Raw genomic sequence first — 72,089 nt, 5'->3', positions numbered from 1 at the left:
CAACGTGGGGCCGTGTGATTAAAAAATTCTAAAGCAAAGCTTTTAAATAAACCCCAAAAAAGTTTAAAAGTGAAAAAGGAATTTTGCGCGGCCAACAACCCGATACAACCGACGAATATATAAAGCCTGTGTTGATAAAAATAAGGTGGAAATTAATAAATGCAATAATCCCCTTAAACTGTATACAACCGGCAAAAAAATAAAAAGTTTGTGTTGATCAAAAAATAATAAGGTGGAAAATAATTAATGGAATAATCCCCTTAAAATCTCACATTACAAAATAGTGTTCGTAACATAAATTCACTGCTCGGACAAAATAAAAAATTTAAAAAGAGACAACAAAATTCATCAAAACAAATAACCATTGTGAAAAACAATTTAACTAAAAAAATATTGCAAACAAATCTTCGAAATCATCAACAAAAAGACATTTAAAGAATAAAGGCTGAAGGGCAATCCCTCGCCAAGAAATAAACACTGAAGAAAGAAGGAAGACACCAATTTAAAAACCCGAAGAAAGAAGGAAGACCCCAAGATACAAAAATCATCCAAGAAAAACGACAACCCCAAAAACAACGACAAGAAAAATAAGGAGGACGATTCGTGAGCGAAATAATCTTCTTTTTATTATTATTAATATTTAATAAGAAATTTGTAAAAAGAAATATAATTATACAAAGTGGAAGAATTAATTTCTGATTTCGAAAATATTCTCAAAATGTCAGAACCTTCTACAAGCCAGAACGGAGCAAATAAAAGACTCCACATAAGTTCGCCTCAAGAACATCATCAGGCGATTACAAACAATACCATGTTAAATGTAGGAGATTTAATTAAACAAATTGTAAATTTTGAATTGAATCCATTAAAGGAAGAGATCGTTAACTTAAGATCGCAGCTTTCTCATAAAATTAAAACGGTTGAAGATTATCAGATAGAGATTATAGATCCAAATATAAAGTGCGACACATCTTATGAGATCATCAAATCTGTTAGGGAATATAAAGGAGAAGAAGATAAATATGTAAGCTGGAGAGAATCGGCTGAAATAGCCATGGGGCAATATGCCAGAGGGAGTGAAAGATTTTATTCCGCTTTATCAATATTAAGAAACAAAATAACGGGAATGGCAAACGATGCCTTAACCCATAACGGTACGGTATTAAATTTCGATGCCATAATGGCCAGACTCGACTTTGTCTTTAGCGACAAACGTCCTATTCATATTATTGAACAGGAACTAAGTGTTTTGAGTCAGGGTAAATTATCAATTATGGATTATTATGGTACAGTTAATAGAAAGTTAACTCTACTTATTAATAAAACAATTATGACCTACGGGAGAAACAACCCGATAACAGCGGAAATGAATGAAAAACATAGGAAGACTGCTCTTAGAGTTTTCATTACCGGCCTAAACGGCCAAATTTCAGACACAATTTTCTCAATGAATCCACCTGACCTACCGAATGCAATGGTCATAGTTCAGGAATTGGAAAGCAACAACATGAGGGCGCATTTCGCAATAGTTTCTCAACCACTCAGAGAAAAAATAGTGAGCCAAACTCTGGTGGAAATGGTCAAACACATTTCAACCAAAAGCAAAGACAACAAAACAACAATTACAATAACCATCGAAATAGTAATAATTTAAGGTTTAATCATGACAACAACCAGAACAAAAATAATTATGGTTATTATAATCAGAACAAAAATAATTCCTGGAACCAGGGTAGATTTAATAATAACCAACAAAATCAGTGGAACACCTATAGGCAGCCACAAAATAAGCCAGAACCAATGGAGGTAGACGAGTCTATCCAGGTTCAGAATAGGGCTAACAACGGCTATAATCAAAACTATAATAAATATCAAAATAATAATTATAGCCAGAACAAGTGGGATCAAACAAAAAAATTTGAGACCCAGAACACTCAGCAAGGACAAGCCCAAAATAAAAGGGTACCAACTGGAACTGTTAACCAACCGGCTAACAAGACAATGAGACTAAACAACATTGAGGAGAACCATTTTTTAAACAAAAGTCAGGAGTAGGCTTACCCTACTTATTTAGAAATGACCCGAAAATAAATAAAAAATTAAAAATATTAATTGACACTGGCAACCTCGTGTTATATTAGAACTGGAGTTTACAAAAATAAGAATGAGCTTCCAATATACAAAAGAGTATCCACAGTGAATGGATATTCAATAATTAAATATTATCATATGATAACTATTTTTGATACACGATATACTTTTTATGAAATAGAAGGGCTAGACTCAGATCTACTGATCGGCTATAACCTATTGAAAAAAATAGGAGCTGTGATTGATACAGCTAAGGGAGTTATTAAATATAACGGAATAGAAGAGAAATTAAATTATGACAACGGAAAAAATTTAAACCAACATTCTTTAACAGAAGAAAACACCATTCTTCCATTAAAAGAATTTATATTAAAAAAATACTTTGATGAAAAGGCTCAAATCAGATCCGAATCTGAAATGGGTAATCAAAGCGAATTTAGTTTGGGATATACAAATCCTGAACACGCCGTCGTTGAAATATCCGACAAAAATAAAAGTTTGGAATTTAAAAATTCCGAACACGCCGTCGTTGAAATATCCGACAAAAATAAAAGTTTGGAATTTAAAAATTCTGAACACGCCGTCGTTGAACTATCCGACAATCAAAAAATAAACAACATAAAAATATCATCTGCAGATCAAAGAAAAGATCTGGAGAATGAAATATTAAATATTATAAATAAAGAGCATTCAAAAATAAATATGCAGATTCCTTTTAATACAGATATACGCGGTGAAATAAACACCGTAAATGATAGGGCCATTTACAGCAAACAATACCCTTATGCTTTATCAGCTTCAGATTTTGTAAATTCTGAAATAAGTCGAATGCTAAAAGAAGAAATTATAAGGCCAAGTAGAAGTCCTTATAATTCCCCTGTACTAGTGGTACCAAAAAAGGGTTTCAATGAAGATGGAACTCCAAAACTAAGAGTCGTAATTGACTATAAAAAACTAAATGAAAATACTATACCTGATAGGTATCCAATGCAGGACCCTTCAGTGATTTTATCAAATCTCGGAATAGCCAAATACTTTTCAACAATTGACTTGGAATCTGGATTCCATCAGATTCTCATGAACGAACCTGACATACAAAAAACCTCATTTTCAATAAATAATGGGAAATACGAATTCCTAAGAATGCCTTTCGGTTTAACAAACGCTCCTAGAATATTCCAACGAGCGATGGACGATATTTTGAGAGAACAAGTGGGTAAAACATGTCATGTTTATATGGATGACATAATCATATTTTCAAAAACAATTGAGCAACATTACAAAGACCTAATTGTCATTATTAAAATTTTGCTGAACGCAAACATGAAAATTTCGATTGAAAAATCAAAGTTCTTTAAATTAGAAACAAACTTTCTCGGTTACGTTGTTTCTCACAATGTGATCAAAACCGATCCCGAAAAAATTTCAACAATTGTAAAATATCCGATCCCTAAAAGTATTCGAGAGCTTAGAAGCTTCCTAGGCCTTACAGGATATTACAGAAAATTTGTGCAAAATTACGCAAAGATAGCTAAACCTTTAACAAAATATTTAGAAGACCAAAACGGCAAAGTATCTAAAAAAGCATCACGTAGAACTTTAATACAGTTTGATGATTCAGCTGTAAGAGCTTTTAACGAGCTCAAAGAAAATTTAATTGCACAAGTAGAAATAGTACAACCGGACTATAATAAAAAATTTACCCTAACAACTGACGCGTCTGACTTAGCAATTGGTGCGGTTCTTTCTCAGGAAGGAAAACCAATCACATTTATTTCAAAAACTCTAACCAAAACTGAACAATTATACGCGACAAATAAAAAGGAACTTTTAGCCATAGTATGGGCTTTTAAAAACCTTCGTAATTACTTATATGGGGTTAACAACATCGAGATCTATACCGATCACCAACCTCTTTCATTTTCCATTTCTCAAAAAAATCCAAATATCGAAATGAAAAGATGGTATTCTTTTATTGAAAGCTATTCACCCAAAATAATTTATAAGCCAGGAGCAACAAATGTTGTTGCGGACGCTTTATCAAGGATACAAATTAATAACTTAACGGAAAGTAATGAATCGGTCTCAGATCAAAATACTCAGCATTCAGCAGAGAGTAGTTTTGAGAATGTTATACAAGAAACCCGAAAACCCTTAAACCAGTTTAAGCAACAATTGCTAATAGCAACGGGGAGGTATACAATACATGAGTCGATTAATGTATTCGGAAATAATAGACATATAATAGAGTATGATACTCCAGAAAATTTAATATCAATATTAAGAGAATATATTCCACCCAATATAACAATAGGAGTTCACTGTACTCTAGAAGATTTTTATAGAATTCAAAAACCACTTAAAGACAATTTTATAAATACATTTTTATACACTAAGACATTTGTCCAGGATGTCGAAGACGCTGAAGACAGGTCCGTGATTATCACAGAAACTCATTGTAGAGCTCATAGAGGGCTTGATGATAATTATAAGCAAATAACTAGACTCTATTATTGGCCTAATTTATACAAAAAGCTTAAGGAATTTATAAAGAATTGCACAATCTGCAATCAAAACAAATACAACAGACACCCAGTACAGATTCCTATCGGTCAAGCGCCTATTCCAGAAAGAGAAGGTGAAAATTTGCATCTTGACATATATTACGCCCAAAATCTTATATTCATTACTTGTATAGATTCCTATTCGAAATATTTGGTCGTAAAAGAAATCCCTAACAAACTTAATATAGAAAATAAAGTTTCAGAAATTTTACAACAATTTCCATTAGCCAAATCTTTGATGATAGATAACGAACCAAGTTTCTCTTCATCCCAATTCAAATCCTTTGCTCAAAGAAATGGGATATCTCTATTCTTTGCAGATCCTCGACATAGTACGTCCAACGGACAAATAGAAAAGGCACACTCTACTTTAACAGAAATTGCTCGCTGCATTAAAGACGAGCTTAATTTAGTTGATTATTCCGAAATTATTATTAAAGCAGCACAAAAATATAATTTAACAATTCACTCAATAACCAACCAACGACCTTTTGACATATTATTTAATAAAATCAAACACGAAGATATGCCTAAATTATTGCAACAAGCTCAAGAGAAAATGTTGCATTTCCACAATAAAGATAGACAAAATAAGAATTATCACGTAGGAGAGGTAATTTACGGAAAGAAACATGGGGAAAGAAACAAGCTAAATTCTAGATACAAAAAACAAGTAGTTAAGGAAAATCTCCCTAATAAAGTTATTATAAATAACAGAAACCGTACGATTCATAAAGATAATATTAAATAATTTGTTTCAAATTACAGATAATGATTTCAATAATGTACTTATTATTGCTGGTAGCTACAACCAAATCCGAAATTATGGATTACTCGAACCATGATTTCCTTCTTTACAAGGATACCAAAGATGTTCTTATTTATGAATCATACGCAGATTTATTTCATATAACTAATATAAGTCTTTATAGAGATATAATTAATCTTGAAACAGAATTTCTGAAGAGTCACGACAGCAACAATTTTCTTTGGGAAATATCCCACGATTTAAAAATTATCCAAATACTTATCTCCCAAATTATACCCAGTAGATCGAAAAGAGGCATTAATGAAATAGGCACTATTTGGAAATGGATAGCGGGAACACCAGATCATGATGATTTCATAACTGTTCAAAATAAGATCGATGATTTAATACAAAATAATAACGATCAATACGTTATTAATTCTAAAATATTTAAAGAGATAAAATCTTTATCTGAAGAATTCAAAACAGCCTTTAAAGATCAAGAAATTCCGCTTAGAAAATATCGTCTGCGTTTGCTTACTTACGATCTTATGAATTTAATGGACACAATTACACTCGCCAAAATCGATGTATTTAATACTAAAATTCTAAACAACGACGATATACAAGAAATTTATAAACACGAAAATAGACCTGTAGTTATAACAGACCTTTTAGATATATCTGAATTTAAAATCGCTTTGCATCAAGATCTTATTATAATTTACATAAAATACCCTATTATTACCGACCGCTGTGACGTTTACAATTCAAGATCCATTTCACATGATGATGGAAAATTATTAATTGATAATCACGTCGCAAAATGTAGAAATAAGTACTATGTAATGTCTAATTTTAAGACAGAAATATTTAACAATTATTGCACACTTAACCCAGAAGGTTCTTGTTTCACCAGATTACTAAATGGAGAAAAATCTTTTTGCAACAAAATCAGAGAAAAAAATAAAAAAGTAGATGTAATCCAAGATGGAGCCATTTTTGTAAATGGAGAAAATACAGTTAATGACACTCATTTAAATGGGTCATATTTAATTACTTTTAATGGCACCTCTATAATTAATAATATTTCCTACACCAACGTAGACAATAAGATATTGGAATACATCACAGCTCGAAAATATACAGATTTTTTAATATCCGAATATATTATATCTAATGATTCGGAACTCTCATTTGATAATATTAACATACTAAATCCATTTATTCAAATTAAACAAACTCAAATACCAGTTACGTTAATATTAATCATATTAGCATTAATATATTTAATTATTATGTTTATAATCAAATTCAGAAAATTTTTAATATTCAAACCATGGCAAATTCGTATAGAAATCGAACCAGAAAGCAATATTTCCGATATTGAGATAAATAATACACCCGACAATGAAAATACCCTAGAAGAAAATATCATTGTCGAATTAACCAATCAATTACATTCAATATACCCAACAGTTCCAATGAATCGGGACGATTCAATTTAGAATGGGGGGAGTTATATGACACATTATTTAGGGGCTCTTACCCAATTTATAAACAACTTTGAGCCGAGAGCTAATTTCCAAATAACTCTGACAGACCCGAGATAAATCCGTGGTCAGCTATTTCTGCCAAGCAGGCCTCCAAATCATTCCCACCCAGATCAATTTCACGCAGTCCGAATCAAACGGATGCTGTAAACATCCAAACCGATATTGTAAACAATCGGAGCCCCAAGCGAGCCCTGAGTCCGCTAACGTAAACAAAAGATCCCCAAAGCGAGTCCCGAGTCCGCTAACGTAAACAAAAAGATCCCCAAAGCGGTCCCTAAACTCCGCTAATGTAAACACCAATTTCCGGCCAAGATTGGACTTCGAATTTAATTGGCAAATTGCATCATCCTATTTTCCGACTCTCTTGAGTCATTCTCTTTATCAATTTTTGGGGATAAAATCTCTTAAGCCGAGGTTTGATTATTGATCATTGAACTAGAGAGCAGGCAGTCCGTTTTTGAGATCCGAATCGAGCAGAACAATAATACAAGAATAAATACAAGAGCAGTGAATTAAATAAGTTCGACCTATTGTAAAATTGTAATAGTGAATAAGTGATTGTTAAAAATAAAAATAAATTTTTTTAATCAATTCACTAGTGAGAAACTTAATTTGTATGTATGAGTTGTTGTGTAGTGATGTTTGGTAGTGGCCCTTCGTAGTCGTGAGCCAGATAGAATGATGCTATGGTGTGATAGTATTTTCGTTTAGCTCCAATCTGACCGCGGTGAGGTCGCCTTCGCTAAACTGTGGAACGAGAAATGTGTTAAAGTGTGTCTTTGTAAGAATGAAGGTTCTGGTTTTACCCTTATCCTTGGTGTAAAATAGCTTGTATAGGGGGGATGATAAGCCACAGATATTGTTACCAACAATCCATGGCTCTTGAATGAGGACTTCGTCTATGTTGCCTGTTGCCAGGCAGGTTAATCTGCAGAAACCGCACCATCTTTGGGACCGTGGTCGGGCTGGGTACCCTCCGCTTCCTCTGCTATGTCCTGGAGAACAGTGCGCCCGGTCGGGTCGTGACCTGAGTGCACAGCTGCTTCAGGCTCTCTGTCAGCTCCGAGTCGGTTGACACGTAGCCAGTGAGGGTTGCCTCCTCATTCTGCAATTCGTTGTCGCTCCGGGGTTCGTATGACGCACAGGCGGCCAGGTTGTCTGCCGCTAGCTTATCTGTGTCATAGCTGCGTAGTTGCACCTTATCGAACCCGTAGTTCACCCGGTTTTGTTGGGCTGCGAGGGGTTCCAAGCAGGCCTGGTTCAAGAGGATTACCACGTTCATGGTGACGCGCTCGGATTTCTCCACCTTGACCACCTTCCAACCGTCTGTTGGAAGCTTCGGGTTGAACCTTGGGTTCCGACGGCAGCCACACTCTCGCTCTCGGTCGAGACGGGATGTCTGCGGCCTCGCAAACTGCCAGCTTGGCCCCGGGGTAGACCTCGGCGACCTTGTTAATGGCCGCCTTGTAAAGTGCTGCCGATCTCTCGTCTTCACAGGCGATCAAATTAACGTTGCCCTGGTACCACCCTGCATCTGTGCAATCGGGTGGCGGACCTGGGTTCTCGTCCAGCACTTTTAAGGCCACTGACGCAAGGCCCCGTCTAACCAGACCCCATTGGTTCCTTGGGATCCTTCCGCCTTCATCACTCTGGTCGATGACTCCAATGATCTTCCGATCCTTTTCCACTTCCGCAAAGGATCTCGACCATGTGCCGCGGTTGGTTACTCTGGCCTTCTTGCTCGCTGGTTGAGTTGTCTCCATCGACCTTTTTCGCTTGTTGCTGTTGCTGGTGGTCATAGCGATGTCAAAGTCTGGGATTACCGCCTTTGCCCAGGCTATGTCCTCTTTGATTTTTAGGTAATCCAATTTTGACGTCTGATCCTCACGTATCGGATTGGTGGCCAGCCGTTTGAGGATCCTAAAGGCCTTCTTTCGCTCAAGAGGTCCTGCCTGGTTAGGTGGTATCCTCTTAAACTCCTTTGCCCTGGTACTCATCACGAGACCGGCTTTAGCACTCCCCTCAGGTTGGAGTGGCTGGTTAGCCACACCTACGCTGGTGGGAGGCTTGGGCTTGTCGCTATGGCGAGTTGGGCTTAGCCGGCTGCGTTGTTCGCTGGCCTTGGCAGGGGTAGACGTCACATGGACTGGGGTGGTCGGAGCCGTGATCTTGCTCTTTCTATCGTCGTTGGTTACGACTTCCGACTTTTTAAGAGTGTCGGGCTCTTGTCTGGTGCAGTCTTTTGTTTTTGTATTTGTTGAGTTCTCCATGTTAAATCCCACGAGCTGCGGAGAAAGGACAGGTCCACCCGGGCAGAGATCCTCCGTACCCGGGTAAGGCTGACTTAGAACAGGCGGTCGCCACTTGCCTGAGCTCACCGTTTCAGACTGAGTTATTTGATGACTCGGGCTCCCAGCCAGATTGACTCTCGGCACGGTGCGAATGACACCTTAGTCCAGCCCGGGGTGAGATGAGTTGTGTGGGTAGGGAAGAGGTAGGTTCAAGAGTGTGGGAAGGGGTATGTGTGAGCTATTTGTCGGAGGCGGCAGCACAAGCGCGACGTCGGTACTGCTACGGCGCAGATACCCGCTGACTGTCCGGGGCTACTTATTTGCGCTTCGTGTTGAGGGCTTGGCGGTAGCCGGGCCGTGTCCAACTTCCACGCTTATTCGTAGCTACCCTGGAGAACCAGGGCGCTCGCTATCCGAAACCTGCGACCCGTTCGGTAGCCTTCACCTCGGCGCCCTCAGAGCCATCCCACTAGCTCTTTGGCCGAACTCCCGACCCCATAAAGTTTATATATTCTTGATCAGCATCACTAGACGAGTCGATCTAGCCATGTCCGTCTGTCCGTCTGTCCGTCCGTTTCTACGCAAACTAGTCTCTCAGTTTTAAAGCTGTCGGGCTGAAACTTTCCCAAAAGTCTTATATATCTTTGGTGTTTTCTAGCATATAACCTCCTAAGCTTGGAAATGACATTTTTTAATTAGTTTTGAATTTTGAATTACATTTTATCGGAATCGGACAACAATATCATATAGCTGATATAGGAACGATCGGAAAATTGGTGGAAAAATAGTATGAAACAAATTATAGCTTCGGTGTTTTTCAACATATAACCTCCAACGCTTGGAAATAACATTTTTTAATTAGTTCTGAATTTTGAAATTAATTTTATTAAAATCGGACGACTATATCATATAGCTGCCATAGGAACGATCGGAAAATTGGTGGGAAAATAATATATAACAAATTATAGCTTTTTTGTATTTTTTAGACTTCCGAACTAAGTTTAATAATAATAACTGCAAGGGTATAAAAACTTCGGCTTGCCGAAGTCAACTTCCTTTCTTGTTGATTTTTGTATTGTCAGAGCAGTGAATTTATTGGTACGATCACTATTTCGTATTTTGAGATTTATAAGGATTATTTCATTAATTATTTTCCACCTTATTTTTTTTTTTGATCTACACAAACTTTTTTATTTTTGTCCGGTTGTATCGAGTTAAAGGGGATTATTGCATTTATTATTTTTCACCTTATTTTTTATGAACACAAGCTTTATATTTTCGTCGGGTGTATCGGGTTTTTGGCCACGCTAAATTCCTTTTTCTCTTTTTTCTTTTTTTTTTAGCATTTATTTTAAAGCCTCGCTTTAAAATCTTTTAATCCCACGGTTCCGCGTTGGGCGCCAATTAAGTTTCTCACTAGTGAATTAATTAAAAAAATGTATATTTATACCCGTTACTCGTAGAGTAAGGCATGCAGAATTCTGAGCTTCTTGCGCAGAGCAAGCTTGTTTCAGCAGGGCCCACGCCCACTTTAACGCCCACAAACCGCCCACTCCTACAGTTTTGATGATAGAATACACATTTAGTTTAACTGAAATGTATTGCTCTCGCCAATACCAATCGATTGAACCAAAAAAGTTTGCCACGTCCAACCTTTAGTTTTCAGGTAGCTGGCGCATTACAATCTCGCTTTGCTGCTAACATATCTCCATCTCCACTTGGTGCGTTTAGCTAAGTAAGCGGTATCTGATAGTCTTGGCACTCGACTATAGCGTTTTCTCTTATTTTATCTGTGGACCACTAAGTATACAAAAAATATACATATTATTACATATACACACATATGATTTTAGACTGACTGTATAGAAAAACAAGAAAGGAAGTTAACTTCGGCAATCGGAAGTTTGTATACCCTTGCAGTTATAAGACGGACAGACGGACATGGCTAGATCGACTTGTCTAGTGATGCTGATCAAGAACATATATACTTTATGGGATCGGAAACGTCTCCTTCTCTGCGTCGCAAACTTCTGACTGATGTCATAATACCCTCTGCAAGGGTATGAAGATGATTTAAATACTTCGGAAATGCAGATGCTGGCGGAATGTAAGAGCAACTGATATGTAGAAGGATACCAGGAAACTAGCCTTACTCATATGAATTTTATACTGTGCAATTCCTCAATAACTATCTGTCCTGGCTTGAGGGTAGAGTCCACGGCAATTAAGACTCGCCTGGATGGTCAATCATGTCTTTAAATGGTGTACTTACCAGGAACAATTTCGGAGTTTAAGATCTGCGGTTTTAACTAGGTCTCAGTCAACACAATAATATGAGATGCAGAAGAAAGACTGTCCGAATAAAATTAAGTTAGCTTGCTACACTTGAGGCTTAAGGTATTTAGCGCTGAGAGTAACTAGTCTGCTGGGCGAAAACTATTTCTAGCTATGTCGAAGCTATTAATTACACCCTTTAAGCCACCTTTAGTTTGGCGCATAAACGATCTCATCTCGTGCGCAACCTCAATACAACGGTCACAACAATAGTTTTTAAAACCTAGCAAAGTCATCACTAGTTCGACCGGTATACCCAGCACACTTGGTATGAGCCATTTTTTCACTAAGCCAACACGTCAGTATTGACTGGTCAGCTCTGATTAATTGGTGGCATTTTTTAATGGAGCAGACAAAAGTATCCATAAATTGTTTAATTCTGAACCAAAGGGAATGTAAAGCTTGAAAATTTGCAATCGAGCAATTAAAAGAAGAAGAAGAGCTCAAACTCTGCACGCTTAAGTTTTCGATTAAGGGAGAAAAAAAAGGACGATTAAGGGAGAGAATGCGTGAGTGCTGGCCAGCAGGAGCGTAATGCAGTTAATGCGCAAATAAAGTTTCTCACTAGTGGATTAATTAAGAAATTTTTTTTTATTTTGTATAATCACTTATTCGCTATTACAATTTTTTAATAGGTCTAACTTATTTTATTCAGTGCTCTTTTACTTTCACTCGATTTATTCAACTGCTCCATTCGGATCTCAAAAACGGATTGCCCTGCCTCGAGTTCAATGGACGATGCAATTTCCCAATTAAATTTGAAACCTAACTTCGGCCGGAAATTGGTGTTTACATTAGCGGACTTTAGGGCTCGGCTTGGGCATCTTTTTGCTTACGTTAGCGGACTCAGGGATCGCTTTGGGGCTCCGATGCTTACAATATCGGCTTGGATGTTTACAGCATCCGTTTGATGCGGACTGCGTGAAACTGATCTGTGTGGAAATAAGTTGGAGGCGTAGTTGAAAAAAATAGCTGACCACGGATTTATCTCGAGACTGTCAGAGTTATTTGGAAATTAGCTCTCGGCTCAAAGTTGTTTATAAATTGGGTAAGAGCCCCTAAATAATGTGTTATGTAACTAACATACCTTTTGACGAATATAGTATTTCCTTTTACTCTACGAATGTGTCCGCGTCTATAAGATACCCGTTATTGAACTAAAGAGGGTGCGAGAGGGATCTACTATGTTTGCTTGTGGCTAGCGCCACCTAGCCTATAACACCAACTAGCCCATAGCGCCCCTAGCGGCTTGGTGTTGATATTCTGCATGAGGTGTGCAATCTTGATTGAATTGGCCAGATTTTGATTTTTAATTAGTAATAACTGTTAAGAAATGGTCCGATGTTTTAAAAAACGTGGGAAAAACGTACCATGTTGATATATGTTATTTGTTCAAACACAATTGAACACGATTATGCTGATTTAATTAAAATAGTTAATATTTTACAAGGAGCAAATATGAAAGGTTCATTAAAAAAAATAAATTTATTTAATTTAGAAACCATTCATAACATAATTAAAACGAATCCTGTAAAAATTGCCACAATTACAAAAAAATTCGTTTCCACGAAATATTAGAGAACTCCAAAATTTTCTAGGCCTAACGTGGTATTACAAAAATTGCTAATCTATTAATAAACAAGGAAGAACGCTATAGTCGAGTACCTCGACTATCAGATACCCGTTACTCAACTAAAGTGACCAAAGAGAAATGGAGATATGCAAGCAGTAAAGCGAGATTAAAATGCGTCACCTACCGGCGGTAGACAGATTGAATCGTTATGGGCGTTAGAGTAGGCGTGGTAAATTTTTTTTGGATCAATCGATAGGTATTGACGAGACCAATACATTTCAGTTAAAATTTTTTATCTAGCATGAAAATTGTGGGCACAGGTTTGGGCGGTTTGTGGGCGTTAAAGTGGGCGTGGCAAACTTTTTTTTGGGTCAATCGATAGGTATTGATAAGAACAATACATTTCAGTTAAGGAGCCACAGTTTTGGGCGGTTTGTGGGCGTTAGAGTGGGCATAGCACATGGGTTCGGAAACGCTTCCTTCTGCCTGTAACAGGCCGACGAATATAGTATACCCTTTTACTCTACGAGTAACGGGTATAAAAACCAAGTAACTAGGGAGGTAATGCCTAATAAAATAATAATTAATAGTATAAGCAGTGTAGCGAAATGTTTTTTGTGGTCTGCTCGCTACTAGATTCGTGCGGCTAGCTCAGTATATTGTGTGTTCGTCCCACCAAATTTATATTAACGTGACCACCCAGTAGCTCAGTGCGAAAGCACAGAATTCACGGGTTCGTATTGGGTTTATTGCGGGTATATATTACAATTGTCTTGGTAGATTGGTTGGTCCTAACTCGTCGCTCGCGACCTTCGGTATTTCCGACGGTCCTGATTGACTCGACGACCTCTCGCCTTGATGACTCGGTGCTCCAGTCCTGTAGCCCCCTGAAGATCCTCGCAGCTCCCTGAAGACGCTCGCTCGCTGCTCGCTCCTCACGCGTGACTTGGTGACTGCTGGTAACGACTCGGAATCGCGAGGCGGGTCAGCCGTACGGGCCTAGGGAAGCGTCACCGTTCTCAGACTAGGGTGAACAGAAGCTGCGCTCTCCAGGATCGCTTCTTTCGACACACCGTCGCCTGTCCCTTGCTCTGTCCCGGATGGTTCCACTGGGGTTTCCGCTCAGCCCGCGCGTACAGTCAAGGCGGAACGCCAGGAAGCTGCCTCGCGCTTTACTTCGCTTCCACGCCTAGTGTAAACGAACGTTCCACCCTAGCCACACCCTTTGCTTTTGGTCCGGGACGTTTCCGCGTGGCTTTTGGTACTCGGGGTTCGGGCACGCCGCTCCGGGACCTCGCAAGCCGAATCCGTAGGGCTCTCCTGGACAATTCCACTCGAGAACGTACCGATCGACCGCTCTCCCTTCTGGCTTGTTATACTCTCTCCAGGCGTAACGCCAGGACTTTGTGGATAAGGTTAATCGACCGCCTTGACCTAGCCGTGTGATGCCCTCTGGACCTTAGCTACCTGCGTCTCAATTCGAAGATTCCTGGTATCCCAATCCCGACCGTCTCCACTTAGCAATCTTGCTCCTTGTGGGCTCCCATGGCGCTGCTTCTCTGGCGACTCGACTTGCTGTTGCTCCCTTGTAGATTATCTGGTTGTTTGATTGTTCACCTTGGTATCTAAGTGATCTTGACGGTTTGACTCCTTGTGATCGACTGATCCAGCTGCCAGCGCTCTGCGGCCTTATATAGGGCCTCCGGGAACCGTTATTTCCCTATTGCGCATGGCCCGCTGAATCTCTCCACTCCGGGTCCAAAGTCCGTGCCTCCTGGTTGACCCACTTGTCCTCCACGTACCGCATCCAATCGATGCTCCGCCCACTGCTGCCGTCCCGCTGATTCCCGTGATACTTGTGGCACGCCTGTGTGCCGCTCCACTGCCGAGGTGTGGCACTTCTTCTCCCGGTCCAAAGTACCGCGAAGTCTCCATTCTCGCTCGATCTCAATCCTTGGTCTCCAAACTCTCTCGTTCTCCATCCTTGGTCTCCAAACTCTCTCGCTCTCCATCCTTGGTCTCAAAACTCTCTCGTTCTCCATACAAGTCTCCAAACTCTCCTAGCCGCGCCGTTACTACGCGAATTCGCCGCGTATCTGGTAAGCGGCCGGCCATCTGCTGCTGCTTCTATTTGTGGGGAGTTATTCAACTCCTCACAACAGAATTATAAACAAAGATAACATTTTAGGATTAAAAAATTATTTTTTTTATTTACAGAAAATGTATTCCCTAAAACCTTATTTATAATCATTATATTGGCCAATTCAGAAATATTTGATTACTCGAACCAGGAATTGTTTCTGGTAATACTCTAATTTACGGTCCTCACCCCCGAAATTCGCGAAAAAAATATCCTCGACGGATTGCGAATTCCTAGGAATTTACATGAAGAAAAAAAGGCGCATTATGCTATGGTTCTCTTGTAATCGAATTTCAAAGTTACGTGTTTTGCTAGGCGCCACAGCCGCGAATTAAATATACTCGATGAACCGCGATTCCTTAAGAATTCGCGTGACTATCGATGACCAACTTTTCAAAGCGAGTCTGAAGAAATCGCGGTTGTTGACTTACAGGAGGCAACATAGTAGTCCATGAACCGTGAACTATGAAAAAGTCGTGATTGCAGACAAATTTAATCTAAGTCTGTAAAGCATTAATAATACACAATATAATTTGTATGGATTTTTGTTTATTTAATCATTAACATTTTTCCGCACCTCCATATCATATCGGTCTAAATACTTTCAACGTCTGCATCGGCTGGATCCTAAATAAATAAATATTTATAAGAATATATTTGATGTATGTTAAGAAAAAGAAAACTACAAATTCGTGAATGTAAAAAAATTCGACTGCAGCCAAGATAAATTGTGCGGACTCACGGTCGATACCTTCAAACACCAACTCTAGACTCGTCCACTGTTATATTTTCTCCTACCAATCTTAGTTTCATCAACTTCATCGATAGCTCCATTGCCTCCGATAATGCATTTGTTGTTTTTTTAGCCCAATCTATATAAATTCCCCGTAGGAAGCTCGAGTAGTCCGCAATAGTTTAGAATGCCCAATCGAGTTCTTCCTCCAGAAAAGTAAATGTTGACCCGTTAAGCTCCCAGGCAATAAACTTGCATATCTCAACAAAAGATAAGTGCTCCTTTGGAAAAAAATGTGTTGCAGTATGCACTTTCCTAAAAAGCGTAATGTTTGTAAATTTCATAAATAAATGAAAGCAATGCTAAACCTAAAATCGCATTGCCTTCTTATTTTATTCAGTGTGCTACGGGTATCTTCTTGTTACCGACGCCGGCATTCCCACATTGGTCTCTCACCATCCTTAAAGACAAGGCTAGCCAGTTGGAAGCAGTTAGGACAGGTCCTTTCCTTCAAAAAGGCTCCGTGATGTTGTACAAAAAGGAAAATAGCTTCCTTGTCCATACTTAGGACATTTTGTATTTGCGTTACAAAAATATAAATGCCAATAATTTTGTATAGCAAGTCGAGGAAAAGGCTACTTTAATTTTATAGCAAAACACCTAACTTTGAAATTTGAATACAAGAGAACCATGGCAGACCGCTCCTTTATTTCTTTATGTAAATTCTTAAGAATTCGCGGTCCGTCGAGGATAATTTTTTTTGTGAATTTTGGGGGGGAGGACCGTTAACTAGAGTATTACCATTATTTTGTTCCAGGACAACAAGGATTTTCTTACTTATGAATCATACTGTAGTATGTTCACATATCGAATGCACACTGTACTTAGTGTTATTCATTATATTATTACAAACACATTGTAGCACTTGGCCACAATATGTTTACACAAATCCAAGTCCCAAACAGTTCTTCAAGTGCCCGGTAATATGATCGCCGTTGAGTGCACTGGGACTGGGCAGTGCTGAGTCTGCATATTTGACATGCGCGACCGCTCTGTCACCATGTGAACATAAGACCTCTCCTCTGCCGCGGCGACTCTTCACCACCCGCTACTAATACATACGTCTATACATAAGCATGGAACGCTGCTCTGCCGGCGTTTCTAGCGGCGCAGCTACACAGAGAGAATTATTCAAGTAATTTGCACTCAAATTGAGTATTTTTGTACTCAAAAGTTTAGCATGAACAAAAATTCTTACTTTGAGTTCAAAATACTCACTTTCAGTACAATTTTTGAACATTTTTCCTCAATATGAGTTCAAATTGCACTCATTTTAAGAAAAATGTTGGCTTTTAGAAACGAGTATCCCCTTTTCCCAATTCCAAGCGCTCAAATTGAGAAACCAGTTCTTGGTAGTAAACTCTCCAAATTCTCAAATGAAAAACTTTTGTACTTTAACCCATTCCACCCATTCCCAGAAAAAAGGGTAAAATAAATTTTTTATTTTTTGTCATTTTATTTTAAAAAGCGCTTCTTCATAATATTCCTTGAATTATATACCCCATATATATATTCCTTAATTATTAAAGATGTTAATACAAAATTATAAATACATTTCATTCTTATATAAGTATTTCCGTCATTTAATGTGTACGGATGTAAGGGCGGGCTCATAAATTGCGATATATTTTTTACAAACATCTTACTCGTTATTTTGCCTATTTTATATGCCCTTAAATGGCTCACAAATTTCTTAATTTCAATTTCATAGCAAATTTCATGAACCATAACTGCTTAAAAGATCGGCAGTTTTAAGTTGCTGATGAGTAATGGAGAAGAAAATTATGTTTGGATGATGTTCGATGGTGCAAGCAAACAAGCCTTTGCAGCTCCTTTATATTCCCTTCAATAATAACCATCTGTAATAGCAAATCAACAATATCTAGCAATGTTAGTAACAGCTCCCAGCTCCTGTTCCCTTCTGGTATTAAGTCACCAATTTGTAATGTTAGGAAATGCATTAGGGAAAACATTTGAGTTGCATTCTTACCCAAATGAAAATTCTTCAGTTTTCGAGCTAGATGCTTTTTGACTTATTCCCTATCTCAGTCTCTCCATATTAAAAAAGACATTTCCTACAATTTAATTCATCTATAGTTATAAATTTATCTTTTATTAGAGCGCCTAATATGTTGCATATATCGTATATGCACACCCCCTTAAACACATCATGCGTTTTATCAAAACAAATGTTTTCTACAACATGAAATGATGTTAGACCATTAAAAATGCATACGCTCTTTACACCAGTTTCTTGAAAATTATTTAAACTTAGATGTTCAGCATAATTAATTATGTTTCTCAAATGGGACTGATTGTTCAGTATCCAGTTTCATTTCTGCTTTTGGTTTTGTACATGCTCTGCAATACATTTTGGAATTAAATGACTGCACGAAGCCATTAATTCCATTAACTGTCAAATTGTTTCCAACTATCAGTCCCAAAACAAAGTGAACTATTACTTCTCCACTGTCAGTTCTTAGCTGTATACTATTTTCTAAAATTTTAAGTTCTTCTACAAGATGATAAGACGATTTTTTTTATTGGCGGCTGAAGATATAAATGCGATCTGAAAGATAAAACTCACTTTCGATGGGAAATGTGAAGGAAAAGTAGGAAATGAAATGTAACAACCACATTGTGGAAACTTTCGACCGCCAAGGGGATTGTTAATTTCGAAGTTGTTAAAATATAAAATGAATGGTATTACTATAGTATTACTTATTAAAAAAGCGTTTTACTATATTTTTAAAAATGTTCCCATTGATAAAACTTTTCATGGTAAATTCATGCGAAATATTCTCAGCTTTTTGTAAAGAAAATTTCAAAAGTTGGGGAATTTCAAAAATTTTCTGAAATATAAATACCAGTGGCATTATATAAATATGATCTGTCTGAATTCCCAAAGTAGGATTGCCTTGCAAAACTATTCCTGATACTCGTTCACCAATTTTAAATGTTTTTGCATCTTTAAACAAATTAAGTTTTCTTAAAGTTGCAAGCAATTTAAACTCAGATCGAATATCCTGAAAAAGCTGTTTACAAAAACAGATCAAAACTAAAATGGTTGAAATCATATTTTGTAATTTAGAAACTTGTTTTCGGGGCATCGAGTTTAAGTCAGACGTTTCTATTGATAGCAGAAGAGCTTTTGTTTTTAAGTCATCCAAGTTATTAAGGGAAGCAGGAAAACTAATGTTGCTAACAATATCATCATATTCGCTCGATGCCAAGCAAGAAATAATTTCATTGTCGACTTCAACAACATTTTCAATAGAAATGAACTCAGAAGAAATGGAAGCCGGTTCCATCACAGTTGGTTGCTGTTCAATAATGTTCACCTTATGACATCTATCTAAATGCATTCCAAAGGTATAGAGGTTTGTAAAAACTTGATGACAGTTATTCTGTTCACAACGAACTGAATCGGTTTTATTTAAACATTTTGTCTTTATTTTGATAAATCGAAATAGGCTGTAATAATAATACAGATTAAGATGATTTTAAAAAGTTCAGTAGCAAAGCCAGAGATGAGGATTTTGAATCATAGATTGTGTCAAGGATAAAAAAAAAATTGGAAGAGCAATTAAGCTTGCTGTGAAGGGGTATTCAAGACCCAGTACTTGGAAAAGTTTGAAGCACATCTCAAAACTTTCTAAGAATGAAGAAAACTTTACTAATCCGAATCCTCCAATCCTTCCAGCAACTTCATTCCTGCGTTGTAGTATTTGTTTATCATCGTATTGATTTTAGTCTGGTAGTTGTTCAGATTGATCAATTTGAGGACCTTACTCTCCTGACAATCCGTAATGGTTGCCTTCCTGTTTTCTTCTCCATATGATCCGAGAAACGACACGTCGTTGGAAGGACAGCATTGAGAAAAATTGTGTAAAGATAATCCTTCGTATCCGAAAAACGTGATTTACTTTCATATAAACATTTCAAAACCATTTCAAAAATACTTTACCAATCTGGGAAGTCTCGCCAATTTGAGTTAGCAGCTTCTTGCAGTACTCATTTGTTATGTTTTCCATATAATAACCGAAAATCTTTGATTTAAAGTTATCCCATTGAGAAAAAAGCAAGTTTTGCTTGTTTGAAATTTAAAAAAAATTTGTTAAGATATGTAAAATAATAATTTAATTTAAACGTACCAGATCGGTTACTTTAGCGTAGCTAAATTTAGTCCACTCCTGAAAGAATGTTACACTGTCCATTTCCTTAGACTCCCGCTGAAGAAGAGGAAAATTATCCTTCCAGTTGGCACAGACGAAATCCCAATCTGAGCAGTCTCTTTTTAGCAATGCTTTCTTTGCTGCCGCCTCGAATTCGTCGATTTCAAAAACTTGTGAATTAGCTTGAATAGAAGAATTCTCATCCATCGTAGTTAACTTAACCTTTTTATATTGCGAATGTAGTTTTCCGGACGCGTTGTTACGAGGTCCTCGTGCAATAAAGGAAAAGTCCTACACAAAATAATTAAGCAAATCTTTGTATTTTCCAGATTTGAATGTATGTCTTTTTTTCTTATTTTTATATCGTTTTCAAATGGGAATAAGGTACATATTTCCTCTACTAACAATGAAAAATCAGTAGTTTTGATGGCCATACCTCTGGCTTGAACATCGTCCACTATAATGCTTATTAAATTTTTCCGTTCATCGTTGGACAGTACTTTGTGCTCCACGAAATACCTTAGTATGTTTTTCCCCTTAGCGCTCTGCTCTGGTAACGAACAAAGAGGCTGAAATAGAAACAATCGTTGTTATCAATTCATTTCATAGTTATAAGCTCTTACCTGTTTTAGAACAAAGTTTACAGCTTTGGCTTTTTCAGCTACTGCAGCCAACGTTTTTTGACCTGACTTGCGCTAAAAGTTTTTAAAAATATTTGTTATAATACAAGGAGCTACAATATTTTTATTTTTTGGCATGCCTCCATTTTAATTTCACTATAATGAAATAGATCGCTTTGCTAATCTTCCTCCATTAACTTCAACGAGGGGACTGTCACATTGGCTTCTGATATATAATATACATAAAAAAAATGTATAAGAAAACAAACATTCATACAAATAATAGTTAGTTTATAAGAATAATAGGGTGAACTTCCGTTTAGCTCCAACGCCCGATTTCGTTCAAACTTTCAGTATCCGCGTTATTTGGGGTCCTGATTACGGGAAAAATAGTCAAAGTTGGCGCAAATAACGTGATCATGGAAAATAACGGTAAATATCTTCGAATATATTAACCTAATCAAAAAGTATACCAAGGAGAAGTGAAAGCTATTAAAGAAATAAGAAATTAATTTTTTACATTTTTTCTGTAAAACTAATAGTTTTCGTTAAAAACGCTAAATAAGATTACATTTTCACATGGTTTAAAAGAAAAAAACCGTTGTAGCACACTTGCGTCATTTTGACCGATATATCGCACGAAAGCTTGTTGTTATTAATGGAACGACCAAGACACGAGAACGGCATTAAAATTTTTAGGAAAACGAAATTAAAATAATAAAGTCTAAATGAAAAGAAAAAGCAAAATAGATGTGTTGGAAAGAGCATTTCGGTTGTCGTAGTTAAATATAAGATAAGAAAACAAAATCAAATTCAAATTATAAAACGGAAATAAAATGTATTGACCAAAAAAAATATAAAAAGCTTTTCTAATGTCGCAGGCAAACATTTTTTTGACAAAAATCGCAGCGTGTTTTGTTAAAAAAATGTTTGCCTGCGAAGTTTTACTTCCTCGGCTCCTTGCTATTCATTATGTTTGTGTGTACCTGAGTTTTTTTTTTGGCGTTTTTTCATTTTTAAATAGCAACACAATTAAATTAGTTTCCGGGATATACTTTGGAATGGTCCTGCTTTCCCCTTTTAACGCATCTAAATTCCCCGCATATTGATTTATGATCTAACAAAATAATGCTCTGCTTATGTTTATGGCAATAGCGGTCTTTGGGTAATAACCCGACATCCCGCAGCCATTGAAAAGTACTCTCCCGGGTGCTCAGAATGGAGACCAATTTGAACAAATTAAGTTCTTCCATTTTCAGGTCTTCTCAGTTTAAGCTTTGAATGCATAGTGATTGTATATTTCGCTAAATGCATCACCTAAAATGCTGTTATCGATTAATCGAAACTATCTGACACCATTTTTATGGCGGGATAATGCAATATTTTTAAATGTTAACCTCCTATTTAAAATATTTCTTTTCCGTTTTTTCGAAAACTATTAAGTTTTCGGAAAATATGATTATAACAAAAAAAAATTCGTTTTATAAATATCTTTTTTTTTGTCTGAGACATTTTTTGATTTTCCTTATATTTTCGGAAAAAACAGCAAAAAACAAAAATTGTTTCGGTTTTTACCGTTATTTTTCAAGATCCCTTTATTTCCGCCAGCTTTGACTATTTTTCCCGTAATCAGGACCCAAAAACACGTTGATATGGAAAGTTTGAAAAAAATCGGGCGTTGGAGCTAAACGGAAGTTTATCCGATGCACTTTACAAAAACTAATTAGATTAAAAAACGTACCCTCAGGGTACGGAAGGGCCGAATTAAAGTCCGCTCATCTCTCGTTTCGTTCGTAGAACGGAATTCTCAAGAATTCATTATGAGAATATTAATTCTCAAGTTGGAAATTGAAGAACAAAACTCAAACTTAGAATTTTGTGATCAGTTCAAGTTCTTTTTCTTAAAATGAGTGCAACTTTTCTCAACCTGAGTTTTTTCGACAAATTTAGTACTTAAATTGAGTAAATCCTCAAAATGAGAATACAAATACTCAATTTGAGAACGGCATAATTTTCTCTGTATACACTCTCACTAGCTTTACGAAGAATTGTAATAGAGTTAAGAATTATTCAATAAAGAGAACTCAAACATATAGGTTGGCCTAAATGAATTATTTGGAGAAGATTTAAAATACAACTCAACTAATTTAAGTTTTTATAAAGAAATAATGAATATAGAATCAAGCAAGGAAGAACGCTATAGTCGAGTACCTCGACTATCAGATACCCGTTACTCAGCTAATGGGACCAAAGGGAAATGAAGATATGCAAGCAGCAAGGCGATATTGAAGTGCGCCACCTACCGGCGGTAGACAAATTTAAGCGTTATGGGAGTTAGAGTGGGCGTGGCAGTTAAAATTTTTTATCTAGCATTAAAATTGTGGGCGCCTCAGGTTTGGGCGGCTTGTGGGCGTTAGAGTGGCCGTGCCAAACTTTTTTTTTCGTCAATCGATAGGTTTTGATGAGAAAAATACATGTCAGTTAAAATTTTTATTCTAGCATCAAAACTGTATGAGCCACAGTTTTGGGCGGTTTGTGCGCGTTAGAGTGTGCGTGGCACTCTGCTGAAACAAGGTTGCGCTGCGAAGGAATCTCAGGAATCTGCATGCCTAATCCCAGTATTGTAACTCTTATAGTTTCCGAGATCTCACCGTTCATACGGACAGACGGACAACCGGACAGACGGACATGGCTAGATCGACTCGCCTAGTGATCCTGATCAAGAAGATATATACTTTATGGTCGGAAACGCTTCCTTTTGCCTGTTACATACTTTCCGACCAATTTAGTATACCCTTTTACTCTACGATTAACGGGTATAATAATATAAAAAGGGAAATTCAATACGACATCGAAGTAAATGTATTTTTGTTTTTTCACCGTTAATATCATCTAGTTCAAAATGGGGAATAAATTAGTTAAGCACCGTGTGGGAATGATTAGCTGGAACTTCGGATCATGATGATTTCATAAAAGTACAAAATAAAATCAAGGACTTAATTTAAACAACAATAACGAACAATTTAATATCAATTCCAAATTGTTCAAAAAAATAGAATATCTTTCTGAAGATTTTAAAAAGCTTTTATTGATCATGATTTACCATTAAGAAACATCGCTTGCCATGAAAATATTCTAAACAATGAATATATCAAAGAAATATTAAAACACGAAGAAAAGCCAGTAACTATCGCTGACCCAATGGATATCTCTGTATTCAAATTCGCACTGCATAAAAAACTTTCAATAATTTATAAAAAATACCCATTAATAAAAAACAAATGCGAAACATATTTCGCTAGAGCCATTTCTCAAGCCGAAGGAAAATTATTATTAAGTAATGAAGTCGCAAAATGCGCAAATACATATTATGAAATGTCTACATTTCAGAAAAAACTCTACTAATTATTGTATTTTAGGTATGGAAAAAACTTGATTTACCTGATAATTAAACGGTAGGAAGTCAATTTGAAAAAATATAAGAGAGAAACATAAAAGCATAGACATTATCCAAGATGGTGCCATTTTAATAAGTGGTAACAATTTTGTTGACAACTCCGATTTAAACGGGTCATTCCTAATTACATTTAATGGTACAATAACAATTAATAACGTTTCATATACCAATTTAGAGAACAAATTTCTCAACTATGTTACTACGAACCACTTCAAAAACTATGAAATATCCGATTATATTTTAAGAAATAACTCGGAACTATCTTTGGATAATTTAAGCATTTTAATTTCAGTCAATAAAATTAATATACAAAATATCTGTATCCCTTATTTTATTAATTTTGATTGATATATGTTTGAATTCTTTATCTATTTTTATACCCGTTACTCGTAGAGTAAAAGGGTATACTACTCGTAGATTCGTCGGAAGGTAACAGGCAGAAGGAAGCGTTTCCGACCCCATAAAGAATATATACTCTTGATCAGGATCACTAGCCGAGACGATCTAGCCATGTCCGTCTGTCCATATGAACGCAGAGATCTCGGAAACTATAAGAGTTACAATACTGGGATTAGGCATGCAGATTCCTGAGATTCCTGCGGAGCGCATGTTTGTTTCAGAAATGTGCCACGCCTACTCTAACGCCCACAAACCGCACAAAGCTAACCAGAACCTATTAAATCTATTAACGAAGAAGAATTTTTAACAGAATTAAGAGATCTTTTTCGAGGAGATGCTGTTTTGCATCCCACTTCGGCCATTGTTATCATGATAATTAAAAAAAGAAGGCCTAGCTTTGGTTTTTGTAGTTCGTGTAGTTTCTCGAAGTTTTGGCGTGTGTGAATGGCAAAAAGTGTAGTACAGTATTCATTTTTTGATTTAACATTTTTTTGGCCATTCTTATTATAATTAAAAAAAAAGGCCTAGCTTTGGTTTTTGTAGTTCGCGTAGTTTCTCGAAGTTTTGGCGTGTGTAAATGTCAAAAAGTGTAGTACAGTATTCAATTTTTGATTTAAAATTTTTTTGGCCATTCTTATTATAATTAAAAAAAGAAGGCCTAGCTTTGGTTTTTGTAGTTCGCGTAGTTTCTCGAAATTTTGCCGTGTGTAAATGTCAATGTTTTTAATGTTACGCCTAGCATGGTGCTGTTAGCGCGCCGCAGATGGCACACAGATTTCGTTTCAGATTTGTAATGATACTAAAACAATGAAGCTTGGGCGTTCTGCTGCAAGCATTCTCCCCCGTTGGAAGATTATGGCTTTCAACCTCCTATTGTTCCCGGATGAAGATTTTGTCTGGTCAAATGCCTCTTCCCACGCTCTTGAAGAAGGGAAAAGTAGGATGCACTCCGCTTCCTCCAGAGTGCTTGCTCATTTGGCCCAATTTTTGACAGCGATTGAGGTGACCTGCGTTTAGATGGGTTAAATCAGGTTTGTCGATTGTTGCATTTGCGTTGCCCCAGATAAAACGGCCAGGCATAAGATTTCCAAGTCTTTAGGATCCTCTGAAATAAAGTAAAGAATTGAGCATTGTTGAGATTTGACATATGAGGGTTCGAAGTATGTTAAGTGAGAGAGTGGAGAACTCTACTTGGTATTGACGCGATAGAACTGGTATTTTGCTGACTTCACAGCAGCCCATAATTCACCAAAGTCTCTCGAAAATAACTCGCGATGCTCCCTTAGCTCGTTCCGAGCACCCACGAAGTTAGTTGCGTTGTCAGTCCATATTGAATGTGGTCTCGCTCGAAGGCTTATAAATCGTTTCAGTGCTGCGAGAAATTATTAAATTCCAAATAATCTGCCTTTGTTGCAAAACATATGAAAATGGAAACTTAACACTCTTCTGGCTCGTGGTTCCTTACTTCTGATTTTGTGTAGAATGAACCGCAAAAGTCAATGCCAGTTACATTAAATGTTGGGCTTAGCTGGACGCTGATTATTGCATAGATGATGCTTTGGTAGCATAATCGTATGCCTTGCTTCGTACCCTAGGCTTGAGTTCTGGATACGACCAGAAGTTTTTAGGCGTCTATAAATGAGCATAAAGACCGCAGCTTGCTACTACGAGATAGCGGGTGCCTTAAACTAAGCGCCTTGTACTCCTCAGCTTGGCAAAGGAATTGCTGAACTTGCAGGGCGATGCCATATCCAGCCGATGAGTTGAGATTAGTGTTTTTGAGCGTTTCTCGGGTAGATCAGATGGATGATGCACAGCTTGTGGCCAACCAACGCTGCCGGCGTATGAAAAGGAAGGTCCGTTTTTCCGCAGTGGTGGTTCTAAAAGCTTATGCGGCTTTCATCCTTTTGACAATATATCCGCAGGGCTCAGTTAGGGCTAGGTTAGTTAAGGTTAGGTAGTTAATACCCGCAATGGCCACACTGGGCCCCTTGTGAATACCATATAATCACTGTACAGATCCTTTTCCCTAGCTCATGGGTTACTGGGGTTCTTGAACCAGTTTTTTTTTTAGGAAACGTAGGAGTTTGGGAATGCTTATGCCCTGCATGGCCGCAAGGTTCGGAAATGTGTAGCTTTGTAGGGTTTGAAGACGTTTGAGGTTGTGCATAAGGTGTGTTCAAGGGGGGGGGTTTCAATCTTTGCTTGAGGAGGAGCTTGCAGGTAGCCATGGGCATACCCACCGTGTCCTTATCGCTAAGGATATTGGCGGTTGTCCCTTTTCTAGCTCGTCTGCTCTGCAGTTGCCCTCAATATTACTGTGTCCAGGCACCCAGATGAGGTTGATTCTTAAATGAGTGGCCATCTCGTCCACAGATTTGCGGCATACGGAGATAATTGCTGAGTTAGTTGTATAAGAGTCAAGGGCCCTGACGGCTGCTCGACTGTCCGTGAAGATGTAAATGTCTGTGTCGTGATGTTCTGATGTATCCAGGGTGGATATGGCTTCTTGGATTGCCATGAACACTCCCTCGCCTGTTTGCAAGTTAGGCTTGGAGCCATCTGTGTATATATTGACGGCGTTTTTTGATTTGGTGTGTTCCAGTCTGTATTAAAAACCTTGTACTTTTTTTCGAACTATACAGTGGGCGGGACGAAGTCTGTTGTGTGTGGAATGGATTTCGGATTTGTTAGTATAGTAGAGTGACCAGTTGGGCCTGTCGTCCAGGCCGGTGCTTTTTTCTAGGGAAAGCCACAAGACAATAGACCCTACTATTTGGATAGACAACAGCAAGAGTTCAGAGGTTTCCTGGCCGTTTTTCGACCAGGTGTCAGCATTGGTTTTTAGGATAGTCTGGATGCCTCCGCGATAGATGCTTTGCTACTGCAGTTAGCCCATTCTCTTCGTTTCGATAGTCTAATTTCTTTTTATATAAGCATAGCTTTGTATGGTATATGTTCCAGGAAGCTTAGCTATTGTTGTACTTAGCTCCATTGAAGTAAGTTCTGCACTCGATTTTAAGATTCGCCAAGCTTGTGTTCCACCAAGGCGTTTTGTGCTTCGCTTTGACTGTTCTGCTTGAGCAAGCCATTTTTATGGTTTCACTGCAGATGTCAGTGAAAGTATTGACTAGGTTAGCTAATTCTTGACTGTTGAGTACGTGCATCGGTGGAGTGCGTAAGTTTCTTGTGAGGAGTTTTTTGTAGTAACCCAGATGATTAGTCTTAGATTTGCAATGTTCTCGGTGGGGGGACAGTCTAGAGTTATTGTAAATTCTATGTAAATGAGTGTAGGGGATAAGATATTAGGGTTATGTCTAAGACTTCCCTCCTATTTTTAGTGATGAATGTTGGGTCATTACCTTTGTTGCAGATAAGTAGATTTGGTTAAAGGAGATAGTCATAGAGTAGCTCACCCCTTTCGTTTGTGTTTGTACTTCCTCATTGCCTGTGGTGTGGTGGTGTTATGGTGTTTGATATTGGCCTGTCATGGTCGTCAGCCAGATAATGATAATAATGATATGGTGTGATATGTGTGTGCGTTTAGTTCCAGTCTGACTCTGGTAAGGTCGCTACACTGATTTAGTAAGAATGCAGGTCCTGGTAATACCCTTACCTTTGGTGTATAATAGCTTGTATATGGGGATTGATAAGCCACAGATGTTGTAACCAACAATCCATAGCTCTTGGATGAGGACTACGTCTATTTTGCCTGTTGCCAGGAGGGAGAGGAGGGCAGCAGATGCTGCCTTGCTGCGATGTACGTAGATTAATTTGTAGTAACTGCACCATCTTTAGGGTTGAGATCGGGCTGGGTACCCTCCACTTCCTCCACTAGGTTATGGAGAACAGTGCGCCACGGTCGCCCCTACACACCTGCTTCATGCTTTCGGTGACACGTACCTTGTATGGTTGGAATCCTTGTGTTCCATCTCGTCATCACTCGGGGGTTTGTCCGTATCATAGATGCGGAGCCGATTCTGTTGCGCTGCGAGGGTTCCAAGCTTGCCTGGTTAAGGAAGATCACAACGTTCATTGTGATGTGCTTTAATTGAACCTTGTCAAGAGGCTATGAGAAGCACCTGGCTCAGAGAGTTCAGACGGCAGCCACACCCTTGATCTCGGTCGGGACGGGATGTCCGCAGTTCCGCAAACAGTCAGCTTGGCCGTGGTAGATCTCGCAGCCTTGTAAAGGGCTGCCGATCTTTCGTCCTCACAGGCAATCAGCTCCACGTTTCTTTGGTACCACCCCGCATCTGTCCAGAACTTTCAACGCCACTATCACAAGTGCCCGTCTAACCAGACCGCACTGGTTTCTTGGGATCCTGCCGCCTTCATCATTTTGGTCGATGAAGCCAATAATCTTCCGATCCTTTAGACCATTTGCCGCGTTTGGTTGTCTTGTCCTTCTTGGTCGCTGGTTGCGCTACTTCCATCGACCTCTCTCGCTTGTTGCTTTTGCTTATAGTCAGAGCGATGTCGAAGTCTGGAGTTACCGCCTTTGTCAGGCTATGTCTCCTTGGTAATCCTCCGCAGACGCCTGATCCTCTCGTACGGGGTTGGTTTCCAGACGTTTGAGAATGCAGTACGCCTTATTCCGTTCCAGAGGTCCTGCCTGGTTAGGTGGTCTCCTCTTGAACTCCTTGACCCTGGTGCTTAGCACAAGATCAACCTTGGCACGCCCCTCAGGTTGGATTTGCTGGTTAGCCGCTCCTACGCAGGTGGAAGGATTGGGCTGGTCATTGTGGGGTTTTGTGGCTACTCGGCTGCGCTGTTCGCTGGCCTTGACAGGTGTTGAAGTCGCCTGGAGTAGAAACGGTACTCTTGCTCTTCTGGTCGACGCTGGTTGCGACTTCCGACTTTTTATGAGTGTCTGACTAAAGATTTAATTTGTTGTATGACTTTGAATTCTCCATAGTAATTCCCACGGGCTGCGGAGAAAGGACAGGTCCACCCGGGCAGAAATCCGCTGTACCCGGGTAAGGCTGACTTAAAAAAGGCGGTCGCCACTTGCCTGATCCCACCGTTCGAGACATAGTTATTTGTTGACTCGGGCTCCCAGCCAGATTGACTCTCGGCACCGTACGAGTCACACCTTAGTCCAGCCCGGGGTGAGATTAATGTCGGGAGGATTGGGAAGAGGTAGGTATAGGGTGTGAGGAGGGGGGTGAGCTATTTGTCGGAGGCGGCAGCACAAGCGCGACATCGGTACTGCTACGGCGTAGATACCCGCTTACTGTCCGGCGCTACATCTTACATCTTACATCTTACACCTTACGAATATCGCTGCAAAAGCAACTCTTAGGAGACGAAGTCTAGACTGAAGTCTAGAGTAGCCCCGAAAAAAATGTTGCTCGCTTAATTCGTCATCAGCGGATAAAGTGGGAGATTCGCGCAGGAGTTGTCTATTTCCCACAATCTGTTAACAATTTCTGATAAGGAGTCTTTCTCAAAATTAGGGACTTTACAAAGTGCTAATATAGCTGAATACCCGTTGCGAACGATTGAATCCACCCGAAGCCACCCAACCTATTTTAGTCTTCTGAAGTATTGGTAAATTATCTGCCTCTCGAATTTGGCCTTCACAAATAAGGTCTAAAAATAGACTGGCTCCAAGCAATGAAAAGACAAGGTTCGGTTGGTAGTCAGTTATCGACCGAGTTATAACTGCTGAAAAGGATGTGGTGAATCCGTTGTCGCGGGACTGAACAGCGATGTCAGCTGTCGGCTACACGATGAACCTTGACCTGGAGCTGGTTATCCAGACGGGTGGTGATTAAATTAAGCTGTGATCCAGAATTCAAAAGAGCACGGCATGGTATACATATGCCTGCGTGGCTTCTTTCGTAAGTAATTGCAGTAGGAAGCAAAACGTACTCTAAGGGTTGGTTAACGACGATTCAGAACTGTGCTCAGGCAAGGTGATGACGAGAGAGGACTATAAAGGCATTTATAAAGGCTGGGCCTTGGCTGGCTACTTGGCTGGGGTGCTATTGCAAGCTATAGCCGCTATAGGGGCTAAGTGCAATGGCGAGTTGTTCTTTTTTGACAGTGCCTGCAATGCCCTCAGCGACATTGCTGCAAGCCATGACCTTTCCGGAGACAATTTAGGCACAGCTTTAAGTGCTTGGCTTCCCTGTGACGCAAGCTTGGAAACAGATTTATGAATAATGGGCACTTCACAATATGGTGCTCACTAGAATCTCAAAAAGTTCAAAAATGCTACTTAATGCTAAATGTGACAATGAAAGACCTTCGATTGGACCTATGGGAGCTTCGGGTCGGTGCTGGTACCGTAGCGCTATTGAGATTTTCCAGCATGCGACATATCCTTTTTAGAAAGGCTGACATATCAGCCCAGCTTGTTAGCCTGTCAGATGGCAGGGCTTCCTTCCATCTTTTCTGAGTGTTATGGTCGAGCTTGCGTGAGATAATGTTAATAAGTAATCCATCGGCCAGTTGAGCGATGGCTGACATGGTGCTAAGTGCCCGAAGATGCGAGTTGATTTTGTCACTTAGCCCACGCATAGCTTCTGAAGATCCCCTTACAACATTTTCCAGTCCAAAGATAGATTTGTGGGTAACTCCAATGCTTTGTCGTAGTTGGCATCGGCAGGCTCCAATGATTTGATTGTGTTGAGAGTTGCGCCATCCAAGCATGCATGTAAGTGCTGAAATTTCTCTACCTTGTTCAAGTCCTCAATGTTACCTACGACACTGTTGTACATGGTAAAGAAATCTGGACAATCCTCGTAGTTGCCGTCAAACCTGGACAAGTGAAATTCCAGTAGTCGAGACTTGCGACTGTTTAACTGGGAGAGAAAGCTGGTGCTGTCTTGGTAAGGACGAATTGCTGTTAAGTTAACGTCTGCGATATGTGCCCTTGTAAAGGTATCCATATAGCGAGTTAGCGAAGAATTTGCCTTTCAATAGGAAATGGCAAACTCGGAACGTAATCCGACGAGAGCTCGAGCAGTTCCACTCTTTCGAGCATATGTTGCTACATTTCAAAATCATCCTTCATTTTCTCTACTGTGTCTATTCGAAGTCGTCTTCATCATAGGCTCTCATGTCGTCGGTGCTGAAATGTTCGCCCTTTGCCTTTAGTTGTCGCTGACTAGATGCGCGCTTGACCATGTAGAAGTCAGCATCAACCGTTCCCACCTCTTGCTTGCCTGCCATTTGCAAGTTGTCAGCATCGATGGTCATCTTAACTGTTGTTCACTGTAGCACGATTAGCGGTCCAGTGTTGAAGGCGAGACGCACAAATAATTTACCCTTGACAATGACGAAAATCAAATTTCCGCTCTTTCTTTATTTCTTTAGTTAGTTAGTGTTCGTACCCAAAGGTACTCAACATGACCACACCCAACAAATCAAGAAGTAGCCAAGTTGGGAACAGTACCAGGCGCTCAGTAGCACCCACTGCATATGAGAATGGCTGATCAGCATATTATATGTCTCACTAACTCACCGTCTCACCGACTCAACGGCACACTGACCGGCCAATGAAGTCAGCACATTTTGCAGTGTCAGCCAACTACGCAAAGCCAACTACGCAAACTGCTACCATAATCATTATTCCCTGATCTACTTTAGAATATAGCTTACTTCACTAATCATTACACTAAACTTCCGTGTTCCAAGTAGTATATAAACATGTTCCAAATGAAGAATAAAACAGTTATCAACACACCTCTTAACTCCGCGGTTCTACTTCCTACAACTGGGAATAGGGCTCGTAATACACTATCTCAACTAGCAGCTAACCACGTTAGCTCACCCTCAGCGCAGCTCCAGCATCGCCTGTGGTCCGGCATCCCAGTAACCATCGTTACCATTGCCGCGACGCGATCGTCCTGCCATCAAAGCGTCCCCGTGCCAGCGACAAGTGCTCATTACCCTCTTGTCCCACGGTGTGACCCGGAAGTGTCTACTTCGGTTAGGCACAAACATTGGTGACCCCGACGTGATCCTTTAACAACAAAGGATCACACTCAAGCAACCCCCTTCCCACTAAAGGACTCACAGCTTTATCCAGCTTCATAGGATACGCTTCTTCTTCCAGCGTCACAGGAACTTCAGCTTAATCCAGCTTCACAGGATACGCTTCGTCTTCCAGCGTCACAGGAACTTCAGCTTAATCCAGCTTCACAGGATACGCTTCTTCTTCCAGCGTCACAGGAACTTCAGCTTAATCCAGCTTTACAGGATTCGCTTCTTCTTCCAGCGTCACAGGAACTTCAGCTTAATCCAGCTTCACAGGATACGCTTCTTCTTCCAGCGTCACAGGAACTTCAGCTTCATCCAGCTTCACAGGATACGCTTCGTCTTCCAGCGTCACAGGAACTTCAGCTTAATCCAGCTTCACAGGATACGCTTCTTCTTCCAGCGTCACAGGAACTTCAGCTTAATCCAGCTTCACAGGATACGCTTCTTCTTCCAGCGTCACAGGAACTTCAGCTTAATCCAGCTTCACAGGATACGCTTCGTCTTCCAGCGTCACAGGAACTTCAGCTTCATCCAGCTTCACAGGATACGCTTCTTCTTCCAGCGTCACAGGAACTTCAGCTTCATCCAGCTTCACAGGATACTCAGCTTCATCCAGCTTCACAGGATACTCAGCTTCATCCAGCTTCACAGGATACGCTTCTTCTTCCAGCGTCACAGGAACTTCAGCTTAATCCAGCTTCACAGGATACGCTTCGTCTTCCAGCGTCACAGGAACTTCAGCTTCATCCAGCTTCACAGGATACGCTTCTTCTTCCAGCGTCACAGGAACTTCAGCTTCATCCAGCTTCACAGGACACTCAGCTTCATCCAGCTTCACAAGATTCTTTGTTTCCAAGACACACAATATGTCTACTTCATTCATTGAGGAAACAAGTCACACAAGAATCGATTTACACAATCGATTACTAGACACCCAAAACGAGCTGCAAGGGAAAATCCAACAGCTCATTAAGAATTATGGCAAGGATTCTGCCGACCGACGCCACCGAGACGGCTATTATTCCGGTAAGCTAAATCAGTTAAACGATCTCTGGCAGCAGTTTTGCGACCTAGATGAAGAAGTCCAGCAAGCGGCATTACCCACTGGAAGTGAGTACTCTTCACGATTAGTAGCACTTAAGGAGCTGGTCGAAAAATATCAGAATATCTTTCTGGACAACATGCCGACTGGAAGCGGGCTTCCAAAGGCCCCGAGACGAACGTCGGCCAACATCAAGATCACAACAAGAGATCAAGTCAAAGGAGATTCCGCAATTGACACGGTGATCCGACAGTTGCAGAGAAGATGCAACGAATTGGAGTCATCATTAACATTAGCCTCGAACGCCCCAACCGTTACCCCAGCCCTACAAAGGCACCTGGATCTGCATTGGGCGTTACTGAGGCAGGCCCACGACGAATTGGACAGCACACCTGGGGCCGCAGCCCTGGCAGAAGCAGAGCTAGCTCAATTCCACACATTATACGAGGAATACGAAATGAACCTGCTTCGGGAAAACGACGCGCCAATGAGCCTAAACTTGGCACTTCCGCCAATTAGCATTCCGGAGTTCAACGGCGAGTATCTAGACTGGCCACGGTTCCATGATCTCTTTGTGGAATTGGTACATAATAAACCATATTCGGCCAGTCAAAAACTACATATTCTACAGAGTTCGCTTCGTGGTGAAGCGAGAAACGTCTTGACAGACACAGCCTTCTCACAGGGTGGCTATGACGACACCTGGTTGCGTTTAAAGGCCAGGTACCAGAACGGAAAAATACTAGTATTCGCCGCCATAGCAAAAATGGTTGACTATAAGCCTATAGACGGCTGTTCGCGCCAACTAAGGGCCTTACATGACACTATCAAAAACTCAATGAGTACTCTTAAAAACCTCGATGTGAGCACAAAATCCTGGGATCCACTCCTGTGTTTTATTATCAGAAGGAAACTAGACCAGCAGTCTCTAGCTGCTCTGGAAAATTCAGCGGATGCACCAACGGAAATTCCAACGTTAAAAAGTGTACTAACGTTTATTGAACGGCGCGCTTGCATGCTGGAGACGATAAGCGCTCAACCTACAGCAACACTACGCCATCAGTCAGTTTACAACGAAGAGAGCTGTAAGATTTGTCACCTAGGACCACATAATCTTAGAGCATGTAGCCGTTTCCAGGAAATGGACCCCAAAACACGGCGCCAAGCCATTATTCAAATAGGAGCATGCACAAATTGTTTCTCTACAGCTCATATGGTTGAAAACTGTGGATCACCGACCAATTGTCGAGTCTGCCAGCAACGGCATCATTCACTGTTACACAAAGGACCGACTAGCAATCCAGTGGCCGGCGCAGTAACCATTGCAGGCTACGACCACGTAGGAGGATATACCATGCTCGCGACCGCCAAGGTCTCATTACAAGGGCCAAACGGTCAATTACAAACATGTCGCGCTGTAATAGATGGTGGATCACAGGTGAATCTTATCTCAAGGAGAATGGCAGATCTGCTATCTCTTAAAGAAAGGTCATCGATTGAAATATCTGGAATCGGAGGAAAGATATCAACAGCAATTAGATCAACACTAAAGCTCTCATCATGTACATCAGGGTTTGAAAAACTATTAGAGGTATTTATTATGCCCACAGTCATTACAGACCAACCGTCAGTACCGATTACAACCGATCTTAATATTCCCGAGGGACTGCCATTAGCAGATCCTGACTTTCGGCAACCTGGACCCATTGACCTAACCTTAGGGTCTGAGGTGTATTCTCGTGTAATAACCGGTGAACTTCTTGAACTAGGACCTAATAAACCTTTGGCACAAGGCACTAGGCTTGGTTATGTAATCATAGGTTATCTCAATAAAGAAACCTCATCTGATACGGAAATCAACCCTATTCTGGTAGAAGGCAGAGGTGATTTTGCAGGACCGAACGCTGCTTATGAGCCAACAAAAGATAAAAATCCGATGAATATAGAACCGACTTCTCATCAATCTAAAACCTACAAGAAGGCTGACTTTGGTTCAACATGTCCAAACCTAACCAAGAAATATCTTAGTTTTATTGCAGAATGTCCACATACCATAGACGTGCCAAATGATCAAGTTCTACGAGAGCACAATTTCAGTCCCCACGGTAATGTCAATTTTATCGCAAAGGGGAGTGTTAAGCAGCATCAAGAAGATGTGAAGGACCTGAATCACAAACCGCAGTTGAAGGAAAGATCCACCTTGGTCAATGATTTGTTAGGTTCTTCCGATACAATTCGGTCAAGGGCTGACCGACATCACGACCTAATTGAGGGTACCCCTCAATGGGGGGGAGAATGTTCGTACCCAAAGGTACTCAACATGACCACACCCAACAAATCAAGAAGTAGCCAAGTTGGGAACAGTACCAGGCGCTCAGTAGCACCCACTGCATATGAGAATGGCTGATCAGCATATTATATGTCTCACTAACTCACCGTCTCACCGACTCAACGGCACACTGACCGGCCAATGAAGTCAGCACATTTTGCAGTGTCAGCCAACTACGCAAAGCCAACTACGCAAACTGCTACCATAATCATTATTCCCTGATCTACTTTAGAATATAGCTTACTTCACTAATCATTACACTAAACTTCCGTGTTCCAAGTAGTATATAAACATGTTCCAAATGAAGAATAAAACAGTTATCAACACACCTCTTAACTCCGCGGTTCTACTTCCTACAACTGGGAATAGGGCTCGTAATACACTATCTCAACTAGCAGCTAACCACGTTAGCTCACCCTCAGCGCAGCTCCAGCATCGCCTGTGGTCCGGCATCCCAGTAACCATCGTTACCATTGCCGCGACGCGATCGTCCTGCCATCAAAGCGTCCCCGTGCCAGCGACAAGTGCTCATTACCCTCTTGTCCCACGGTGTGACCCGGAAGTGTCTACTTCGGTTAGGCACAAACAGTTAGTTAGTTAGCTTCCTTTTGCTTTCATTTTATCGAAATGAGAACATAGTTTTGAAATTTCCTGGTTTTTCCCGAATATCCGGTTTTGAGCATTAACTGTCTCTTTTATTATACAATTCGAGAATAATTATCATTTTTATAAAAACAAAATGGCGGTTTCAAGATGGTGGCTTTTGTCGGGCTCTGCACGCCCGACATGGTCACTGTATTTCACGACTAACGCCTCTTGTATTGAACTGAAATGAAAATTGTTTTGCTTTCCTAAAAATTTATAAAATTCTCCATGACTTAAACTAAATTATAATAGGTAAGATTAGGTAGGAGCCTGGAAAAGTGGCATGTTGAGATTATGTTCCATCGGTTGTTGGAGAGGGTGTACAATATTTGCTTGAGGCGGAGCTTGCAGGCCATGGGCATAACCAGCGTGTCCTAATCGCGAAGGATATCGGCGGTTGTCCCTTGTTTTGCTGGCTCGTCTGCTGTGGAGTTACCCACAATATAACGGTGTCCAGGCACCCACATGAGGTTGATTCTTAGATGAGTGGCCATCTCGTTCAGAGATTTGCATAGGAGTCTAGGGCCCTGAGGGCTGCTTGACTGTCCGAAAAGATGTAAATGTCTGTGTCGAGATGTTCTCAAGTGTATCCAGGATGGACATGGCTTCCTGGATTGCCATGACATGAAAAACACTACAGTGATCTGGTAGGCGAAATCTCACTTTTATGTTCAGTTTAGGAGAGAATACTTTCCCGCCTTTTTGCAAGTTAAGCTTGAAGCCATCTGTTTATATATTGACGGCGTTTTTTGATTTGGTGTGGGAGGTTGTTCCAGTCTGTGTTCCTTGTTCCTTGTACTTTTTTCGAAGTTGACTATAGGTGGGACGTAGTCTGTTGTGTGTGGAATGCATTTCTGATTTGTTAGTACCATAGAGTGACCAGTTGGGCCTGTCGTCCACGATGTTGCTTCGCGGAGCCTAAGCGCTGTTGCAGATGTCCAGCTTTTAGCAAGCAGGTCCAGTGGCTCAAGGTCGAGGATTGTATTCAATGCTTCAGCGGCGGTGGTGCGAAGAGCCCCACTGATGCAGAGCTCTGCTCTTCTTTGCATCTTGTGCAGAATCTTAAGATTATAATTATTTTCTAGGAAAAGTCACCAGACAATTTTTCCGTAGAGAAGAATGGGCCTGACTATTGCAAAGTACAGGCAGTAAACTAATGCGGGGGAGAGACCCCACTTTCTCCCTATAGCTTTTTTGCATGCGAAGAGTGCTATGGCCGTTTGTGTGCGGTTTGTGATGTTATCTGTCCAGTTGAGTTTTTTTATCAAGGATGACACCTAAGTTCTCTGCCTGGTTGCTAAGGTTTAGGCGCGTTTGGTGTAGTTTTGGGAGAGTTAGACTTGGTATCTTGTACTCTCTTGTTAATAGAACTAGTTGTAAATAGAATAGGATAGGGCTGACTCCATCCTTATAGTAGGATAACCACGTCGTCCGCTTAGGCTACCACTTTAGTGTCCGCTTCCTCTAGAAGTGCTAGTAGGTAGTTGACCACTATAACCCATAGAAGAGGTGAGAGTACACCCAGCCATCGGGGTGATGTGGGAGGGTTTGCCGGCCTTCGGTATAAATATTACTTTAACGTCCAGCCATCTGGGTGGTATGTGGTTTAGTGCTAGGCAGCTGTGGAATATGACTGTCAGCCAAAAGAGGGTTGTGTTGAGTGTCCATTGTGGTTGGGGTGGAAAAAACCCGACAGGCCAAGGGGATTCGAAGGGATTAAGATAGTTGATAGCCCACTTGAGTTTCTATATGTAGAGGCCCACTACTGTTTGGATATTTTTAGGGAAAAGGGTGTATAACAGGAGTTCAAGGGCTTGCTGGCTGTTTTCCGTCCAGGTGTCAGCATTAATTATTAGGTAGCCCACGGGTGCTGGAGATTTCGCTATGATTCTTCTGGATGCCTCCGGAAGTAGTGCAACCAGCGAGCAAGAAGGACAAAAAGAAAACAACCGTGGCACATGGTCTAGATCCTCTGCTGAAGCTGTAAAGGATCGGAAGTTTATTGGCGTCATCGACCAGAACGATGAAGGCGGCAGGATCCCAAGAAACCGGTCTGGTTAGACGGGCACTTGCGACAGTGGCGTTGAAATTGCGAAAACCCAGGTTTGCCACCCGATTGCACAGATGCGGTGTGATCCAGGGTACCCTGAAGCCGATCTCCTGTAAGGCCGAAAGATCGGCAGCGCTTTGCAAGTCTGCCATCACCAAGGTTGGCGAGGTCTACCCCGTGGCCAAGCTGACCGTTTGCGAGGCCATGAACATCCCGACAGCCCTAAAGGTGGTGCAGTTTCTACAGATTAATCTGCATCTGCTTCCCTTCTCACCCGCCTGGCAACAGGCAAAATACAAACAACATCTTTGGCTTATCAACCGCCCAATACAAGCTTTTTTACACCAAGGATAATGGTTAAACCGGGACCTGCATTCTTACTAAAACACACATAAACGCTTATCTAATTCCACAACCTCACCACTGCCAGACTGGAGCTAAAGGCACTCACATAACAAACCATAGCATCATTCTAGCCCAACACCCACTGCGATTGCTGCGTGCGGTTGCATAGTTGAGAGTGCTCGGAAGTTGACTCGATTAAAGTCAGTGTAGCGACGGTCGTTACCTAAATACGTACCAGGGCACTGATCCGGGAGGGTTTCGAACGTATCGCAGTCTTGAACTGGTGAGGCTGCTGTCGGTTCGCCAGCCAGGGGGATCCTCTCCCGCGCCCATCGAGTGAGAGTCTTTCACCACGAAAGCCTCTCTCACGCGCACAGCATCAACAAGTTGCCACCCGCAGATCAGTGGTGGCAAGATCTCCCCGCCATCCGAGGGAAGAGGGGACCGATGGAGTTGCAGCGGCATTTAGGAGGGGCAGCAAGCTCGCCCACTCGCCGGCATCTTCGTCAACCCAAATTGTGGAGCTGATCGCAGACACTGAGGAGGTTAAGGAAACCTCGCGACGCGTGATCCTGCAAGCCCAGTATACTCGCAGAGGACAACGCCTACCAAAGGGAGGCCTCCCATGGGTCAACCTGCCTGGAATATCTCTTGAAGCTGGGGAGAAGTTCGTGCGCATGAAGGCGCTTCACACGAGCATCCTAGAGGTGAAAAGAGAGGGCGGCAAGGACGACAGCATAAGGGAGATTGGCCAAGAAGCTGCAATCGTGTGCTCGAAATGCACTCGAAGCTTGCAGAGCGTCGACAAGGAACAGCAGACAACGCCTGTCTGGAGAAAAGAGACTGCAGTGCAAACGGAGTCACGGCGAAGGATAAGCCAGGTCCCTGTGGCTAAAGGATCCGCAGCTCAACTGGACCCACCATCCACGCGCCCAAATCAGCAGCAGAAAAGCGCCAAAGCTCCCAGCAGCACCCGTAGGAACCCCAAAAAGGGCCACAAGAAAGCGAGGCGACGCACGCTGGAGCCAGTAAGATCGGGAGCCCCATAATTCGGGTCGCCGGGTTGGAGGTGGTCAAGAAAAAACCGAGGGCCACGCGTCGCACTAGACGCGATGCGGTCGTTGTTAAGGCGAGCGGGAAATTATACAGCGAGGTGCTAGCCATGGTGACTCCAATGGGCGACAAACAGTGGTCGGACTTGAGAAGCTGTGGGCTCGATGTGGGCAAAGACAGCGCAGAAAGCGCAGAAGCCATGAAGGAGAGCATCGCAAGGCTGCTAGGCGACGCAGCGTCTGTGCGAGTCATGTCAGATGAGACTAACCTGTTCGTATTGGAAATAAGAAACATCGACTCCATTGCCACGAAGAAAGCCGTCCTTCATCGTGGCGTTGTGCGGATAGGATTGGATCTGCAGAATCCGGAAAAGAGCAGTCCCCCCAAGATGCTTCAAATGGTTGGAACCCGGGCATATTGCAGTGAAATGAAAGAGGCTAGTGGATTGGAGCGTTTTCTGCATAAAATGTGGTGAGCAAGGGCACAAGGCAGCCAAGTGCAGCAAGGAGCCTTCATGCTTCATCTGCTCTACGGCAGGAAAGAAGGAGACCACATACTGCTCAGCCTCAATCAGAGGGACAGGGAAACCTCGATCGACATGCAGTTATCCAGCTGAACCTAAATCACTACCTTCTGAAGCAGGTTCTGTAGTGGCGATACTCAGTGAGCCCTACAGAGTGGAAAGCAGTTACTATTGGGTCACGGATCGCACAGGCAAAGCGGCCCTCATGCGGGATACGATGGCAGCAAAGGGGTACAGCTGCTACCTGGCCCCCAGTCTATCACTGACGAACCTTAGCAGGATCCTGGACGAGCTGAGCAGCGATCTGAGAGGACGAAGCAACGTGGTGATCGGAGGCGACTTTAATACCTGGGCCGAGGACTGGGACTTCTTCTATATCAACGCCAGGGGACGCACCATCCTTGAAGCTATTGCGTCGCTGGACATCGTCCTGTTGAACGTGGGCTCCCAGCACACCTTCAATAGTGCTGGGGCCAGTTCAATCATCGACATATCGTTCGCGAACAGTTCCTTAGCCCGTAGCACTCGCTGGAGGATAGGCGAGGTGTTCACGGCCAGCGACCATGAGACCATTCAGCTGACAGTTGGCGGTCCACCGTGCCAAAGTCAGTCGACGACCGGATCATGAAAAGCCTACCGCAAGGACGCCGTTAGGCCACAGACCTTTGTCAGTGCACTGGAAACTTGGCTGTCTCTGAGTTGGGCTCGGCAGATGAAGCAGCGAACCAGTTGGCAGCTAGTCTGGAGGAAGCCTGTGACCAAAGCATGCAGCAGCGTAAGACCTATCGGAAGCACCAAGCGCCAGTGTACTGGTCTGGGCGAGAGGCACCGCAAACCTCTCAATCTGCAACTCGAGCTTCAGAAGTGCAAAGAAGGCACTCAAACTGGAGATACGGGACAGCAAGAATGAAAGCTACCTCAAGCTCTGCAATGATCTGAAAAACGACCCATGGGGAAGAGCCTATTAGACGTTTGTCAAACGTGTGAATGCCGGCAATAGGTCGCCTTCTGTCCCGGGGTCCTGAAAGGTGTTGTCCAAGTGCTGTTTTCAGAAGGTCGACCCCATTCAATCCCCCGATGGTCGCGACAAGTTGGGAGCCTGATATGTCCGGTCACGGAGACGAAACTATTAGCTGTGGCAAGAGACTTGAAGAACAGGAAGGCACCTGGGTCGGATTTGATCCCGAACAGTGCAGTGAAGACCCTGAAACTCCTCCACCCGGATGCGGGAGCATCGCTCTACAACACGTGCCTGCTGGAAAGGACCTTCCCGACAGGTGGAAACGACAAAAGCTCCTGCTCCTGTCGAAGCCAGGGAAACCAGCGGGAGAAGCATCTTCTTATAGGCCCATCTGCCTGCTGGACACTTTAGGCAAGGTCTTCGAAAGCCTGTAACCAAAGCATGCCAGTGTACTGGTCTGGGCGGGAGGCACCGCAAACCTCTCAATCTGCAACTCGAGCTTTAGAAGTGCAAAGAAAGCACTCAAACTGGAGATACGGGACAGCAAGAATGAAAGCTACCTCAAGCTCTGCAACGATCTGAAAAACGACCCATGGGGAAGAGCCTATTAGACGTTTGTCAAACGTGTGAATGCCGGCAATAGGTCGCCTTCTGTCCCGGGGGTCCTGAAAGGTATTGTCCAAGTGCTGTTCTCAGAAGGTCGACCCCATTCAATCCCCCGATGGTCGCGACAAGTTGGGAGCCTGATATGTCCGGTCACGGAGACGAAACTATTAAATGTGGCAAGAGACTTAAAGAACAGGAAGGCACCTGGGTCGGATTTGATCCCGAACAGTGCAGTGAAGACCCTGAAATTCCTCCACCCGGATGCGGGAGCATCGCTCTACAACACGTGCCTGCTGGAAAGGACCTTCCCGACAGGTGGAAACGACAAAAACTCCTGCTCCTGTCGAAGCCAGGGAAACCAGCGGGAGAAGCATCTTCTTATAGGCCCATCTGCCTGCTGGACACTTTAGGCAAGGTCTTCGAAAGGGTCATAGCAACGAGCTGCAAACTCAGTGGCGGGCCTAGAGCTGGCCTCACACAAATCAGAAGCGGTACTGATATCAAGCAGGAAAGCTGTGGAGTCGGCGCATATCCAGATCGGAGGGACAACGATTTCATCTCAGCGTGCCCGGGAGTCATGCTGGACACCCGCCTCTCCTATCGCGAACACTTGGAGCATGTGAAAAAAAGGAAAGCGAGACCACAGGATCACCCTGCAGGATCCTGCTGTGCACCAGGGGACTGAAGCAGACAGACGTAGGCTCCTCGCAACCGTTGTCAAGTCGCAGTTGTTGTACGCTGCTCCGGTATGGGCCGAGGCCACGGCTGTTAGCAGCTACATGCGAGGGGTTAACTTGACGTACCGCCTGTGTGCCGTAAGAATAGCGAGTGCCTTCAGGACGATCTCGGACGACGCAGCGCTCGTCATTACAGGTGAAGTTCCCCAGTGTGAACTGGTGCGGGAGGACAAGGAGACACGAGCGGCTCTAGCAGGCGAACAGGCGGACCACAGAACCAGGACCGAGGTGAAGAGGAGTACCAGGATGCAGAGCGTCGACAACTGGCAGGCAGCCTGGCACAACTCCAGCAAGCGACGCTGGACGCACCAGCTCATCCCCAGCATATAGCCATGGGGAAACAGACGATCAGAGCATAGCGAATATCTTAAACCCTGATCGCATCAAGTGGGCTATCAACTCTCTTAAGCTTTTCAAATCCCCCGGGCCTGACGGGCTCTTCCCAGACCGAATACAATGGACACTCAACACAACCCTCCCTTGGCTGACAGTCATCTACCACAGCTGTCTAGCACTAAACCACATACCACCCAGATGGCTGGACGTTAAAGTAATACGAGGGCAGTCCGATAAGTACTTAGCCTCACCGCCCGATGGCGTCACTTTTGCAAGAGAAATTTACGATCGTAATCGGAACTCGTAGTTTTGTTTTGACTGCGCGTGGAATCGGACGTGTCCGCGGATTTTAGAAAAATTGAGAAAGAGCAATATCGGTCTGTGATTCGATTCTTGTTTTTGGAACGGAAGTCGCGCAGCGAAATTAAAGAGCGCTTGTATGCTGTGTACGGTGACTCTTCTCCTTCGAAGGCGACCGTCATAAATTGGTTTAACGAGTTTCAACGTGGGCGCACTTCGGTTTTTGATGAGCCACGCCCAGGTGCCCCGAAAACGGCTACCACGGAGGATAACGTGACAAAAATCCACGGTCTCGTATTGACAGACCGCCGATTAAAGATACGCGACATAGCTGAGACAGTAGGCATGTCAAATGACCGCGTGGGTCATATCCTGCATGAAATTTTGGGCATGAGAAAGCTGTCGGCGCGATGGGTGTCGCGTTTGCTCATTCCGGACAACAAACGCAACCGTGACACCACTTCAGAGCAGTGTTTGACGGTGTTTATGCGCAATCCGAAGGAGTTTCTGCGTCGTTTCGTGACCGTCGACGAAACATGGATCCACTGGTACTCACCAGACCCCAATGAACAGTCGAAACAGTGGACTTCACCCGGCGAACCTGCTCCGAAGAAGGCGAAGACTGACCCATCGGCCACAAAGGTGATGGCCACCGTTTTTTGGGATTCACAAGGTGTGATCTACATCGACTACCTGGAGAAGGGCAAAACGGTCACAGGGCTGTACTATGCCGAATTATTGGGCCGATTTGCCGCAGAATTGCAGAAAATACGGCCCCATTTGGCGAAGAAAAAAGTGCCCTTCCATCATGACACCGCACCGGTTCACACTTCCCCCCTAGCGGAGGCCAAATTGGTCGAATTGGGCTACGAACTGCTACCTCATCCACCATATTCTCCAGTCTCTCCCCCGTAATAGTTCACTGGCTATACACTGCAGTAGTCAGGCCCATTCTTCTCTACGGAAAAATTGTCTAAAGGCCCTCCCTAGAAAAAATTGTAACCTTAAGATCCTTTACAAGATCAAAAGAAGCGCAGAGCTCTGCATCGGTGGAGCGCTCCGCACCATCGCCACTGAACCATTGAATGCAACCCTCGGCCTTGAACCACTGGACCAGCTTACTTAAAGCTGGGCATCAACAACAGCGCTGAGGCTCCGCGAAGCAACGGCCTGGACGACAGGCCCAACTGGTCACTGTACTATACTAACAAATCAGAAATCAATTCCACACACAACAGACTTCGTCCCGCCCACTGTATACTTTGAAAAAAAGTACAAGGTTTTTATACCAACACTCACAGACTGGAACAACCTCCCACACCAAATCAAAAAACGCCGTCAATATATACACAGATGGCTCCAAGCCTAACTTGCAAACAGGCGGGGGAGTGTTCTCTCCGAACTGAACATAAAGGTCAGATTTCGCCTACCTGATCACTGTAGTGTTTTCCAGGCGGCAGTCATGGCAATCCAGGAAGCCATGTCCCACCTGGATGCATCAGAACATCACGACATAGACATTTACATCTTTTCGGACAGTCGAGCAGCCCTCAGGGCCCTAGACTCCTACACAACTAACTCAGCAAGTATCTCCGTATGCCGCAAATCTGTGAACGAGATTGCCACTCATCTAAGAATCAACCTCATTTGGGTGCCTGGACACCGTAATATTGAGGGCAACTGCATAGCAGACGAGCTAGACAAGAGACAACCGCCCATGGCTACCTGTAAGCTCCTCCTCAAGCAAAGATTGAAACCAGGAAAACTAGGGAAAAGGATCTGTACAGTGATTATATGGAATTCACAAGGGGCCCAGTGTGGCCTAAGTGCGGGGATTATCTACCTAACCAACCTAGCCTGGGATCCAAGCTCCGACAATCTGCAGGTAAACTTAACACACAATTTACCCGATGGATTTATCACAAATCCGATTATCTTGTCCATGATAACCAGGGTGTACGACACACTCGGATTGATCGCACCCGTCGTTACCAAACTCAAAATATTTCTTAAGGCTCTATGGAAGGAAAAGTTGGATTGGGACGAATCCTTACCGCAAACAGTGCATTACGAATGGAATTTGCTAATCTCTCAGCTCTTAAGTGTTTGTCTCAAATTCCCACTATTCGTTCTAACGCCGCCGGCCACAATTGAATTACATGGGTTCTGCGACGCAAGCATGGCTGCATATGGAGCTTGCGTATACGTCCAATCTGAGTTGCAAATCGAAATTCAGGGTCTCACCTTTGAAAAGTTGACAATCCCATAGCTCGAACTCCCAGCAGCGATTCTACTGTTCGATCTTATGTCAAACATCGCCAAAGGAATAAAGTTTTGCTGTAAATATCACTGCTAGAGCGACTTCACTCTTGCTGGGGTACGATAAGCCTCTTTTAACTTCAACATCTTGGTTTCCAACAGGGCAGCACAAATCAAACAGTCAAAACAGGAAATGATCTGGCATCATGTGCGGTCGCAGCTGAGCCCTGCGGATATATTGTCAAGAGGATGAAAGCCGCATAAGCTTGTAGAACCACCACCTTCCTTTTTACATGCCGGCAGCGCTGGTTGGCCACAAGCTGTGCATCATCCATCTGATTTACCCGAGAAACGCTCAAAAACACTAATCTCAACTCATCGGCTGGATATGGCATCGCCCTGCAAGTACAGCAATTCATTTGCCAAGCTGAGGAGTACAAGGCGCTTAGTTTAAGGCACCCGTATTTATAGACGCCGAAAAACTTCTGGTCGTATCCAGAACTCAAACCTAGGGTACGAAGCAAGACATCCGATTATGCTACCAAAGCCTCATCTATGCAATAATCAGCGTCCAGCTAAGCCCAACTTTTGCGGTTCATTCTACACAAAATCAGAAGTAAGGAACCACGAGCCAGAAGAGAGTTAGGTTTCCATTTTCATATGTTTTGCAACAAAGGCAGTTTATTTGGAATTGGTGGAGGACCTATCAACATAATAATTTCTCGCAGCACTGAAACGATTTATAAGCCTTTGAGCGAGACCACATTCAATATGGACTGACAACGCCACTAACTTCGTGGGTGCTCGGAACGAGCTAAGGGAGCATCGCGAGTTATTTTCGAGAGACTTTATTCCCCCTCATTCTCCACACTTTGGTGGATTATGGGCTGTTGTGAAGTCAGCAAAATACCAGTTTTATCGCGTCAATACCAAGTAGAGTTCCCCACTCTCTCACTTAACATACTTCGAACCCTCATATGTCAAATCTCAACAATGCTCAATTCTTTACTTTATTTCAGAGGATCCTAAAGACTTCGAAATCTTACGCCTGGCCGTTTTGTCTGGGGCAACGCAAATGCAACAATCGACGAACCTGATTTAACCCATCTAAACGCAGGTCACCTCAATCGCTGTCAAAAATTGGGCCAAATGAGCAAGCACTCTGGAGGAAGCGGAGTGCATCCTACTTTTCCCTTCTTCAAGAGCGTGGGAAGTGGCATTTGACCAAAATCTTCATCCGGGAACAATAGGAGGTTGAAAGCCATAATCTTCCAACGGGGGAGAATGTTTGCAGCAGAACGCCCAAGCTTCATTGTTTTAGTATCATTACAAATCTGTAACGAAATCTGTGTGCCATCTGCGGCGCGCTAACAGCACCATGCTAGGCGTAACATTAAAAAATGTTAAATCAAAAAACGAATACTGTACTACACTTTTTGACATTCACACACGCCAAAACTTCGAGAAACTACACGAACTACAAAAACGAAAGCTAGGCCTTCTTTTTTTAATTATCATGATAACAATGGCCGAAGTGGGATGCAAAACAGCATCTTCTCGAAAAAGATCTCTTAATTCTGTTAAAAATTCTTCTTCGTTAATAGATTTAATAGGTTCTGGCCAGCTTTGTGCGGTTTCTGGGCGTTAGAGTAGGCGTGGCACATTTCTGAAACAAACATGCGCTCCGCAGGAATCTCAGGAATCTGCATGCCTAATCCCAGTATTGTAACTCTTATAGTTTCCGAGATCTCTGCGTTCATATGGACAGACGGACATGGCTAGATCGTCTCGGCTAGTGATCCTGATCAAGAGTATATATACTTTATGGGGTCGGAAACGCTTCCTTCTGCCTGTTAATTTCCGACGAATCTACGAGTTGTATACCCTTTTACTCTACGAGTAACGGGTATAAAAATAGGTAAAGAATTCAAACATATATCAATCAAAATTAATAAATTAAGGGATACAGATATTTTGATAATATTAATTTTAATGACTGAAATTAAAATGCTTATATTATCCAAAGATAGTTCCGAGTTATTTCTTAAAATATAATCGGATATTTCATAGTTTTTGAAGTGGTTCGTAGTAATACAGTTGAGAAATTTGTTATCTAAATTGGTATATGAAACGTTATTAATTGTGGTTGTACCATTAAATGTAATTAGGAATGACCCGTTTAAGTCGGAAGTGTCAACAAAATTGTTACCAATTATTAAAATGGCTCCATCTTGGATAATGTCTATGCTTTTATGTTTCTCTCTTATATTTTTTCAAATTGACTTCCTACCGTTTAGTTATCAGGTAAATCAAGTTTTTTCCATACCTAAAATACAATAATTAGGAAAGAGTTTTTTCTGAAATGTAGACATTTCATAATATGTATTTGCGCAATGGCTCTAGCGTAATATATCCGCATGTGTATTTTTTTCTAGATGATATTAACGGTGAAAAAACAAAAATAGATTTACTTCTATGTCGTACTAAATTTTCCATTGTCCCCTCCTAATAGAATCCCTTTATATAACATATATATATATATTTATAATTTCTTTATAAAAACTTAAATTAGTTGCGTGGAATAAATCGTTGTTTGATTCATAAGTAAGAACATCCTTGTTGTCCTGGATCAGAAGTAATCAAATATTTCTAAGTTGGCCAATAATTGATAAATAAGGTATCAGCGATGCCGGGACGGAAAACTTCATCTTATAGCTCGCATAGGAATAATCGGAAAAAACAATCGGAAAATTGATAGAAAAATATTTTGAAACAAATTATAGCTTCGGAGTTTTTTGACATATTATATTTAACTATTGGAAATATCATTATTTGTATTTTTTAGGAATTTCGAATAAATTTAAAAATTTTAACTGCACGGGTATACAAACTTCGGCTTGCCGAAGCTAACTTCCTTTCTTGTTGTACCGTAGTCTAAGTTTTTTTCCCCCATATTTCCTTTCATATACTACTTGTCCTTCATAAAATTCTTTTTCATTTCTGTTTTTCTGTTTAATATTTGAAGATTTTTAATAAATAAAACCGTTGTCACATGCAGATTTGTATTTATTGGGCTCCGAGAAAAAGTATTCAATAAAATCATAAAAGTCCAGTGACTGGCTAAGTAAATCCAGTACATCGCGAAAATATGCTTTCTGAGATGAAATCGCGAGTGTGTTTATATTTATTGGTCAATTAATTAAAATAAAACTTAGCACTTAAAACTCAAATAAACTTAACCTCGATATTAATAAGTCTAAACGACTAACACCGTCATGGTGAGCAAGACGAGAGACGGCTCTCAGTACAAAGAAATAACGCGTACTTCTCTTTTAAGGCCAGCTCTGATCAAGCGCGATCAATTACCCCCAAAGTGACCGATTTCGATGTCTCTGCAGCCGAAGGGCGCTGTATGTGCTCCAATGCAGGTATGCAATGACCCACGCTCATCAGCAGTAACTAGCACCGCAATTTATTTAACAACGTCAACTGTAACAACAACAGCAACCGCAACTGTTTCGACTGCGTGTTTAACGACATCTTCAGCAACCTTGCAAAGAAAAGCTAGCAGCGCAAATATTAATACGTCTGCCGCTGCCCTGCCCGAAAAACAGAACAAAAACAATGAATATGTTAAGTCGGCTGTGCAGACTGGTATGGATCGCAACATCCAAATGAAAAGGAAGCTGAGTCCCCTAAATTCTCAACGCAAAATAACCCGTGGTAATGCTAGCCTAGCTGCAATAGAAACGCCCATGAATACAAACCAATTCTTAGTCTTGGCAGACGCCTCTGACGTTGAGGAGGCCGAATCTACTTAAGTCAAGAAAAGGAAGCCAAAACCTCCGCCTATTTATGTGGGATTGGTCTGGCAACCTAGAGCACCTGGTGGTAAAGAATAAATGAAGAACAACACGACGTGGCAAGCCTGCCAAACTAAAAGACGAAAAAGCAGAAAGAATTCGCGAGACGAACGGAGAAGACGTAAAATACGACGCATTTGGTGAAAAGAGAAGACGAACATAAAAAGACGCAGACTAATCATTTTAATCAAAACAATTTATAATACAAAAACTCATTTAAACTAAACTGTGGGATCGCGTTTAACTTATTTGGAAAGTATAATCACAACCCAGTCCCACATAATTTGAGGGCTCAACCATCAAAACCGAATAGTGTGAGAAAGAAAGTGAAACAAAGAGCGGAAAAATTCATCAGAAAAACAATTCACTCCGCAAAACTTAAAATTCAGAAATTTTGTCGATCCGGATAATAAAAAAAACGCAGCATACAATCACGCGTGTGCGAATACATACATATGTAATTTCGAATATCCGGGAGTGTACGTGAGAGTGTAACATGCCGAAATTGAAAGATTTTTAAGGAATCAGCGCAATGCTTCGGGACGAAAAGAAGCAAAATATTCTGCTTTTGCACAAGTTCATTTTTGAAGAAGAGGGGGATAGAAACAATAGAAAAAGATTGCGCGAGTTTCAAGGCTACGAATATAACGAATCAAACAGACTTTATTCCAATAAAGCAAACTATGTCGCTGACCATTGGTCTGATATAGATCTGGCCATAGTTTGTAACTTGCTCAAACTTCCCCATAATAAAGACGACCTGACAAAGCACATATTTTACAACTTGAAAAAAAATTGCTTGCTGAACGACGCGAATTTTAATGAGAACGATAACGACGAAAGCGAAGGTGATGAATCTGAAGACGAAAGCGAAGGGAACAAAGCAGAAGATGACGCCATAAGCATTCCAAGCAGCAACTGTGCCAAAAACGACCGCGAAACGGCAAGCAGTTTGTCAGAAATACCGAGGTTCGCTCTGAACTTTCGTGACATAGAAGACTCAGTCCGAGCGTTCAGTGGCGAAGACAATTTGTCGGTCGAAGTGTGGGTCAAGGAATTTGAGGACATGGCTACTATAATCTTTTGGAACGAATTAAAAAAATTCATTATTGCCAAGCGATCGCTACAAGGCCTTGCAAAAATGTTTGCGAATAGTGAGCGCGAATTAACGAGTTGGGTGAAACTAAAGCAAGCCTTACTAGCCGAGTTCAAAACCGCGACAAACAGTGCTCAATTACACAAATTAATGGCTGACAGGAAAATGAGAAAAGGTGAAAGTCTGCAGGAGTATTTTTTACAAATGAAAGAACTAGCTTCTAGAGGGAATATAGAAAGCAGTTCCTTAATCCAATACGTAATCGATGGAATTGACGATACCTGTGCTAATAAACTTGTGCTCTATAACGCAAAAAGTGTGATCGAGTTTAAGGACAAACTAAAATGCTACGAAGCAATCCGCGGAAAATCAAAAAGTGAGAATAAAAACCAAGTCATGTATTTAAAGGCGAACCATACGGAGACAAAAAGTGATTACAAAAAGCAAGCAGTGCTCAACAGAAATGCTAGCAGGGACCTGAAATGTTACAATTGCGGCGCAAAAGGTCACACACCCGCGAATTGCGAAAACAAAACGAAAGGAAGAAAGTGTTTTCAGTGTAACCATTTCGGGCACATCGCAAAAGAATGCCCAGAAAAGGGTTTATGTGAAAAAGTGGAAGCAACCAACATGTGTAAGGTGTCATCTGCTCACGCGTTTATGTGCATAACAGTGGAGGCTATTAACATTACATTCACCGCTCTAATCGACACCGGAAGCAAATACAATTTGGTTACCGATACCACGTTTATAAATTTAAACCAGCCAAAGCTAAGTGAGTGTAATATCTATCTCATCGGGTTCGGAAAATCAGACCAAAACAAGATCAAACCGTCGGGCTCGTTTGAACATAAAATAACAATTGATGGTGAAAATGTCGTAACAAAGTTTCTGGTGGTGGAGTCGCAATTCCTGGACAAGGAGATGGTTCTTGGTGAAGAATTTTGCAAACAAGCTCAATTGACAATATCCAGTGAGAGCGTGGAAGTAACCAAACCTACCAGTGCCGAGGCAGATATTAGTTCGATTTATAAAATTGATTCTGAGGACTCCAACAAAATAGTAACGGACATCGAACCAGCAGCAAGCGCGAAAGCTAAAGAGGTAGTACACAATGTTGTCCAAAACTATCAAGCAGTAAGCACAAAATCCACAAACATTCAAATGCGTTTGACTCTTAATGCCGATACATTCACGACCTCGCAGATTTTCGTGTTCTGAGCGATGCATCATAGATTAACAAACCGACCAGTGACTGAAAGACGGTGTAATTGAAACCTCAGAGTCAGAATACAGCAGCCCAGTCGTATTTGTTAACAAACGTGACGGATCTCATCGCTTATGCATCGATTACAGACGAATCAATAAAGTCATTATCAGAGACCATTTTCCACTTCCTTTGATCGAGCCATTGAACTTGACAGATTGCAGGACGCGCGTATTTTTAGCTCGATAGATTTAAAAAACGGATTCTTCCACGTCGGTATAGAAGAAGGGAGCCGAAAGTATACGTCTTTCGTCATACACAATGGACAATTCCAGTTTCTTCGGGTTCCTTTCGGGCTGTCCAATTCGCCGAGCGTATTTCAGCGACATGTAAATGCTATCTTCAGAGACCTGACTTGTAAAGATGTAGCCATTGTAGTATGCACTTATATTGAATATCTACTGTACCAAGAGTACTTGAATCAAACACACTGTACCACTTTGTTGCAGTGTTTACATAAACAAAGGCTCGGTCAAAGCCTAAGTGGGCGAAACATGAGTCGATCGGCGGCGTACACAGAAAGTGCAAGTGTCAGCATTCTTTTGCACAGCCCGCCCGCTCAGCCAAAGTCAAGTACATACATATATCTCCGCGCTCCAGACTAAGTGAGCATATCTATATACTTAAGAATATATAGGCCATCTCTCCGCTGCCGCTGTTGGCAGCGCCGCTATGAGACTTAGACCTCCTCCTAAGTAAATTAAGTTTGTCAAGAAACTCTTTTGAGCTAAGAGCGGCAACAACGGCTGCTCTGCTCCGAATACAACCAAATAAAAATCATCCAAATGGATATCTAACTGAAATGAATTGGACTTATAATATTTGGGCTTTATGGAAAATCCTACACGTTTTAACTATTACATGGCGACCATGACGATGGTCCTGGAGGACCTAGGAAGGAAAAACTGCAGGACACAAAATTGAAGACGATTTCATTTCACCGTGACGCTGGTCCTGGAGGACCTAGAAAGGAATCACTGCAGGACAGAAATTGATGGATTTTATTAGCAGCAGAAAAAAAATAATATCGCAGTGAGTAGAGTGTGATGTGTGCTAAACGCAGTGGTGTGGTAAAAAGACTAAAATCCAGAAGGGCTGAAATACTGAAGCTACTAAATAGCGGAAGTATATTAAATTGGAACGATTCGGTCAAATTACATGCCGAATTCGTAAATATAAAAACTTTAATAAGTGAAAGAAAAAATCAAGCCACACACACACACACCTACCCTGCAATTAAAAGTCTCTCTAAAACTAATGTAAAATTACCTCCACCATAGAAGAAGGAAATACCAAAATTTACAAAGAAGTGCCCAAACGACTGCGAGGTACCACTGTGCTCGCCCCATTGCGAGTACACCTGTACAGCCAGCACCGGTGCCCCAACAAAGAAGATCGTCGAGGAAGTCCAGCCTTTGCAGCCAGCACCGGCCACGTCTTGCCAACAAAGCGAGACCAAGGAGAAGTGAGCCGACAGCGCTTCATAGAGCGCATAGTTTTTTTTACCATGCACTGCGTTGCATAATTTTTTTCATTGCACTGCGATGAATATTTTTTTTATATTATATAAAAAAAACTAATGTAAAATTGAGCGACATTAAAGTTGCCCAATTAGCGTGTGGCCTGAAAACCATACAAAAACTAGGCAGGCTTTCCCATTGTTAGAAATAATTTTTTATCAAATTATACAAAAAAAAATTTCACGGCCCAATAAGGCAAATTTTTAACTACATGAGTCAAACCAAATGGCAAATAAATTATAAATTAAACTATACACCTTTAGCTATAGCAGCTCACAGAAAAACACCCAAAATGGGTTTAGTAGACCTAAAAGAAGTGAAGAAATAAAATCGAGTCCAAAAATATTAATACGGATTTAACGAACATTTTATTATAAATTATTGTCTTTATTATAAGCGCATTTATTTTTTACAAGGCATATATCTTTCATAACAAATGTATATCAAAGAGAGCCATAAATAAAAGACAGGCTAATGATCTGGACAAAATATAAATACATAAAGCGCCAACAATAATTATAAAAAGATGTTCAAAATAAAATAAACACAAAAGAGCAAACCATTTAATATAAATATGTATGTCCATATATTAATATATTGAATATAGATATTATTTCATCCAATAATCTTATCTAATGTACAATGAAAATAAATAAATAAAAAAAAAATAATAAATATAAAATATGAATACTACAGAGTGTATTAGAATCTCTCTTGATAGGGAAACCAACTTTCAGAACAGGGTATTATAAATAATTGAAAAAGGAGCTGAGCCTCTACTAATCAATGAATTCGAATATGAGTACAAGAATAGGTACAACTTAGGCTTTTCTCCCTTGATACATTGCTCAAGTATCCAGAAGGCGATAGTATTGAGCACCGTTCCGACCCTAAAAATTAGATCAGTTATTAACGATAACAAGTTACTTGGGAGACATCTTTCATTGATGGTTTCAAGAATCTAGAAAATATTCAATTAAATAATGGAATGGGACGAATTATATAAAGAACTAAATAATATAAAAATTGATTTTGAAAGATCTTTAAGTCACTATCAAGACCCCGGCCAGCACAGCAAAACACTGTGAGCAAGCATGTAGAAATATTAGCAACCCGCTTCAATACAGCTCGTATACTAATACACAATCAGAGAGACAGGCTAAAAAAAGCCCATTGGTCTCAGGTATCAAAATATTTAAACAAATTACGGGATAACCTAATAGTTATAAAGCAAAGGTACGACTTAACAATTTCGGTACCAACTATCGTAAACACACCTTTGAAGATAGAAGCTAGAGAAGAGTCAGAATCATCAGATCCACCAGTACAAGCTGAGGCTGACGACCCTATCTCTAAAGATCCCGATATAGAAGAAAAAGATATAAACAACCTCACTATTCCGCCAGTCCTTATTCAATCTGAATTATCAGACCAGGAATTGACCGACTCGGATTCTCACAACAGCATTGTAGAAATAAATCCAATCAAAATGGCACAAACTAATATTGATTTTATAAATACAGCATCCAAGCTTATACCAGTTTTCGATGGTAAAGCTGAAAAATTAACAAGTTTTATGGATGCATTAGAAATAATAGAATCAATAAAAGGCGAACACGAACAATTAGCAGTTTCCATTATAAAAACAAAGCTAAAAGGTGTCGCCAGAAACCTAATTGGAAATGAAACAACCATAGCTGAAGTCATTTCCAGATTAAACAAGGAAGAACGCTATAGTCGAGTACCTCGACTATCAGATACCAGTTACTCAAAGGGAAATGGAGATTAAAATGCGCCACCTACCGGCGGTAGACAGATTTAAGCGTTATGGGCGTTAGAGTGGGCGTGCAAATTTATTTTTGGATCAATCGATAGGTATTGACGACACCAATACATTTCAGTTAAAATTTTTTATCTAGCATGCAAATTGCGGGCGTCACAGGTTTTCGCGGTTTGTGGGCGTTTAAGTGGGCGTGGCAGTCTACTGAAACAAACTTGCGCTGCGTAAGAAGCTCAGGAATCTGTACGCCAAATCTCAATAGCCTAGCTCTCATAGTTTCCGAGTTCTCAGCGTTCATCCGGACAGACAGACGGACAGACGGACATGGCTAGATCGACTCGGCTAGTGATCCTGATCAAGAATATATATACTTTAAGGGGTCGGAAACGCTTTCTTCTGCCTGTTACATACTTTCCGACGAATCTAGTATACCCTTTTACTCTACGAGTAACGGGTATAAAAACAACGTCAAAGGCGAAACTGTAGAAGTGTTGTCAGCAAAACTGATGAACCTACAGCAACGCAATAAAACTGCCAACCAGTACACACAAGAAGTTGAGCAGATGACCAAATCTTTAGAAGGTGCATTTATAACAGATGGCTTACCCCTAGAGTTAGCCAGAAGTTATTCCACTCGGCATGCAGTGAAAGCAATGACTAAAAATAGCACAATCGATAAGGTAAAAACTATCATGCAATCTGGTACCTTCAATATAATGAATGAGGCCATATCAAAATTTGTAAACAGTTGCACAGAAGCAACCGGACAGCCAAACACTGTCCTGTATTACAAATATTACCCGCAGAGCGGCGGAAACCGCGGACGAGGTAATAATCGAGGTAATTATAACAATACCAGATATTATCACAATAACGGATATAATCAAAACAATGGTTATAACAGAAATAACAATAACCAAAATAACAATTATTACAGAAACAACAACCGTGGTGGAAACACCAGCGGCGGAAACAGCCGTGGGGGAAACAACAACAACCACAATAACAATGTTAGAGTAGCACAAACAAATTCGGGAAACTCCCAACCACCTTTAGATACACGACAGTAAACAACATCAAAATTCACACTCTAAATCTCAGTCAATATAACATACATTTGTCACTTTCATGAACGTAGCAACAGGAAAAGAATTAGTTCTCCTACTAGACACGGGTGCGGAAATATCCATATTGAAGGAAAATTCAGATAATTTTCGAAACATTCAAGACAATCACATCATAAACATACAGGGTATAAGTCAGGAAGTTACCAAATCCAAAGGCTTACCTTCTATTGAAATTCAAACTTCTAAGTATATAATTCCACATGATTTCCATATCGTAAATATGCAATTCGCTATTCCATGTGATGGAATACTAGGAATCGATTTTATCAAAAGATACAACTGTCAATTAGACTTCAAGCCGTCTGAAGACTGGCTTATAATAAGACCAAATAACCTAAAACATCCAATTTATGTTCCAATAGCATACAGTTCTGGCAACAACTCCCTGATTCTGCCAGCAAGATCCCAAGTCGTCCGAAAAATCGAAATAAATTCAGAAGAAGACAGTGTTTTAATTCCGAATCAAGAAATTCAGCATGGTATCTATATCGCAAATACCATAGCAACAGTCTAAAATGCATATATATGATTACTAAATACTACAAACACAGATCAAGTAGTCTATATCAAAAACATTCATCATGAACCACTTTCAAACTACGAAATACTAAAAACGGACTTAGAAGACAGACAAAAAATTGTATTATCCCAACTTGCAAAAAACTTCCCGCCTCAATTCAATGAACAACTTACAGCATTATGCACCCAGTATAGTGATGTGTTCGGACTAGAAACCGAATCGATCACTACGAATAATTTTTATAAACAAAAGCTGAGATTAATTGATGATGAACCCGTATATATAAAAAATTATAGAAATCCTCATAGTCAACAAGACGAAATTAAAAAACAAGTCCAAAAACTCATCAATGATGAAATAGTGGAACCCTCTGTATCACCTTATAATAGCCCACTTTTGTTAGTACCAAAGAAGTCACTTCCAAATTCGGAAAATAAACAAGGAAGAACGCTATAGTCGAGTACCTTGACTATCAGATACCCGTTACTCAAAGGGAAATGGAGATATGCAAGCAGCAAAGCGAGATTAAAATGCGCCACCTACCGGCGGTAGACAGATTTAAGCGTTATGGGCGTTAGAGTGGGCGTGGCAAATTTGTTTTTGGATCAATCGATAGGTATTGACGACACCAATACATTTCAGTTAAAATTTTTTATCTAGCATGCAAATTGTGGGCGTCACAGGTTTTCGCGGTTTTCGATAGGTATTGATGAGAACAATACATTTCAGTTAAAATTTTCTATGTAGCATTAAAACTGTAGGAGTTACAGTTTTGGGCGGTTTGTGGGCGTTAGAGTGGGCGTGGCAGTCTACTGAAACAAACTTGCGCTGCGTAAGAAGCTCAGGAATCTGTACGCCAAATCTCAATAGCCTAGCTCTCATAGTTTCCGAGATCTCAGCGTTCATCCGGACAGACAGACGGACAGACGGACATACATACTTTCCGACGAATCTAGTATACCCTTTTACTCTACGAGTAACGGGTATAAAAATGGCGATTAGTAATTGACTATCGTCAAATTAATAAAAAACTCTTGTCTGGTTAGTTTCCACTCCCTAGAATCGATGATATTTTAGATCAACTAGGTAGAGCCAAATATTTCTCATGCCTTGACTTAATGTCAGGTTTTCATCAAATTGAACTGGAGAAAAGTTCCCGGGATATAACATATTTTTCAACAAACAATGGTTCGTACCGCTTCACGCGACTACCATTCGGTTTAAAAATAGAGAATGATGACTGAATACTCCCGTCACATAAAAAGATTATGTAAGAAAGATGTAAAATTCGAATGGACAACACAATGTCAAAACGCCTTCGAACATCTTAAATCAGCATTAATAAATCCCACTCTGTTGCAATACCCAGATTTTAGCAAAGAATTTTGCATAATCACAGATGCTAGCTAATACGCTTGTGGAGCAGTCCTAACTCAATCAAAAATGGACTACAGCTTCCAGTGGCATACGCATCAAGATCCTTTACGAAAGGTGAAAGCAACAAGAGCATTACAGAACAAGAATTAGCATCCATTCATTGGGCAATAACACACTTCGGACCATATATTTATGGTAGACACTTCACTGTCAAAACAGACCATAGAGAAATTACCTACTTATTTTCAATGGTAAATCCCAGTTCCAAGCTAACACGAATGAGACTTGAATTGGAGGAATATAATTTTACGGTATCTAAAGGGTAAAGATAACTATGTAGCCGATGCGCTCTCTAGAATAACCATCACAGACTTAAAAAATATACAAACAAGCAATACAATTCTGAAAGTCACTACCAGAAACCAAAGTAGACAAAAATCCTGCGCAGGAAAACAACAAATAGAATTGCATAAGCAATCTATAGAAAAAGCTTCAAAGCCCAACGTATATGAAGTCATTAATAATGATGAAGTATGTAAAGTAGTGACCTTGCATGGAAATAATAAAATGTGTTTATTTAAGCACGGAAAGAAAATTACAGCAAGATATGATGTTAGCGATTTGTATACTAATGGAACCATTGACTTAGGTCAATTCTTTCAAAGGCTTGAAAAGCAGGCCGGTATTCACAGAGTCAGCCAACTCAAAGTTGCACCGTGGGAAAATATCTTTGAACATGTTTCAATTGATAATTTTAAAATGATGGGCAATAATATATTGAAATCATGGAGAGTAGCGCTACTCAATCCGGTGACCGTAATAAAAAATAATAAAAAAAAGAAGCTATATTGTCTGCATTCCATGATGATCCAATACAAGGTGGTCATACAGGCATTACAAAAACCTTGGCCAAGGTCCAGAGACACTGTTACTGGAAAAATATGTCCAAAGACATAAAAGAGTACATAAAGAAATGTCCTAAATGCCAAAAGTCGAAAACGACTAAACATACTAAGACCCCACTAACTATAACCGAAACTTCACGAAGAGCTTTTGATATAGTAATTTTAGATACTATTGGTCCACTTCCAAAATCTAATAATGGAAACGAATACGCAGTAACACTCATCTGCGATTTAATTAAATACCTAGTAGCTATACCTATACCAAATAAAAGTGCAAATACAGTAGCAAAAGCTATATTTGGAGATTTTATTCTAAAGTACGGTCCAATAAAAACGTTCATGAAGGACATGGGAACAGAATATAAAAATTCAATTATTGAAGATCTATGTAAATACTTACATATTAAAAACATAACTTCAACTGCACACCACCACCAGACTGTAGGTACCGTGGAGCGAAGCCACAGAACACTCAATGAGTTCATTCGTTCATACATCTCAGTTGACAAAACAGACTGGGATGTATGGCTACGATACTTCGTCTATTGTTTTAATACAACCCCATCTATGGCACATGACTATTGTCCATATGAGCTAGTTTTTGGTAAAACTTCAAATCCACCAAAACATTTTAGTAGCATAGATAAAATAAAACCCCTTTATAATATAGAAGATTATGCTAAGGAATCCAAATTTAGATTACAACAGGCAATTAAGAGAGCTAGACTAATGCTAGAATCTTATAAGTTAAAACAGAAAATTAGTTACGACAAAACTAGTTTAGATTTCGATTTAAAAATAGGAGATCAGGTTTTATTGAAATATGAAACAGGACATAAATTAGATTTGAAATATACAGGTCCTTATAGGGTAGAACAAATAGGAGATAAAGATAACATAACTATAATAAATAATAAAAATAAAAAACAAATAGTACATAAAAATAGATTAAAACTCTTTATTTCATAATCAATTTTTATACCATAAATATATAACGTATGGCCATACACAATATAAGAGCATATAGAATAACAATATCTAAAATAAGTATACACAAAAAAAAAAATAGAAAACAAATTAAAAATAAAAAAAAAATTTTAATCCTATTACTATAAATAACATCAATTTTCTCAAAGTTTGCTCAAAGAAAAATCCTCCATTATATTACGTTATTTTTCAAAAGGAGGGAGATGTAGTATGCACTTATATTGAATATCTACTGTACCAAGAGTACTTGAATCAAACACACTGTAACACTTTGTTGCAGTGTTTACATAAACAAAGGCTCGGTCAAAAACCTAAGTGGCCGAAACATGAGTCGATCGGCGGCGTACACAGAAAGTGCAAGTGTCAGCATTCTGTTGCACACGCCGGCCGCTCAGCCAAAGTCAAGTACATACATATATCTCCGCGCTCCAGACTAAGTGAGCATAGCTATATACTTTAGAATATATAGGCCGTCTCTCCGCTGCCGCTGTTGGCAGCGCCGCTATGAGACTTAGACCTCCCTAGCTCCTAAGTAAATTAAGTTTGTCAAGAAACTCTTTTGAGCTCAGAGCGGCAACAACGTCTGCTCTGCTCCGAATACAACCAAATAAAAATCATCCAAATGGATATCTAACTGAAATGAATTGGACTTTTATTATTTGGGCTTTATTAAATCCTACACGTTTAAACTATTACACCATACCATAAGTCGACGACATTATAATACCAGCAAAAACCGAAAAAGAGGCTGTAGAAAACATCATCGAAGTTCTGAAAAGATGCTCAGAATATGGACTGTTAATTAACTTTAAAAAGTGTCATTTTCTAAAAACCAAAATCGAGTACTTGGGCCACATAATTGAAAATCAGAAAATAAGTCCGTCTCCATCCAAAACACAAGCTGTGACATCGTTTCCAATTCCGACTAACCTAAAGCAGCTACAGAGTTTCCTTGGCTTGGTGGGTTATTTTCGCAAGTTCATCGCCAATTTTTCGCAGATAGCGAAACCCCTATCTGATATGACCAAACAAGATGCGAAAATTCAATTCGGTGACCAACAGCTAGATGCGTTTAACAGGCTGAATATTCTCATCACGCAAAAGCCAGTCCTAAAAAATTTCCATCAGCAACACGAGACTGAGCTACATACGGACGCTTCAATCGACGGTTTCGGCGCAGTTTTGTTACAAAAGAGTCCAGACGATAAGCAGTGGCATCCGGTATATTACATGAGCAAAAAAACAACCGATGCTTAAAGGAAGTTAGCTGTCTTAGCTGTAGTGGAAGCCTTTAAAAAGTTCAGGGTCTACTTACTGGGTTTGCGATTTCGACTCGCAACAGATTGTAATGCTCTAGCCAAAACCGTAGAAAAAAAAGACTTGTGCTCACGAATAGCCCGCTGGATCCTCCAGTTGCAAGAGTTCGAATACGTCGTCGAACACCGAGCTGGCACACGAATTCGCAACGCGGACGCCCTGAGCCGTGGACCCATGATGATGATTACAGAGGCTTCATTGCACAGTAGAATGGAAAACATTCAGGCTCAAGACGACCAAAAGCTATCATAGACATTCTGGGAGATAAGGCAACCCATAACAATTACTTCTTGAAATCGGGGCTCCTACACAAAGTAGTTGACGACTGTGAACTTATAGTTGTGCCTTCGGGTATGCAACGAGAAATCATTAAACAGGCACATGAGCATGGTCACTTCTTTGTCAAGAAATGTAAAGAGATAATTGGAAAAGAATTCTACATACCAAAGCTGGAGGAGAAAATTCTGAAGTGTATAAGATGCTGCATACCTTGTATTGTCAGCAACCGTTAGCAAGGAAAGCAAGAGGGCGAACTTCATCCACTCAGCAAAGACGAAAAGCCGCTGCAGACGTATCACATCGATTTTCTTGTCCCTTTGGAATCTACTCACAAACAGTATAAGCACATACTAGCAGTAATCGACAGTTTCACCAAATTTTGTTGGCTCTATCCGAACAAGACGACCTCTACCAAAGATGCTGTATCGAGACTTAACGAGCAAAGCTAAATTTTCGGCAATCCTAGTCACATCATTTCTGACAGAGGATCTGCGTTCACGTCAGAAGACTTTCAACTGTACTGCAACAGCGAAGGTATCAAGCATCATCTTATCACAACGGGCCTTCCACGGGCCAACGGTCAGGTCGAGAGGCTTAATACAACGATAATTGCTGTTCTTTCAAAACTCTCAATAGATGATCCACGACAATGGTTTAAGTTTGTCAGCAGCGTACAACAGGTCATCAACTCAACATTTTGCAGAAGCACGAAAACAACGCCTTTTGAGTTACTGACGGGAACCAAGATGCGTCTAAAAGCCGATACACAGATCCGGCAAATGTTAAATGCAGAAATGATTCAGCTCTTCAACGACGATCGGGATGAACTTCGAAAACAAGCCAAGCAACAAATTCTTAAGGTCCAGGAGGAAAATAAAAGAAGATATGTAGCAAGCAGAAGCACACACACACACACACACACACACATACATATCCCTAAGCATCTGTTCTACATTAAGTTAGGTCACACTATTATTAAACACATACATACATCCCTGTTACTCTTAAGAAACACTATGCTTGTCTCACTCCCTCATACTGTGTACTCCCAACTCTTGTAATATAGGTTAAGCCTGTACAGATCTGCACAATAAAGATCACTTTTGCTGCGACCGCCGAACAAGAAAGACCTAAAAAGTGCCGTCTACAATTTCAGAAGTGAGATTACCGCGAAAAATTTTTTCTCGCGTCCCTAACTCTGCCTACGAGCAAAATAAAGCAAAAGCTATTACTTGAGTTATTTAAAATTGTGCGTAATCATGGACACCATCGCTGCAGACGACTACACAGCATCAGAACTTCGATGTTGGCTGGAAAAACTTGGGTTGCCGAAAAGCGGCACCAAGGCAACACTAGCAGCGCGGTTGAATGGTGTGCCCCCCGAAGCCCGAGGAGATTGTCCAGTACTGGACCCGAAGGACATGACCGACATTGATGCTGGGCCTGAGGAAAGGTCAAATAGTGCTGCAGTTCAAGGAACCGATCAGGACGATGTCGGGGCTACATCGCTGGATGCCCAAAACAACGACGAAACCGCCAACAACAACATGTGCGTTCCAGAAATTTCCATGCAATTGGAATCTCTGAAGCGCCATTTAGAAGTCGTCCAATTGGAAAATGAGTTTCTCAAATTGGAAGTTTCCCGGCGTCAGCCATTGAATAGAGTGACCGCACCTTCGACGAGCAATTTGCCAGAAATCCAGAACAATGTTTCCACACCAAATCAAACCAATGTCACCCTATCGGATTTGGAGAATATTGTTGCAGAGGCTGCCAGGCCTAATACAGCCATTTTTAACAACAATTCTTTGGTGACCATGGTTAAGGAAATTCTTCCACCTTTCGACGGTGCTGTTAACAGCAAAGTGCCAGTTAACACGTGGATCGCACAGCTCAACGCGATCATAAAAATGTACAAGCTGAGTGAAGACATAACGCGCATACTGGTTATGTCAAAGTTGAAAGACCGCGCTCAAATTTGGTTGAACTCTTCTGAGAACTTTCTGTCCTTGCCAGTCCAGGACCAACTCGCAGAGGCTTTTCAGTCAAAAGAGAGCAAGATAATGTCCAGACGCAAGTTCCAGAAGCGAAAGTGGCAACCAGCTGAAGACTTTGCTACGTACTTCAACGACAAGACCCTGTTGGCTGCACACATCCGGATAGACGACGAGGAATTAATCGACAGTATCATCGAAGGAATACCGGATACTCTTCTACGGCAACAGGCACACATGCACTGTTTTAATTCGTCTGCCCAGCTGTTGCAGGCATTCTCCAAAGTAACATTGCGGAAACCATCTCTCGCATTTGGACGCCACAAAGACGTTTCCGGAAATCAGCCCGGACCCGCTGTAAGATGCTTCAACTGTAACTCCGTGGGTCACTTCGCGGCCGACTGCCGCAAGCCTAAGCGCGCGTACGGCGCTTGCTACGGTTGTGGAAGCTTGGAGCACCTGATATCTCATTGCAACGAGAAGAAGAACGCAACCAAAAATGAATATGTGAGACCGTTTAAAATTTACTTTAATTCACAGCCTAATCAGTGCCTATTTACAGAATGCCTAATCGATTCTGGGAGTCCAATTAGTTTTACGAAGCTATCCTGTGTGGAAAACATTCTAAGTAGTAACATCATTAACGTTAATGAAAACAACTTTTTGCATTACTTTGGCTTGAACCACAGCCCTTTAGATATACATGGAAAGATGTCATGTTTTGTTATTATGAATAAAGTGAAGTTTAATTTCGAATTACTAATTGTGGCAAACAAATCGATGGCATATAGCACTGTTTTGGGAAGAGATCCTGTGAACATTTGTAACTTTAAGATTGTTAGGGAAAATGATTGTACAAATGATAGTTTTGCTAATGATTGTTCAAATGATAGTTTTGCTAATGATTGTTCAAATGATAGTTTTGCTAATGATCGTTCAAATGATAGTTGTGCTGATGATCGTTTAAATGACAGTTGGGTTGATGATCGTTTACAGGATATTTGTTCAAAAGATAGTTACTTTGCAAATGATCGCTCAGATGATAGTAATAGTGAGAAGGATAGTAGTTTTAAAATTTATTGCTCAAATGTTGGTCAGATTGCAAACGATTGTGCTACTGATAGCTGTGAGAAAGATGATTGTCTAAATGATAGTATAAAGGTTTATTGTGGTTACAAAGAAACGCAAAGTGACTCGTGTAAAATGATAGAGTCAAGTCAAGATTTAAGTGTACTGCCAAGCGATCATTTCGAGTCAGAAATTATGTCAATTGAATACCCTGATCCAGCCGAATGCAACCTGTTAAATATTAGCAATAAGTGTGAGTTTACGTTAAGAAAAAAACTGATAGATATTTTTGATAAGTTTTATACGAAACCGACACGGCCGGAGATCCCCTTAGTAAAATGGTAAATGAAACTGAATTTTGATACAACTAAACCGTTCAACTACCCTCCAAGGCGTTTATCATACGCAGAGAAAAGTCAAGTTCAGAATTTATTAGACGATTACATAAAGAACGGTATTATTCGAGTAAGCGAGTCTGAGTATGCATCACCTATAGTTCTAGTTAAGAAAAAGTCCGGAGAATTAAGAATGTGCGTAGATTACCGAACTCTCAACAAAAACATGCTTAAAGATAACTACCCCACCCCCTTAATAGATGACCTTATTGATAAACTGTCTGATAAAACTATTTTTACCAAGTTAGACCTTAAAAATGGGTTCTTTCACGTGCACATGCACGAGGATTCAATTAAGTATACCGCTTTTACAACACCTATGGGTCAGTATGAATGGCTTAGAATGCCGTTTGGTTTACGAAACGCACCAGCAGTTTTTCAAAGATTTGTGAACAAAATCTTTGCCGATTTGGTTAAAGAAGATAAGGTTTTAATTTATATGGATGATATTTTAATAGCAACGAAAGATAGTAAGAGTCATATGGAGATATTAACGGGATATTTAAACGACTGGTAGATAACAAGCTTGAGCTTAGGTTAGACAAGTGTGAATTCCTTCAAAGAGAAATAAAGTATTTAGGATATATAATATCGGGAGAGGGTATTAAACCTGATTCGAAAGGTATGCAAGCAGTAAAAGACTTCCCTGTACCGACAAAAACGCATGAGGTTCAAAGTTTTCTTGGACTGTGCTCCTATTTCAGACGCTTTGTCAAAGATTTCTCAACAAAAGCAAAGCCGTTGTATGATCTTGTAAGAAAGGACAGAAAGTTCGAATTTGGTGCGAAAGAGTTAGAGTGTTTTGAAATATTAAAAGTAAATCTTTTGGAAGCCCCTATTCTGGCCTTGTACAATCCAAAAGACCCAACAGAGTTACATTGCGATGCTAGCGCCCTAGGTTTTGGTTCAATTTTAATGCAGAAAAAGAAAGATAGTAAGTTTCACCCCGTATTCTATTTTTCCAAACGCACGACGGATGTGGAGGCGAAGTACCACAGTTTTGAATTAGGAACGCTCGCTGTAGTTTACTCGTTACAACGCTTTAGAATCTATCTTCAAGGAATACAGTTCAAAATAGTTACATATTGTAGTGCTCTTACCCTGGCGTTAAATAAAAAGGAATTATGCCCAAGAATTGCCAGGTGGGCACTTTTTCTTCAAGATTATGACTACACTTTAGAACATAGAGCCGGCAAGCGTATGCAACATGTCGATGCACTTAGCAGGAACACACATATACTGTCAATCGATTCTAATTCATTTGAAGAAAACTTAGTTATATGTCAAAGTAGAGATGAGAAAATTAAAATTATAGCTGAGAAACTTCAGGAAACAGAATTAAAGCATCCCCAAAGTAAGCATTCCCTTTGATGTCATACACATAGACCATTATGGCCCGGTAGACAAGAGTAGAGCTAACAAACACGTACTGGTGATTATAGACGCATTTACAAAATTTGTAAGACTTTATCCGGCAAAAACTACAAAGTCTAGGGAAGCAATAGTAGCATTAAAGGACTGTTTCAGGTCGTATAGTAGGCCGCGATGCGTGATTTCAGACCGTGGGACATGCTTCACATCTAAAGAATTTCATGACTTCTTTGAGGAAAACGAAGTGAAACACATTAAGATAGCCACTGGATCGCCGCAGGCTAATGGGCAAGTCGAAAGAGTTAATAGAAGCATAGGACCCATGATCGCTAAATTGACTGATCCAGACAAGGGATTGTTCTGGGATACAGTTTTAGAAACAGTTGAACACGCACTTAATAATACGATTCAAAGATCAGTTAGTCAGCACCCAAGTCAAGTCTTATTCGGAGCGTCTCAAAAAGGAAAAGTTATAGATAGCTTAAAAGAGAAATTAGAAGAGTTAAATAAAGATAGAGAAAGTAGGAATTTAGAAGTAATTAGAGAAAAAGCTACTCAGAGCATCGAGAAGCTGCAAGAATACAATAAGTTACGCACAGACCTTAAGAGAAAGATTGCTAAAGAATACCAGACGGACGATTTAGTAATGATCAAAAACTTCGATTCTCATGTATGCGTATCCAAAAAACTAATTCCAAAATTCAAAGGCCCTTACAGAGTGACAAAGGTTCTTCGTAATTATAGGTATGTCTTGGAGGATGTTGAAGGTTTTCAACAGTCGAGGCTTCCTTATAAGGGAGTTTGGGCAGTAGCAAATATACGACCATGGATTAATAATGCAAATAGTTAAGAGATCAGGAGCTTTCTGGTCAGGATGGCCGAATTGTAGCAAGCAGAAGCACACACACACACACACACACACACATACATATCCCTAAGCATCTGTTCTACATTAAGTTAGGTCACACTATTATTAAACACATACATACATCCCTGTTACTCTTAAGAAACACTATGCTTGTCTCACTCCCTCATACTGTGTACCCCCAACTCTTGTAATATAGGTTAAGCCTGTACAGATATGCACAATAAAGATAGCTTTTGCTGCGACCGCCGAACAAGAAAGACCTAGAAAGTGCCGTCTACAGATATAACCTACGACGAAGACCAGCATCAAAGTACAGAGTCGGCGACTTAGTTGCTATTAAAAGGACTCAGCTTGGTCCAGGCCTAAAGTTAAAGCCGAAGTATTTCCGGCCCATACCGTATTGTAAGGGTAAAATTAAATGATACCTATGACGTAACCAAAGACTCAGTATTTAGCGAAGGCCCAAGGCAGACGAGCACTTGCGCTGAGTATCTAAGGCCGTGGATTCCTTATGACGACGACGAAGACGACGCATTCGAGACGAATGCAGTGTAGGATGGCCGATTTGTGGGATTGGTCTGGCAACCTAGAGCAGCTGGTGGTAAAGAATAAATGAAGAACAAAACGACGTGGCAAGCCTGCCAAACTAAAAGACGAAAAAAGCAGAAAGAATTCGCGAGACAAACGGAGAAGACGTAAAATACGACGCATTTGGTGAAAAGAGAAGACGAACATAAAAAGACGCAGACTAATCATTTTAATCAAAACAATTTATAATACAAGAACTCATTTAAACTAAACTATAATAAATATAATACATATAATAAAACAAGTGGGATCGCGTTTAACTTCTTTGGAAAGTATTGTATAATCACAATCCAGTCCCACATTTATATTCGAGAAACAAGTTGCAACGTTCTTGTCAACAAAATCATCGAGCTCATTGGAAAGGATAACTTCCACATAATACCCCTTGTAAGGAGCAACATTCAAGAAACAAAAGTTCAAATTAAGTTTGAAGACAATTACAGAGTATTATCGAAATACCTTACCGAGAATAAAAATAACTTTCACACGTATCAGCTAAAAAGCAGCAAGGGCCTGTTACGTACGCCCTCCACATAGAAAGATTCACATAGAGAAACAACGACGAATCTTTATCCAGGGGGAGGGGTGCATGTGACTAACCAGACTCATACTGGTAAAGGCAGAAGAAAATGCAATTCGGCAATTCTCGGGTGTCGCGTGGCCAGAACAACGGCCACTATCGACCTATTGGTAACCATACTCCGGTAGCTGGCAAAGGGCAACAGCCGGCCGTTGACTGCCAAGATAGCAGATATCAAGAAACAGTAATTCTAGGTGGGAACACCTAGTTTATCCGATCCGTACCCGCAGCCAAGTAAAAGCTCTAGTCTGGTATAAAAGAGCTTAGACAAATAGAGAAAGGGGGAGAATCCATTTGGGTGTCTTGCTGACGGAAGCCGGCAGCTTCGAGGGAAGGCGACTTTCCCTGGGGCAGTCGTCCATGGAGTCTTCTGCCACCAGGACTAGCCACCATATCCAACAGTCCTTGAGGAGAACACCATTGCAGCTCGAAATAATCTTGTGTCGAACCAGCGCCGCTATTGCCATCAAAGAACGTGGAGAAGATCAACAATAAGGACGACATCCGACATACTGCGATGTTTGTGGACGCAGTATCCGTGATCTCCATGCTCCTGAAATTTGTTCAGCTGTAGGAACCATCCGTTCAGAGCGTAGCGACCAATAGCATACGTCGGAGTAAGTAGTGATGCAATATAAATGTGTTAATCGAGCCAACCAAAGCTAAAGTGAACTCATGCATAACCAAGGACCAATATCCTCAAATAATACAATTGGATAACAAGTGAAAATCAAGCATTCAAACATGCATTGAAATATATTTAAACCAACCGAATCAATAGACAAAGTGCGAATCATGATAAACAATTAGAGAGGACGAATCTCTCCACCAGCCGTTGAAGAAGTCGCATGCCTCTAGCATAATATATATATATTTTGTGTTTAAGTGAATTGATATACTTAAGAACAGCCGTATTTTGGTGCACGTATATTTATATATATATATCCAACATAATATTTTCCCAAAGCCCAGGATCCGGAGCGTCGAGATCTCATCGCCCAGGATTTAAAGAGGGGGTAAGTTTGTCGGGACACGGTTCCTTTCTTATAAACATACATATATAAATATTCGTGCAGTATCCTACAGTTTTATAGACTACTATAAACTTTTGCAGCGGCGAGTATCAGCCTTGTAGTTATTTGATAATTGCAAGAGCCCTCTGAGCGACGTTTGTAGTCGTGAATAGTCAGCATTTTGCTGATGTGTGCACCTTCACAGGTGGTCAAATCGATACTCTCCGCTAATACAATAATTGTCAATTAATTTAATCCCTATATGAATTAACCAATATTATGTTATTCAACACCGGCACACGCCGACATAAATATTATTTAATAAATTTATAATGTGAAAAAGAATTCAAAACCATGGTGTGCTAGAACTCTAACAAAGGGGGTGTGCTGACGCGAGGAGTGAAGTAGGTCAAGAACAATGACATAACTTTTGACGGACAACCTTGACAATAGGGGATCGTATTGCGCGGCCCGCGACGATCCATTGGCACACGAATGTGTGAAGGGGAGGGAATATGGCCAACACACAGCCCGATCGTATTGCGATCAAGCGACAGCTAAGCTTGTTGGGCAGTGTGGACTGATGACTGACGAACTTGATGACTATTATTATTTTTCCAGGCACTTTTAATATTTATTCTCGTTATGTTGGAGAGGAGAGAGGCTTACCAAGATCCCACGACCCGAATACGACGTAGCTTATGCCGGCAAATGGTGCCTGAACATCGGACGCCTCTCCCTCGGCCCAAGTCCTTGTCAGGACTCGGGCACTAATATGCCCACGTAACAGGCCTCCAAGAAGTTAAGGGCATAGAGTCCGACGTAACGCCCGCAGAGATAACAATGGCGCTACAAGAGAAAAGATTTAGCGCTAAGACAGTCTTCAATATCCTTAACAGGGATAGAAAGCCGCAGCCACTCTTTAAGGTTCAGCTCGAACCAGAAAATAAGCCCCTGAAGAAGTACGAAGTGCACCCCATATACAATCTTCAGTTCCTGCTGCACCGCCGAATTACAGTTGAGGAACCGCACAAACGCAATAGTCCGGTACAATGTGCGAACTGCCAAGAATATGGCCATACAAGGTCATACTGTAAACTGCGCTCGGTGTGTGTAGTTTGTGGAGAGCTTCATGACTCCGCACACTGCCCAGCGGGCAAAGATGACTGCAACTCGAATAAACGCGGCAACTGCGGTGGCAATCACACTGCTAACTACAGAGGTTTCCCAGTGTATAAGGAGCTGAAAAGTCAAATCCATATAAAAAATAAACAGTTGAAAGCTTCCCGATCAAACCCTGAAGTCTTCTTCTCGACTGCAGCTAGATCCTCACTAGGACCCAAAAACTTTGACAAAAATGTGACATTCGCAAGCGCTTTAAAATCAGGGCTGCCTACCCCTGTGCCAAAAAGTTGATCTCTGCAATCAGCATATCAGAACCGAACACGGCACAGCAGCATCAATCGTCGGAGCAGCAAAAAAGCAACTTTGAGGATATGATATGCAGCCTGCAATAAAGCCTTACGGAGCTTATGTCGTTTATGCGCACAACTATGCAAGATTTAATGCGAAACCAAAATCTACTGATTCAAATGCTGGTTTCACAACAATCCAAGTAATGACTTCCCTACGGATATCTACGTGGAACGCTAACGGCGTTTCACAGCATAAGCTTGAGTAAGCTAATTCCTAATCGTCAATCACATCGACGTAATGCTCCTTTTAGAAACCCACCTTGCAAAGAAAAAACATTTTCAACTAAAAGGCTGTTCATTCTACGGAACTAATCATCCAGATGGTAAGGCACATGGTGGGACTGGAATTCTTATCAGAAAACTACCTACAGGCCACATCTATAAATATACAACTAAGTACTTGCAACCAACTTACACTAGCCGCCGTATACTGCCCCCCTCGCTTCACTAAAGCTGAAGATGAGTTTATGCAGTTTTTCAACTCACTAGGAGCAGGAGAGCAGGAGACTAGAATGTCAAGCACACACACTGGGGATCTCGTCTCGCGACACCAAAAGGAAAGCAACTCTATAATGCAATTATAAAAGCTAAGAACAAGCTCGACTATGTTTTTTCTGGCAGACCAACATACTGGCCGGCAGACCCAAAAACACTACCCGACTTAATAGACTTTGCGATTACCAAAAACATTCCTGAAAATCTGATATCCTGTCATATTTGTTCTACTTCGGTATTCAAGAACTTTGGAACACTCGTTCAAATTGACTTCATAGAAAACCA

The sequence above is a fragment of the Drosophila suzukii genome, chromosome 3, assembly GCF_043229965.1.
Source record: "Drosophila suzukii chromosome 3, CBGP_Dsuzu_IsoJpt1.0, whole genome shotgun sequence".
NCBI lineage: Eukaryota > Metazoa > Arthropoda > Insecta > Diptera > Drosophilidae > Drosophila > Drosophila suzukii.
The sequence above is the reverse complement of the archived record's forward strand: the minus strand, read 5'-3'. Positions refer to the sequence as shown.